The sequence below is a fragment of the Choloepus didactylus genome, chromosome 6, assembly GCF_015220235.1.
Source record: "Choloepus didactylus isolate mChoDid1 chromosome 6, mChoDid1.pri, whole genome shotgun sequence".
Classification (NCBI taxonomy): domain Eukaryota; kingdom Metazoa; phylum Chordata; class Mammalia; order Pilosa; family Megalonychidae; genus Choloepus; species Choloepus didactylus.
In genome coordinates this window covers 137,582,515-137,654,603 of record NC_051312.1, presented here as the reverse complement: position 1 = coordinate 137,654,603, position 72,089 = coordinate 137,582,515, and the positions used below count along the sequence as shown (strand labels likewise).

The 72,089-nt window shown below is 39.9% G+C and overlaps 1 long non-coding RNA gene across 1 annotated transcript; it reads right to left on the bottom strand.

Moving 5' to 3' along the window:
- Nucleotides 1–33,928: 33,928 nt before the first annotated feature.
- LOC119538634 lies at nt 33,929–62,059 on the bottom strand. Its single transcript, XR_005217600.1, has 6 exons — nt 61,175–62,059; nt 60,495–60,577; nt 58,833–58,954; nt 57,991–58,082; nt 39,841–40,000; nt 33,929–34,396 (listed from the first exon to the last, which is right to left on the bottom strand). It is a non-coding gene; the product is annotated as an uncharacterized LOC119538634 (long non-coding RNA).
- Between the last annotated feature and the right edge of the window lie 10,030 nt (nt 62,060–72,089).

The following is a 72,089-nucleotide window of genomic DNA, read 5'->3' as shown; positions in this document are numbered from 1 at the left end:
ATCTTCTTGATTCCTTCAGCTAATAAATAATTTATTTAACCGATTTTTTTTTCATAGTACTATGTGCCCAGGACCATGCTGGGGCTTGGGAACATGGCAGTAAGCAAGGAAGGTGTGAACCCCTGCTTCTAAGGAAGCTCCAGGCCAAGATGCAAGTGTCTAGCTCATTTGTGAAAATGAGTGAAGATGTGCGAACAGAAGTGAGAGTGGCAGAGAGGAAGGGAAGGGAAGGTATGAGAACAGAAGGAGAAAATACAAAGCTAAGGCTCTAAGTCAGTCCCTGCTTCAAGAGCCAAAGAACTCCAGAGATGGAGGCTTTAACTTCAGGAACTTTCTTCCTTAGAAAATTTTCCAAGAAAGAACTTGATATTGTTGGTGAAAGAAAGTGAGTTCAGTAGAGTTATGAGAAGTATCTAAATATTTCCGTCACTTCCACATGCATTATTTCATTCAGTTCTCCCAATAACCTTGCGAAATAGATCTAATTCTTTTCCTCATTTTATAGACAAGGAAATTGGGGCTCCACGTCCAATAGATAGGGTGGAGAAGATTTAAATCTAGATTTATTGACTCCAAAACCTTTCCTTAAGAAGAAGTCTCTTCAAGAACATTTTTATTAAGACTGAGAACCATTTCTTAGTGACTCCAAGAAACTCCATCTGAAGTCTAAAGGATGGCTTAATTTGGTTTTGGATTTTGTCTTCTAAAAACCTTTGGGATTTATTTGGGGGATGCTATCATTTGCTGATCCTTAACCTGCTACACTTCGGACATGCTCAAGAGCCCCTCTTTGTCTCAGCCACCTGTTCTCTTGGCTTATAATTTCCGTGAAAATGACTAGACACATTCTTCTTATTCCATCCATGCCCAAGGCCAGGGAGCAAGACATCTTATTGGCATTCTTCAGAATCTCTAACATCTCTTTCAATATCTTTTCCAAGGTTTTCATATCACTTTTCCTTTCTTACATGTGTATATGTATTTATTTGTCACAGTAATTATATTGCATCAGTATGTTTATTACAGTTATAATCTAACATATAGTTAAGTATAAACATATTGTAATAATTAAGGACCACTGATCGGAGAAATGCTTATTATGTGGTTTTAGTAACTAAAGAATATAAGGAACAAGCAAATTCTGAATTCCAAAGACAGCCCAGGGACTCTTACATGGCTCCATCTTATATGGCTTATGTACAGGTCTACCCAAAGACAGAGAATTGGATTAGTCATGGGCGTATAATTTTACAACCTAAAGGAGTATTTAAGATCCAACCCCTCCATCACAGAGAAAGGACTGGATTCTGGGAAGGTCAATGAGCTGCCCAAAGTGAAGCAGGAAGGCAGGGCAGGATCTACACCAGTGATTCTCAAACTTTTATCTCCAGAAGAGTCACCTGGGAAGATTGTTACAAACACAGATTCCTGGATCACAATCCCAAAGAATCTGACGCAGAAGGCCTGGAACAGGGCCCAGGGATCTGTATGATGAACGAGCCTCCTGGGGGATTCTGCAGCTGGTGGAACTTAGACCACCATTTAAGAAACACTATTCTGGAATCTCGGCCTCGTGATTCTCGGTCCAGTTTCTTCCCAAAGGATCTGCTGCCTCCCTACATTCAAAAACAGTCCAAACAATACACAAGACCCTTAGTGACTCACATGAGTGCCTTTATTTCCTGATAGACTCAACAATTAATTCCTGTTTGGGTCATTCATGGAGTAATTTTCTCTCAGTCAGTCAGAGAGCCCCTGTGGTGTGCCAAGAGCAAGAGATATGAAGAAGATTAAAACGCAGCCCCATCCCCAGGAAGCCCTAACCTACCAGGAGATAATTATAGCAACAAGAGTAGCTACCATTTCTTGAGTACTTTATTTATACACACTTCCTATAGTTTAGCTCATTAGTTTATCTCATTCCCTGCCTTTAGGTAAACCTGTACATAATAACAACACAGTCTGGGAGTTTTTCACCCATACAGAATTATGCATATCCTCTGCAAGTTGCTCATCACACTTATTATGTCTTGGAAGTATTTCTCTGTCAGTTCAAATAGGCTTTCTTTATAACGGCTACAGATCAATGTATCATCATGTATTTATTCATTCCCATATTGGTGGATATTAAAGTGTTTATACTTTTTCCTGTTACAAATAGGGCTGTGATGAAATTCAAAGTAGATATTATTATCCCCATGTTACAGATGAGGACATAGAGAAAAGTTAATGATTTTGCCCAAGATCTCACGACGGCAGAACTAGCATTCAAACCCAGGCCTTTCTCTCTCAGACTGCAAAGTTCCTTCCTTTCCACCTCGGTACCCTGTGATAATTGTGATAATTGCAGTAAGGTGGGGTAAGTGCTAGAGAAAGTGTGTACTGCAGGACCACCAAAACCTGCTGCTGACTGAACCTCAGAGTCATTTGAGAGAGGGACATTTGAGCAGAATCTAAGAGCTTTCCAGGCAGAGAAGGAGAGAGTCACTCCAGAAAGAGGTATAGGTTTATTGCCAACAAGTTAGTCCCATTGATTGATCACCCACTAGAGGAAAACCTGGAATAGACACTGGGGATGGGGGGTGAGGGAGATTCAGAGGAAGAAGACGTGATGTTTGCATGTCAGGATTTTACAGCCACGATTGTGTGTGTGTGTGTGAGGGGGGAGGGGGGGGTGATAGAGAGAGAGAGAGAGAGAGAGAGAGAGAGAGAGACAGAGACAGAGAGAGACACAGAGAGAGAGACACAGAGAGAGAGAAACTAGTCAGGAAAAATACCAGAGTAATAAGCTAGTGAATGCAGTATAAACGCATACCTCATTTGGTCGCTCTGGCAGAGATCTGGAAAGGAGTGAACCACGGGGTCTTGTCAGCACGGGATGGTAAAGACATTTGCCCCCTTAATAGCTCATTTTCTTCCTCTGAAATGAAGATAGTAATATCTAGTTCCCTGCCTACTTGACAGGGATGTCACAAGGCTTGGTTAATTTCTGTAAATGTTTGGAGCTCCTCTGAGGTGTGTGTTCTGTAAATAAGAGGTATTAATAGCAGCCGTCAGAACTGAAACAAAAACCAAATTGAGCTGCAGTCATTTTCTGGGAGAGAAACACAAACATCCGTAAAGCATGAAGCCTGTCCGTGGTCTGTCCCATTGACCCCACTTTAAACGGCAGCCTGGGTCTCATATAGGACAGAGCTACCCGCTCAGGCCCTGATCTCAAGTGGAAGAATTCAGGAGACTAGCTGGATTTTCTAACGTTTAATTTCCCAGCTGATTACTATGATTAAGAGCCCATCTGGCACAGCCCATTTGTGAGGTAGGTGTGGACAGCAAAGTGGGAGTCTAGTAAAGGCAGAGATCTCATAGAAAAAGAAAAAGAAGGAAAATGCTCAGTGGTGACAGTCCCATTTTGGAACCCACCACTAAAATGTTTAAATAGGAATGTTGTACTAGCATTAGTGAGGCCAGTGGGCCATACATTGTAAGAAAGACAGTTAGGGAAAGAGGGTTTCTTTCTCTCTCAGGGCTTTTATGTTAGCTCAGTGAGGATTTGGTGATGCCTTTGTCTGCCATGAGTTTAGAAGTGTTGTGAACACACTAAGAAGAAAATCCAGCTCTGTGTTTCAGCAGCAGTGTACCAATATCTCTACTCACAAACTCTAGTAAATTAAGCAGTTCCTGGCGATACACGTGATTACCCCCAGCACATGGGTGGTGGTGATAATTTAGGATGGGGGCGCTGGAGTGCATGCTCTGCTCACCCCTATCCCCCAAAAGGAAGCTCTGAGCAGGAGGTGGAGAAAGCCAAGTGTTGGCTCTCACATCTCCATGGTCCCTTCAGGCCCCTGCGGATCCCAAATCAATCCAGAGGCGAGTTGATCTCATAAGCACTAATAGGACTTACAGATGTGCAGAAATCAAGGTTATGATGCTGAACTGAGCTCCCAGCTGGAATTTCTCATAATTTTTTGTTTCCCAGGGATCCTATGTAAACCTGTTCCAGACAGAGTTTTTATTGTACTTCATTTCGAAGCTCCAACCAAGCCTCCCCTTTGGAGGTCAAGCTTCACAGTCTCCTAGAAAAATTCCTGCCTCAAAGATACAGACTCCCATGTCTTGCAGTTACCATTTCTGCTGAGGAGGCTCCAACTCCACAAGGAAAACTCATCAGTGACCTGATGTTAATCCCTTGCTAGTTTCTCACAGGTCACTGAAAAACATCTGGCAGCCCTGACCCTTCGTGTCCATTTACCAAATATGTTGAAAGTGGGGAGGAACTGGAGGGCCCATTTGTAGTCCTCCATGGTAAGTGACAGAGGGATGGGCTAGATGATGGTCTCGTACTAGGAGTACCTGTGAGCCCTTGCTATTTTGCTTAGTTAAAATAAGTATTGATGACCCCTGTTCAGTGATTGGGCAAATCTCCAGCTTTACAGACCATTATGCTGAATTTCCTAGGGCTGAAACTAGGAAAGTACCCTCTACCTCATCACATAAATGTGAAAATACAGTTGGTTTCCCCACAGATTGGAATCAATACTTAATTGCCCTTTGGAGGGTTCTCATCCTGTCTCTGGGGAAAGTGGATTTCACAGCCCATAATGTGAATTTCAGCAAAGAAATCTAGATCAATAGGAGAGAGTGGCTCCAGTGTGGTCCCCTTAGGCCTGTGTTTCTGAAAATGGACTTTTAATTACTTGGACCACAGATTGAGCTTTATCTCTTTGTAAGGGCAGAAGTCCATTAATGAACCTATAAATTTACAGTGAGACCTCATTTATAATGAAAAGTTCCTTAGGGCCTGATAAGGTGTTTTGGTGCCACTATCTGTGGCTGAGTGCCCTAACTGAAGAGTAAGTCTGCTGGTTTTATGTCCTGTTCAGCCGTAGCTGTCTCCTCTCCTGGCAGGAGGGAGCCCAGCAAAGTCAGTGATGTAGGAAGGAAAGCACCCATATCTCATTACCGTGTCTTCTCCTTGCCCCTGCTTGCTCTCCACCATCACCAGGAACCTTCCAAGCTTCCCAGGAGAATTGGTAATGCAAGTCTGGCCCAGTTGCATTGCCCTAGGAGAGGTCTTTGTTGTAAAATGTTTGCCTCACATAGATCCTAAGGAGAACTAGGCTTAGGATTGCTTGGTTTGGAGTTCCTGGCTGAACAGAAATTTCTTTTTCTTGATTTTCTGGCCTTCAACAGAGGCTCAGTTGTTAGTAGGTTTGCATCTCCCAGTCATTAGGGGATGGGGATGGGAATTCTTTTGCTATTTTTCCTACTTTGCTCCAGAAATTTAGATTGTGCTCTAAGGATAGTATGAATAAAATTTGTAAGACCTATATCATGCAAGATAAAAGCCCAACCTGAACTCCTTCATTATTAGTTAGAATATCCAGAGATGATATAATAATAATAATACTTCTCAAGAATCCAAAAAATTATCATGCAGGGGCTACTGAATATCTCTTCCCCATTGTCATGAGAAAGACAAGAAGTGCTGATACAATAGTGGCTTGGAATCAGTTAGGGATGGCTAATGTTTGGTCTATATTTCATCTACATTCTCCTTGCCCCTTGGCAGTAATAACTTATGCTTATTAATTGATCATAAACTCTTTCCTACTGAGTTCAGACATGGCTTCAGAGTCCTTCACGATTTGTACTCTACGCAGTCCCCTCCAGTCAGCTAGAATTGGAATAAGGTGGCATAAAAAATGGTGGCATCTCAAGTTCTGCACAGTGTAATTGAAATGTCTCAAGAGGGGGTTTGGACTGTATCTCTGGCTTTTTCCAGCCTTTTCTGTTTACAGATGATTTAGATGGGATTCAAGACCTGACTTTCCACTGACCCCACCCATTCTTGTCTACCACCTCAAAAATACCACACCAAAAGAAATGGGAAATATGATACTGCTTTTATGAGCCATCTATGAGGTGATGTCTAGTCCATATTAAATGTCAGAAATAAATTATTTATGTGAGATGAAAATACAGGCATGATTATATTATGGATACTAACCCAACCCAAGTATAGCATTTTAGCTACCTCAAATGCCCCTGAGGGAGAACACCAGTGATCTTGAAATTGTACTTTAGTAACCACATAACTTGCTAGTATATAGAAAACATGTGAACCCTTTACATAGGACACTTTGAAATTGATGTCCACTCTTGGACTCTTGAATTTATCCTCTCTTTGTCCTGTTCCATGAGCACTACCCATGAGCACTACCTCAGGTAAGAGGTACATAGACTTTAGCCAGGGTATCAACAGGCTTAACCATTCTGCAGAATGTTGAGCCTGTGGCTTGTTTTCTGTCACTCATGAGTAGAGTTATAGGAACACAGTTGGATTGGCTTGACTAGAACACACTGCTGGTGACTATTCTCAAGCTTAACTGACCTCTGGCAGCAATCTCCAATGTGATCATCTGGCAATCTCCTCCAATGCTTATTCTTTGGGGTTATCCAAGATGGCAGCTGCTGGAGTCCACATGGCATGGGTTTTCTCCATCTTGGGATACAGGGGATACAAATGGGCCAACTGAAAAATAAGGCAGAATAAGAGAAGGGTACGGTATCTCAAAATTTCTTCAGCCAGCCTCAGGAACTTCTCACTAATTTGGAGAAGGGACTGAAATCTTAATTCTAATGCTGCCATTAAAATATACATGAACTTTGGAAAGATACTTAACTTTCCAGCTCCCTGCCACAATTTGGAGTGATAATACAAACTGGACCTAGTGGATAATTGCTGAATGACGTGTAAAGTATTTTGCAATCTGAAGCATTGGCTTGTTAGAGATGGAGAGGCAAAACATTCTGTTCCTTACCCTGTATACAAGGCATCAGACTGAATTTCAGGATGGGGTAAGGGAAGGTCAGTTTACAAAATATGAAAAAGATGTAGTCTTTGACCCCAAGGCTAGAGGTGAGAGATTTGGATGACAAATCCTTAAGCATGTTTATAAATCTATACATATACATAAATATGTACCCATACCTATGAGGAAAGTAGATACTGTATTACTTTATGCTTTGTGATGTGTCTGGGCAATGTTTTAGTTTGCCAGCCACTGTTAATATGGCTGTTTTTTCATTCTGCATCTCAAAGAATAGGTTTTTTAAAGATTTTCCAATGTGATCTGAGAAACTCTGTTTTTTATCTGAAAGTTATCTGAATTCACTTTTTATGCATCTGATGCAGTGTTCCTTCCAGGCTAGCCTAGCCATGTTGAATCGTTTGTTTACTGAGCTCTTTCCCTATTCCACAAAGTTTTGGCAGGTGGAGCTATAATGAAAGGTGGCTAATGTGTTTTATGTTCTTTGAGGAATTTGAGAAAGCAGTAAGCCCACTTAGAAAAGAAAGCATTATTTTGGCATCTAGAGTGAAAAGAATCCTCCATGGCAGGGCCAGTTGTTGCCTTGATCTTGCAAGTTTGTTCTTCCTTTGGTTGGTACCTGATCATGCAGTATCCTAGCAAATATGACTTCACATTCAGGGTGAAGGAATCCCCCCACTTCTCCAGCAGGCTGGACAAACGGGCAAACAGATGAGTAAGCAGGCTTTCCTGGGGTTTGGGCTATTTATTGCAGCTTCCTGGACAAATGACAAAATGCAGGTGTCACTTTCCTTGCCCCCAGGCCAACCAGGTCAAGGGTAATTGCCCAATCACCTGCTGGGGCAGGCCCACCCTGCTATTCTCCCCCAAGGCTCATTTTTCATTTTGATAGAGTCATGATGGCTTAGTGCCACAAAACATCTGAGGATATGCTTTGTAAGAAAAAGACATAAAGACTCCAATGATCTCCCCTTCCCTAAAATTGTAAGCTCAGTTTCATGGAGCCATTTGTACAGGGCCCTGCAAGCAGGGCTAGTTGCAGGGTGCTTTCTTTCTTTGCAAATGGCAGAAGCAAAATCTCCATCTTGCTAGCTTAAGAGGTGCCTTGCTGCCTGACTTCAATGGAGGCAGCACAGCTTGCTTTAGCCTTGAAGTGTGAAAACGAAATAAAGGTTGGCAAAGGGAGGAGATGGAAGCTGCAGAGCCTTCTTGGAACATGAAGATACATATCCAGTCCTCTGTGCTGAATGCAGAAGTTTCCCATCCCTTTCCCAACCCCTTTTCCCATGGCCACCTCTCTGAGAATTGTGACCGAAACAGCTTGCTGGGTTGGTTGCTCCTCAGTGGAGCTTCACTTTTGTGGGCAAATACTGCAAGCATGCCTAATTTGGGAAGGGACTGAGCAGATGCTCATGCTCCAGCTATCTTGGTGTGTGTCTTTCTAATCTCACCATCACAATGAAGTGGAAACACACACACACACACACACACACACACACACACACACACACACACACACACACACAGACCTAACTTTGGGCCACATAGTTTGCCCTAGCACCCTGAGCAATGATTTGAACTATTTGTTGCCTACCCTCTCTCTGTCCTGGGGAAGATTTTGGACAGTCTAATACAGGAGGCTGAGAAAGGAAAATATTGGCTTCTACTGTACAAACATCTCTGTCCTGAAAGAAAATGTTAATTTTCCCCTAAATCAAATGTTGACACATATCAACTGCTGCTGACGATGTGTCACTATGGGAGAGATTCTCTGCTCCAGAGAATGGATATTGGGCTGGAGCCTCTCTACCTAAATGCCAGCTGGTTGAGAATCGAAACAGGTTTGGTTTAGAGGATTTTATGAATAGTCCCCAGTTTGTTTTCAAAAAATGGATCTCTCTGGGATGCCCTCCTGAGCAGGGGAGCAGGGTACTTTGTAGAATGCACTGTTTCCTGCTGAAGTCTGGACCCCTTCACTGTCATCTGCAGTGGTTCAGGGGCTGCTTACATCTGCCAGGGGACATGGGATTTTAATTGGAGATGTGGGAGGGGGAAAAGGCTAGGGGAATGGAGAAAGGATGGACTTCACCGGCACAGGGAAATTACCAGTGCTAGCTGCCTTATCTACCCCTTTCCCCACTGCCCGCCCCCCCAACCGTCAGTCTAAATATTCTTTTCTCAACACCTTTATTTCTAAAAATTCAAATTGATTCCCCCACCCTCTCTCCACAACTAGACACACACACACATACACACACACAGACCCTTTTAACTTGTTAAGTTTGAAAGATGATGATATATACAACCAGTGTGCTTTGCCAGCCTGCACAGTTAAGGCCAAGATTGATGCAGAAGGCTGGTGCGACGTTTGCCGCAAAGCAGCGTGATCAGAATACAAGATGGAACATAGGGGGAAAGGCCAAGAAATATGTCTGTGCTTGGAGTTTACACAAGTCTCCTTAGCAACTTGTCTGAATTTATTTTCCCCTTAATGCATGTGGGTTTCTTCCAAACCCTGCGTGAAATGGGAGCTGGGTTTCTTACCAGCCCCCTCTTTCTCCTCTGCTGGGGCAAAATTCATTGTTTCAGTTGGTTAGCCTGGCTCCTCCTCTGCCTTCGCTGCTTGCCAGCTCCTTGCCCACCCCACCCCCCATCTAGGTAGCTCTGCTCCTTTGCATTGAGACAATGTGGACTGCTGGTCGTTTTCCAGAAATCCGCATCTCCGTGGGGGAATGATCGAGCCTGTTTCTGATGGCCACAGCTGTGCGGTTTTCGGCTGCAGCCTGGCTGCACCCCGTGCAGGCTCCTCTGGGTGACATATGCACAAATGTGCGTGTTTATGTACCAGGGTGTTGGAGAACAGGAGAGAGGCAGCAGAGCTCCCTTCTTCTCTCCTAGTTCTTTTCTTCTTCCATCTTTTTCTCCCTTTCTCTCTCATATCAACCTGCTGCCCCCCCCCGCCCCAGGAAATGCCCTGTGATTATAATTAAAAGATGAATATAAAACCATTAGAAAAGAAAGTCTGCCATTTCAGGATTTGGTATATTGGATTATGTGTGGCTGGGCTTGCTCCAGGGAGACAAGCATGAGCACTGCAGTGGTTTCTCCTAAAATTGCTTTACCTTGAAATAGCTCCAGGGGAGTCGAGTTGCTGCCTCATTGGAGCTGATGTTGAAATAAATCTTAATATTTGCTCTTTCTTGCCCCCTCCCCTGTTAAAGTCCGGAGAAAAGAGAAAAGAAAAGAAAGGAAAACAAAACATAGCCAAAAGATGTTAAGGTTTGATTTTGGCTCTTTTACAAACAGATGTTGCTTGTCATTCTGTTGCTTTTAAGCAGGCACCAGATTGGACTAAGCAGCAGTTGTGTGTGTGTGTGTGTGTGTGTGTGTGTGTGACAGAGAGAGAGATGGGGAGGAGAGTTGAGTGGATGGAGGGCTGGAAAGCAAAAACCGATAAGATTTAGGGAAAATGTGATAGCAAGAAGTAGCTAATACAGATTAGTACCTTTTTCTTCTCTGCAAACATCAATTTGGTGGAGGACACATGAAATTGTATTCCATTTGGTTGTCGGTTGTTCCAAACAAAGAGGCAAATGTTGAGACACAGAGAGCCCTAGGTGAGAAAAGCTGACTGCTCAGGTGGGGAGATGCATAGAAAGAGTTTTGTGGCGGTGCAGAGATGCCCTCTAAATGAATCTTAGCCAGGGAATGCGGCAAAAGTCTTTCTGTTTAGTTGAACCTATTTTCTTGGGGATTGATGGTTCTTTTTGTAAATATCATTGTGGATGTCCCAGGCTTCTTTGTATCCTTTTCACAAAAAGAATCCATTGCTACACTGTCAGTTCTAAAGAAGCACTGATTCTTAACATATTGTCTATCTCTTTTCTTGCAAGATCCAAGAGATTGAATCCCCCTCCTTCCTAAATCACGCTGCCACCCCATTTATTTCCTCACTTTCTAATCAAATTGTGGTGTGCTTTCTCAAGACCAAGAAGTAGCTTTGAATGGAAAGTGTTAAAATTGACTGGCAGATAGGAAGCATTTGTGCAGCATGTAGTTCATTTATGTTAAAGAAATGACCGACATCTGATTTTTGCAATATTGTATCTCATCCTTCCATTTCCAAATCAGGGTCTCATTTTTTTGTTTGTTTCAATTCTTTTTAAAAGCCTTCCTTGATTTATGAACAATGTAGCTAGAAAGAAAGCTGTCATCATTGTTTGCATTTTAAAAAGGAAACAAAAAAATTGTCCTCCTGAGCAAACTTACTCCTTTCAAAAGTGAAAGTAGTTTTCCTTAGCCAGCTGCACAAAACAACTTGTTACTGGCAAAGTCTCTTTCTCTTTTGTTTCATCTGGTGTGTCAAAAACAAATTTGCCTCCAATTCCTCGCTTTTAAATAGTTGATCTATGTCATAATGCTTTTGTAACTGAACATTAAATGGGGGTAAGATCGTTTTTAAATTGCCACAAAGTAAAACACCCACTACCCAAATAATCTGAGAGCATCTTTTGCTTCAGTCCAATCTATTTTATTCTATCATTCCGGTTTTCACGTCTCTGTTCTTTAGTTGAGCTACACATACTTTCATTTTATGTTTTACATAAAATATTTATTTTTTTTTAAATGTGGAAGGGGGTGGTAGGAAGATTATAAATATTAATTTCTAATTTTCCCTTTCTAATTTTCCCTTTCTTGAAAGTAACCTGAAAGCCATGGCATGGCTTTGCCAGTCTCTTCCCTTCCTCACCCACTTCTGGTCAGTTTTTCCTGGGTAGCGAAAAATTAATTCAATAACAAGTTAGCTGGCTTTGGTGCCTGAAGCCTCGGATTCCGTGCTGGATAGATGCTCCCATGTTGTGGTCTGGTATCCTTGTGGCAGTATCACTGGTGGATAAAGTGTGATGTGATGCCTGGCACCAATGACTCACTCTTGGGGAGCAGCAATTGCGGGATGTTCCTCTTTTATTTAGGTGATTGGCTCTTTCAGCCAAAAAAGGAAAAGAAAAGAAAAGAAAAGAAAAGAAAAGGGCTGCAGAGGTGGGAGAAAAGACTTGAGGAAAACTGCAAAGATGTGGAGAGACCAAAGACAAGCTGTCTCCTCTGCTTCATGATGTCGTGGTGAATATCAAAGGGTGGATTTGCGTTTCCTTCCTCCCTCCCTTCCTTCCTTCTTTCTTCCTTCCCTCTTTTATTTCATCTTTCCTTCCTTCCTCCCTTCCTTCCTTTTCTTTCATTTTTGAAAAGTTTTCCATTGAATTTCCCCATGCCTTCAGGACAAAGGAGGTCCGTGGAGTTCCATACAGAGGTACATTTTTAAAATGAAGGGACGCAGGGGATAGGGGACAGGAAATCTTTCTCTTGGTGTCGTTCTGCTGACAGCACCATAGATTTGGTGTTCAAATCCACAGCCAGGCAGAACTCAAATAAATGTTTCCCCTCTGCAAGCAGCTGCAGAGTGAGTTCGCCTTACATTAGTCAAGGAACAATGAAGGAAAGGCAAACCCCGCGTCTAAACCGTGGCCAATGAAAGAACGTTGGAATGGAAGCCAGGAATCCTGCTGTGAGAGAGGGAGGATAGACTCATGAATCCACTGCAATCAGATATTTTGCTGCTTTTTAACAGCCTCATCAGCAGAGAGAAATAATGACTCCCGAATCATTTCAGTCAAAAAGTTAAAATGGTGTCTCGATGATGCTACATCATGCCAGGTAATCACTGCCCAGTTTGATTATAGCTTAACCAGTCTTAATTATGTAAATATTAGTAGCCTATCTGTTAATCTTCTTTAGTAAGTGAGCAGTTTGGTATAAAACAGTGGATTTGGGGGGTATACCAAGACTTCACTTTCCTATTTGATTGTTTCCTTGGGAAAAGCAGCTCTCCAGGTCCACAGGTAGCCAGGGAAATTCAAGGAAAAATAGGAAAGTTACTATCTGCAGAACTTTCATATTATGTGTAGTTCTGGAAATGAAGTAAACATAATGCTTCTGAATGTTTTTCTAGAAATACTTTTGGTTTGGTTTTTGGCATTCCTTTTTATTCTTGTTCTGGCATTACTTCAATTTAGCTTTACAAAAGATTGGATGGCAAAAAGAAACCAGCCAACAAACAAAGCAAAGAATCTCAATCCATTAAAAAATATTTTAAATGTCTTATTTTCCAGACATGGGTGAATGTTTTGAAGATATTGGCCTAGCAAGATGGCAGCAGGTTTAAAAAATAGGATTCATAAGAAGTTACTTTTTTCAGGTAACGGCATATTCCTATAATTTCCTCAGACCTTTCATTTGCTCAAGTTTTGCAAATTTTCAGGACATGCTTGAATAACTTAATTATGAAGAATAAGTGCATTTAAGCCTAATTTTTCAACTTAGCAATCAGTTATATAGGATTTGTAGCCAATTTGTAGAACAGCCATGTTATTCGATTCAGTGGAGTTTGGAACATTTTTGAAAGTTATTAGTTAACAGTGCTTGCTTCTTTTGACAATTATTTAGGCACAACTTATTTGAATTCATCAGGCACTATCCTTAAATTCTGTGGCTATCATGGTTATCTGAATTCAAAAATGCAATTATTAGAGCATTGTCTCTGAAAAGCCAAGTGATTTGAATTCCTGGAAGACAGGATGTATATAAATTACATCACAACAATATGGTTTTAATTTTAGTCCTAGATTGACAATACTATGTGGCTTTTTGGGGGGAACTAGAACTTGAGCTTTGCTATTGTGATATAGGCAGTTTCCTTTTAGTGTTACTGAAGAATTTTGTGCCATCTAAAATGTTTAATGACATAAATGATACATTATTATTTGTTATCTTACCCTGCTTTTGCCATCGTGTAGGTATTGGCCCATGTTTTCCACCTTAACTAGCAGTCTTACTATCTAAGATCCATTGCTAACAAACATATTGCATTACATTGTTTTAATAAATGTGATAACAAAAAATTAGTTTTTAATCACCTTGGAACCCTAGACTTATTTCCTCCCATTTTAATAAAAATTCCTACTTGATGAGTGTCCCAGCAACACTCATGGCATCCAGAGTGCCCGTCTTCAAATACCTCTGGCCCAATACCTTTATCAGAGAGATCAAAGGAAAACAAGGGCTTCAGGGCTTATTAAAAAATATAGTATTTTAGAAAAGAGCTAAACATGTTTAAACAAAAGAAATAAAGTTCATTTCAAGGTGACTGGTTTGGCTCCTACTTACTTCCACTCATTATTGTTCTTTCTTGGGATCTAAAAGCTAAGCCAAAGAATTACAACTAAATTCTCCATCTCCAAGCAATCATACCCACAGCTTACTGGTGATGAAATAGACAATGAGGTACCTATAAGTGGTCACACATCAGTCCCTATTTATCTTACTTTTGGTTTTCTTTGTTCTTGCTTTTGCCTTTTAGGTTGCATATATAAGGGCCTGCTCTGTTTTCTAGATAATTCCCAAGTTAAGCTAGATCGATTGCATTATTAGTAGAGTCTCAGTTCATCTCTTAGAATCTTGGGAAAGGAGTGGATGTCCACAGGTCAAGGCAAAGAAGCTAATTTTTTGGAAAACCAGGATCCGTAACCACTGCTAACAGAGTTGAAAAGGTCTCTTGGTAGGTCCTGCAGAATGATGGAGGCATATGTTGTTTCAACGTGCAGGGAAAAGGATTACTTACTTCTCCATCATGTGTCATTGAAGTATTTATGATTAAGACCGTCTTCAGATAAAATTCTCAAAAGGAACCATGTAAACCGTTCTTACATATTTGCAGGAAGGACGTTACATCAACCAATGAAATCCTTTTATAACATACCCTTGAAAATGGATTTATCCCCACTATCTGGTTCAAATTCCATAAAACATGCCTGAATTTAATCAGTATTGTTATTTGAACCAATAATGGGGGTGAGAAGGTTGGTAACAAAAACACAAACCTTTCCTGAAGGTGAGCCTTCCAATTTAATGTAGTTGGAAGCCTCTTCTAGAGAGTTTTCAGAAAATACTCTTACAAATCTAATGGTGCTGCTCGCTAGTTTATTCCAGTTATCTTCCACTTCTGCCAGAACACAAATAGAAAGGGAAAATGTCACCAACCTTTTCCATGTAATTACAGGTATTTAAAAGAATTAACTTGAATTTGGGCTCTCATGTTTTCTCTCTGTCTCTCTCCTACTGCCTACAATTTAAATAATTTTCTGCATTCTGCTGATGTGCCATGTTGATATTACTTTGCCCAGATTATACATTAAGCACTGAATAAATGACCCTTCCATAACATTCAAGAGTGAAATAATGATTTGTACTGTGAGCCCTCTGTATGTGTGCAGTAGATGAAAATAAGGGAGGTATGTGGGAGAGAACATAGGAGATGTTGCTTAACTTTTGCCCTCCAGAGAAAAGCAGGATGAAGTCTTGTTCAATTTCTGGCATGAAACAATAGAAGTGCAGAATCTTTTTTGGACTAATGGCTTTAACATTTTATTTTCAGATGTATCAAACCCCCAAATGAGAGAAGATGCTGAGGCCTGTTGCCACAAACCCGTAGATCCGAACTTGTGGTGACAGTCCACACAAGCTCGTGTCTATAGGTATGTGTCTGTTAGGCAATCACGCAAACCACGGGCTTTGCCTGTCTGCCACTCCGTGTTCACTCCAATGCTTTTCTTCTCCCTCTCCTCCCCTTAGTTTCCCTTATGAATGTAGACATGGAAAGAAGGGCTGGGGTGGAGGAAGGAGATCTTTTGTTCCGAGATGCTTGAGGCCCCTCCATGGTTCACTGACAGGCTTGCCTTCCATGTCTTATCTCATAACCTGGTCTCACCTGTCAAATTGAGGGATGGGACTTGCAGGTGATTCAAGCAACTCACTGTTGAGTGATGAGTAAGCAGGTACATTACCAAGGATTTGTTTTGTTTTCTGTCAGCTCGATGAATTGTTTTCAAAGTTATGAAGATATTTTATTTTATTATTTTATTTTATTTTATTTTATTTCATTTTAGTTTATTTTTTTGGAAAGTGGCAGAGACTTGTTTATAAGACGAATAATATTACCCTGGTTTTGGTTCTCCCTTGGAGCAATTCTTTCTCACATGTTGTTCTCCAAGTGCAGTCAAATCAGTCCTTATCTTCATAAACAAGATTATTGAGGGAATGGATGTGTGTAACTATTTATACTTCTGCAAACACCCAGTACTGTAAGTAGAAGGCATTTATATATAAAACAAATTGCCTGTGTAGGTCCAACTCTCTGAAGAGCTGTTTTATAAGTCTTCATCATGTTTAAAAGGCTGGAATGAAAATAATTTTATCCCCTTGCCTCTTAAATGTCACCATTGTGCCAGGATTAGAAAGCCAAACTGACTGCAGATCAAAGCAAAACCAGCTATATTTGTCTCATTCCAACAATGTGAGCTGAAGAGTCTGTAAACAGAACCCAGGGTGAAAAGTTGATCAGATTGGATGACTCTTAAATTTTTGCATTCCCTTTTGGGTCAAACATAGTGCCTAGAATTCCTGTAAGATTTCTTTCTGCAGATCTTCTAACAAAAAAAGTAAACATGAAGTAGTTTTTGGGTTAAAATCAGAAAGAAAAAAATGAATTTCAAATGCATACATTTTACTTCATGAAATGCTTTCTCCTCTTACTAGCCACCCTGTTTAGGAATAACTAGAACTTTGTCTTCTACCAAGTTCGTAAACATGAAATTTTGCATACCTGAATTAGGAAGGCCCAGATATAGATCACATATGTTCTAAGGGTAGAATATAGAACTCTGTAAATGCTAGGCACAGAGGATATTGTTTACATGCATTTCCTCAGAGCTTGCTCTGCTTAGTGTTGAGGAGGATTGTCTGTAGATCTTAACTTCCAGTTGGCAGAGAAATTATGGCTTTGTTATGGAATGGTGAATGCTAGATCCAGAAGAGTGTATGTGTGTCATATATAATTGTTTGCCCAAGGCCTTTATCCACCCAATAAGCAAACTATCTATTTGGTTGGTTTTATATGCCTCTTTGATGTGGTTGAGTTAGAATGGATAACCTGCCAGCAAATTAAACCTGTACCTCCATGGATAAACACTTAGGTTTTACAGGGGCAAAATCCCATCTTTACTCATCATCCCTTTAACCTACAGTTAAATGTGCTACCAGTGGGACCAACAGAGTTTGTCCTGGATCGATGGGACTCTGAGCTCCTAATGTTCTCTATAGGTGCAATACCAGAACTGTAGGATGGCCGGTGGGTTTCTCTGCCAGATTGCTCTTCTTAAGGGGGCTTTTAAAACCCATTACCCTAAGAAGATTCTGCAGAACATTTGACCCTTTCAAAGTTTCTAAAAGGCCTAAGACATTATTATTTGGTTCATCTGGTTAGAAAATATTCTAGTGGAAAGCCCAAAGCCTCTGGACATTGGCCACAAGAAACAGGATATTAAATATTTTACATGATGAAATTCAGTATTTTTCCCTTCTTCCATGTTCAAGAATGAGTGGTTCTGTAAATAATAATTATTCCTTTGGGGCTCCCTCAGAATGGACCACATATCCTACAGGAAGCATGCAGAAAGTAGAATAATTTCAGGGTATTCCCCAGAAAGGTTCTAAAAATATATTTCAGTAGTCATTATTGCAGGGAGATATCGAGAAAATAGTTACAAACCAAGCTAGTTTTATTAAAATTCTCAGATCATCACTATCAGAATAGATGCGTTAAGATGTAATGCTAGGAGAGAGTTTATGTTTTGTTTTGTTTTTTAACAGAAAAAAACAATTCTTATTCCAAGAGCTGCATTTGATAAAGTTGCTCATGTTCATCACAAGAGTTTGTGGGAGTGGTTGTGCTGATATTTAGCTTTGAAAGTATTTCCAATGTATATTGTAATATTAATAAATGGATTTGTCTACATGGGAAGAAAATGGTATGTTGGTGGTAGAATTAACTTTGAATTTTAAATTATGATGTGTTATTTTTCAACATGCTTACCAATCATTCCTCAATATTTGTTAGCTCTATGGATCCTCTTCTATAGGAGGTTAAATATACTGGTATTTAACCTCATCAAGTGTCACCTAGCCTCTCCAATTAAGATTTACAAAGCCTCATTATGTCCAAATAGCTCTGAAATTTTACAGAGAAGTGAATGCGAATGACTCTTCAAAGATCTTCAAAAATCTTATTAGCACCTAACTTGGTGATTAATAAAGTGTGAGTTGGAGTAAAACTGCTTTTTATTTTGGTGTAGACATAAGGCTAGAAAAAAATTATAGGATTCATTCACTCACTCATTCATTCAATACCTTTGTGTCCAGCACCTTATTATAGGACAAAGATATGACTCTGACTTCCAAAAAAAAAAAAAAAAAAAAAAAGCAAATGATTATCTGGTTGGGAGCCCCTTTGCAGGATTGCATGTCAGCCATACAGACATGTTTTGAATCAGATGTTTTAATCATAACGTTTATTCAGCTTCCAAATACCTAGTCAAGTACAGAATACATTTACTAATGGGAGTCCCTACTTTCCTCTAAACCCAGACACTGGTAGTTTTTGTTTGTGGTCCGTCCTCCACTTAATTTTTGGTCTTAGTAGCATTTAAGCCTCAATGTTCCACAGATTGAGATTCTGTTTACATGTATTCAAAGTACCTTTGGAATATATTTTTTAAAAAAACAGTACAATATATTCTCCATACCTAAAGGTATCCACCTGCTCTTCTCCTATAAATGCTGCTTATTTTACTTCTTTAATTATTCTTTTCAATAAGATTTTTATGACATCATTCCATATCATAATTGCATGTTGTTATTACATGCCTACAAATATTTACACTAATTATGTAATGAGCCTTAATTGCACTAATACATGATAATGGGGTAAAATCAGTGTAAATAAACAAGGAAATTCATGCAACCAAAAGAGCAGGGTATTGAAAACCATGAATATTCTAAGAGCAACATCTTTTTGTCTTTGACCCCCAGAATAAGAATATACTTGGAGAAAGATGAATTTTTCCATTTCCAGATACTGAAAAGAGTTATAAGCTGTATGTCTAAGGCTAAATACCAATATTTTGCACAACAAAGCTGTTCCACTTTTTTGTTACATCTTCTTTTGCTAACTGTAACCTGCTCCTCCCCTGCATTGATTCTCATTTATAAGAATGATAATTATCCTAATTGTGTTTACTAAATCAGGCAAATGTCTAATGCAATGGAAATGAAAGAAACTCAAATGAAAAAGAAAAAAGAAAAGAATTGTATTTCCTCTTAGTATCCCAATGAATATTGTCTTGTACATAAGTTGCCTCTTGAATTTCCATAAGATCCAGGATTTAAGGTATACTTGCTAGATCATATTCAGCCATTCTATGACTTTTCCCCATCTGAAATCCTGATAGCAAATCTACCTTACTATGACTGAAGTCACAATATAAGGGGAAGAACAGGGGACCTGACATAAAAATAAAACCATCTGGCCCTTAACTTTCAATTCATTTATGCTCCCATTTATCCATCCACTCATCCATGCATTCTTGTTTTTATTCAAAACAGCATTTTTAAGTCTCTATCAAATGTGTGGTATTAGGCATGCAGGAGGTACTTGATATGCAAAGGAGAATAATGCTGTCTCTATCTTCAAATAGCTCATATAGCCTAGTGAAGGAGTCAGATAGTAGATACATTGGAAAAGTATATGAAAATGTGAAATAATCAGAGGAAGAATTCTTTGAACTGTGGCTTGAAGGATGAACAGGAATTTGCTTGTTAAAACTACCCTCACAGTCTCTTCCCAAACCAGATGGCATTGATCCAACAAAGGCAACCAACTTAAAAATCATCGCCACCCCATAAAAGCTGCATGAGGGAATATAGCGTTGGAAGACTTGGAAAAAATATACCTTCCCCAGGCTAGTGGAATAGCATGAAGAAACACCAGCTCTACAGCATTTGGATCTGTCATTTGAACACAATGGGCACCATAGAAATATCACTCTTAGTGTGCTTAGACCCTATTGCAATCTCTGTATGCCTTGGTCAAGCTCTTTTATGGCACAGCCTTTATTTACCATGCAAAACCAGAGTCGATCTAAGCAATGAGAAAGAGAGCTGGCCATAGAAAAACCACAAGGCAGTCCTCATGGCAAAACACAAACCTGACCAAACACGAGTTCACATGTAGATGGAAGTAACCAAGCTTCTGAGAATCTCTCTCCTGTTCCAGCATCTAACAAGGACTGAAGATAAAGGAAAGACCCAGTTTAAAAAATGAAAACGCAAATAGGGAAATTTCCCACATTTCCTTCATAAAGAAAACACAGTCACATTTTTGTAGGTTACTAAATAAACTGTCAAATCTGAAATGCTGCATACGTATGTGAATTATGTAATATACATATATGATAACTACTCAGGTGACTGTTCAGCATTGTTTGTCTCAACTTTGCTCAGAACCCGTTTCACTGTGTTCTGGCTTAAGAACCTTTCCTTTGTTTATTGACCCTCTAGAGATTCCAGTTTTTCCCTTTCACAAGGGAAACAATTTTTTTCTTAATCCCTTTTCAGTTGCCCAAGTTTAAATATTAGTCTACTTTTGAATTCCTTCAGTGGATACCAAGGGACATTAGATTGATCAGAACAACTGCCATTATATAACATTACTATAATTTTCAGGCACAAATCTTTTCAGGAAGATGAAGTCCCAAGTATTTACTCCCTTAATGTCTGCATAGTAATCGCAAGCAATGGTTCTTGTTTTATTTTCTCTTCTGTCAGGATCTTTGATGTGTTGCCTTTTATGAATGGCCCAAATAGATAACACCATGAAGAACTATTGTGAGACTAACTTGTCATTTTGTTGCTTAAGAAATGGTAGCTTTCCAGCCATTGTGACTGCATGCTCCCAGGTTGAGGTAGTAGGTTGTATAGTTTAGAATTACATCAAGGGAGATAACTGTACAGCCTCCTAGCTTTCCTTGGGTCTTGCACAAAGCAACATGGAGAAAACGATCATGATTCCTCCGGGCCTTTTTTGCCTAGGAAAGCCTATGAAAGGTAAGATTGGGTATAGTTATTTTACTGGTATTTTAGAATTCAGGTTTCATTTAATTCTTATCCCCAGGCTGTATTTTCATGTTGTTTTCCTTGGGTTGGATTTTGGATTACCAGAACCATGATTCTTTGGGGGATTCAGTATATCAGTTACCCATTGTCACAATAATGCTGCATAATCAACAACCACAAAACCCGAGTGGTGTACAACAACAAAAATATCTTCAGCTCATGAATGTGCAGATCAGTGGTTTTGACTGGGCAGTTTTCTGGTCTTGGCTGGACTCATTCATTCTGGCTGTCAGCTGTAGGATGGGGTTGTAGGATGATTGGGTCAATGCAGTTCTGTTCCATGTGTCACATCCTCCTAGTCCACTTTCATGGAGAAGGCAAAGGAGAAGGGGCAAGGACAAGCCCAACGGCTCAAGCATCTTGCAAGCCTCTACCTGCTTTATGTTTGCTAATATCTCATTGACCAAAGCAAGTCACCCGGCCAACCCTGGAGTCAGAGAAGTAGGGCACTACAAAGTTTCCTGGCAAAAGGCATGAATCCAGGAAGACATGACACTTTCTTGGATTTCATAAAATTGAAAGAAATTGTATACTCTCCGTCCTAAGAAGCTCCCAAGATCAAGAACCATATTTCCAAATCCAGGGTTTGGATTTGAGGCTTTTGGTCTTTGGGTGCTTTTTTACATACCAGTTAATTAGATATGCTCCAACTGACTTACGTGAAAAAACACCAAGGGGCTGGAATGGTAATAATTTGGGGATTGGTTACATCAGGATAGAAGCTTGGCCATTTCAAGGTGCTAACCAATGTCATGAATAATGTGCATTTTGCCTGTCTTAGACTAGACTCACACAAACAACACAGAGCATATATATATCAGCAGCAAAAACTAGTACTGGAATTCTAGTTTGTCTCCAAATCCAGAACCCTTTTCCATAGAAAATGCAGACAGTTAGAGATATTTAATGAGGATATTTAATCTATTTTGTTAATTTCTGGCAGCTTAATATACAATATACACAAAAGAATAATTTAGTACCCATGGCTCTGTCTCTCTAAGCTACCTTAAAGAAAAGATGACATCCCAGTGCCACTATTTTGATTCCGTGCTCAAATACTTGCATGATGAATCATAGTGATTGTCACATTACTGTGAGGTCAAGGTTAACTAGCCCCAGTGTGATGATGAAGCAGAGCTGGCTAGAGGTTAAATGTTTTACTTTTATGCAACCCTGAATCTTTGCAGCAGAACTGGGAGCAAGACTCAAAGGCTCCTGTACAGTATTATTTTTTAGCTTATTCATTTGTCCTTTAGAAGGGCCTTGCCTATGGCCTTGCCCTAGAAGTCACTATCGTTACTTTGGCACGTTTGTTTTGAATTTGGCATGAAACACACTTATCACCTGTGTCTGCATTGGATAAGAGTTTGTGTATTAAACATCTGGAGCCACTTGACATACAAGGACCTACTTAGTACTGTTTAGACATTTATAAAGTTTTTTTTTTTAATCATGTTATCTTTCTGTACAAAACAATAAGACTCTTCTTTTCTGTGGCGTAAACTTGGGTGGGTTCACACATCTATGATTCCCAGGGGCAAAGTAGTGTTTGGAATGTCCTGCTTCTGCAGACAAAGTAACTTTAATATGATTGAGATTCTACTGCCTGTGGTAATGAGGTTGTAGCTTCCAGAGTTTAGATAATACTACATTTGCTTTCAGAATGCCTGTGGCATCTAGGTGGTGACCTTGTTGTGTTTTTCAGCCAATAGTCGGCGTTTAAGACAGGCTTTGGGAAATACAAGGAACATAAAGTGTGTTGGAGACCTCTACGGCAACATCTTAGTGTCAATTTCAGCTAGTAACAGTTGGGGGTGGGTGGGAAGTATTTCTTTGAAATGATTCATTTCTTGTTTCCATGTTTGGTAAGTGTTTTAGTTTCCCAGCTGCTGAAAGAAACACCATTCAATGTATTTGCTTAATTGAACAGTGGGAATTTATTGGCTCACAGTTGTGAGTCTAGAAGTCCAAAATCGAGGTGTAAGGCAATGCTTTCTTCCCGAAGACGGTGGCGTTCTGGGGCTGGCTGCTGGTGATCGTTGGTCCTTGGCTTTTCTGTCATCTGGCAATGTACATGGTGGCCTCTTGTGGCTTCTCTCTCCGTCTGACTTTCATTCTGCCCGTAAAGGTCTCCAGTGATGCAGAGTAAAGCCCAATCTGATTCAGTGTTACTGAAGTAACATCTTGAAGAGATCTTGTTTACAATGTGTTCATATCCACTAGAATGCTGACCAAGAGCAGAAGCATGTCCAAACTGGGGTGAACAATTCAATCCACCACAGTGAGGATGTTTCTGTTTCCTCAGAGGAATGCATCACTGAATTTTATAGAACTGCCAGTCATTCTTAGCCCCAGAAATCCCCAATCCACCATTCAAACAAATGATCATAGTATCTTCTGGGAATTAACATTAGGATTTTTTTTTTTTTTTAAGAGTTGCAATAGGCTAGCATTTTAAATGTCATCAAGAAATTGTGAAACCTATACTAGCAGTGCAAATGTTACATTATTCAGAAATCTGGTAATTTAATCCAGCTATTTTCTAATCTGTTGACAAGCTTCAAAACATAGACATGTTGCTGGCAGTTTGACCTCTTTAATCAAGCAAGGAATGTTTTTCAGAGTCAATTTAAGGAGACTCTGGCCAGCCAGAATAGTGAGTTTATTAACTCTTTTGAAGACAGGTAATCTGTGCTTTATTTGCAGACATCAGATTCGTTTATCCTTGGTTTATTAGTAGAGTTATTCAAGCAATCAGTCCCCTTATAGTGGATAAACATGAGCTTCCAAAAACATTCTTGTAAGGAATGATATCAACCCTAAGCTTCTTAAAGTTGGCTTTGACTCACTATCTTCTCTGAGCTTTCTGAAGAACAGGGAGAAATGAATGACACACGTTTCTCTTAATTCAACTAGTATCTATTTCTAAATAGTGTAAGCTCTGACTGCAAATAGAATAACACTCTATTTCTCATTACTATTCTTGTCCTGGTGTGCGATTTCCCCTTCATCTCTTGCTCTCCCTGTTTTAACTCCACCAGAAAACATGTTTTTCTATTCTGAATGAGACCTGTTGCTAGTGGTTTATAATAGCCTTTTTCTCTAACAATGGCACTTCAAAATTCCATTGAAAGCTTCCTTTAAATCAGTATGTCTCAAACTTTATGCTAATATGAATCACCTGGGATCTTTTTAAAATGCAGATTCTGAGTAAGTCAGTCTGGGATTCTAAATCCCAGGATATCCAGGTACTTAGGCTAAGAGTAAGAAATTTCAGATACCTTCTCATCATTAGACGAATACGTCAAGTTCCCCCCTTTAATTGTAGTCACAAAGGTTATCATTTTTATGTATCTTAATTCCTTTCATTAATACAGATTCCTCAGATGCAGCACTATGAAAGTTTTCTTTAGAAATAGAGACATTGTGACACTGGATATGAGCATAAAGATCTTCATATTATAATGAACATTCTTTCAACAGAAGATTAGCACATGTAAAGGGAATTCAGCTGGATGATGGGTTCTGGTATCCAGCCCAGTTCTGCTGTACCGAAATCATTGAAACTTTCTGAACCTCAGGGTCTAAATATATAAAGACATAGGAAAGAACTGGATAATTTCTGAAGGACTTTAATATCAAACATTCTGTGGTTCTGGGACCATCACTTAGGACTCTTAGATTGACGAGACTAGAATCTTACTTATTAGCATCCATATCCTCCCATCTTAAAATATGGGAGTAGATATTCCCAAGTCTACCTTTTTATGGCCAAAGGGGCATGAGCATGGTAGGAAAGAGTTGAATGCAATGATTACCACATCAAGCTGCTAATATTAAGGCCACATTAAGGCAATGGAAAAAGTAGCCTAAGAAAACAGTAAATGTTAATCCCTTCTTCCTTCCATGGTTTGCACAACACTAATGCAATAGTGTACTAAAGAAAAGTAAGTTAGTTTCTGCCAAGTGAGTATCTATGAACAGGAGATGTTAAAGCACTGAATTAAACTGTACAGTTTAATCTCAGTGGTGAACAGGACAGGGGTATGTGAAATTCACCACCCCCTTCCCTGGTTCCTGTTTGTGCTCTTTCTGGACAAAAATTATGTGCTTCATGCTCCACTGCCAACTGCTGTCTGGGACACATGAGAGTTTCTGTGGCCCTTCTCAACCCTTTTACATCAGTCACAGAACTCCCACTGTTCTGTGCTAATGCAAAATGCAATAACGTTTAGCATCAGGACATCTCTGAGTCAAGAGGTTAACGGAAAACACATCTCCCATTGTGTTCCTGCAGCTCTGATACTGTTAATGGCGAAAACACCATGGAGACAAATAGATCTCTCTTTATTCAGGAAGCTTTGAGTGAAGAGAAAATATATATGACATCTTTACAACATGAGAGCCTTCTCTATGCGGTGCATTAAGGAGGATGGAGGAGGGGAGAAGTTCACGAACATCGTGTTTGATATGGCTTGAGCTGTGTCTAGAGGGAGTATTCTGTCTCCTGCCATTTTTTTTTTTTTCTCTTGCTTTAATGAATAGTTCCAATTCTGGTTGGGGAGATTTAACCTTTCAAGGTACAAATCCAGGGGAAGAGAATTCTTTGAATGAGCATAGTAGAAGCCTTCTCACGGGTGTTTTCTAAAATCTGACCAGGAGAGATATAGGATGACATTGCTGCCTCTTTCTTCTTTATCCTACTTTCATGCATCTTGGCTTTCTCTGTTGTGTGCCTCAGCTCTAGGAAATTTGTATCAACATATTTGTGAAACGGAACTAAGGAAGAGAAACCAAGAAATTGTAAGTATGCTGAGATTTCTACTTGAAAATTACCTGAAAGTAGGCTGTATATTTGGTGTAACATATAAAATGACGTCCAAACATATTTTTGTGTTCTGATTGTTCTTTCATTTGAGAGTGGCACTCACAGAAATCTTAGCCAAGATTTCTGATAGGGCTTTAAAATGAAATTTGTTTTATTGTTAACGAATGGTGAGCAGAAGCTAAAATTAGGATGTCCCATGACTTCAGGACCTAAAGACTTTCTATTCTGAGGTGAGCAATTTTGGATCAGGAATCCATTTTGAGGATTATCTGCACAGTTTAGATCCACCAAATACGTATACACTCTTCCATGTTTGATAGTCTCAGGACAGTTGTGGAGCATTTCTTGAATACTGCTCAGCCCAGATGGATATACTGGTTTTGCTGGGGAGGACTAGGGGCGCACCTTCAGTTTTTACATTGAACTGGAAACTCATGGACGAGTTTCTGAATCAGGCGGATGTGCTGCAACACCAGGGCTCTAATTGTTGATTCTGTTGCATCAGAAGAAGCCAAATTTCATGTATAAAAATTCATCAGGTCAGGAAAGAGGGAAAGGAATTCCAGAACGACTTATTGTTTAATGAATAAGGCCCCAAGTGTTCTGTAGTGGCTGTAAATTTGAATAAAATGTATAGAATTCAAATCATAACTTGAATTCCAGTTTGGGACAGATCATCCTCAGTGGCGAGCGTGCAGTGTTACAGCAGCAGGCTGCTTCTGGTCAACTGCTAATAAACCACTTCAAAACATGACTGGGGCACTGAGAAAGTGTGTTCTAAATCCTTTGAGGGTTTAAGAGTCTTTTAATCTATTTGTTTATTTTTATTGTTTATTATTGAGCTTTTTATTATTGAGTAATGAAGTGCTGCTGATATACTGGAACCAATATGCAAGACACATATTAAAACAAGTGTAATTAAAGGGGAATTTATCCCCAAAGACAAACAGAAAGGTACAGAATGAACTGAGGAGAAGTCAACTTCTTATTGTCTTCCATGACTAACGGAGTTTTCAGGTTAATCAATACAGTTTTTTAAACAGAATTGCCATAAATGAGATACATGAATGACTGGTTTAAAAACAAGATTATATTCTGCTTAAAACTGAAACAGTTAACATACAATTTTATCATTTTTTAAGGCTTATAAGTCACTCGGGTTCCTGTATGCTTCGAGGGTAGATTATGAAGTTAAATTTATGTTGTATAGTTAGTTGGCATGAACAAGTGCCAATTACATACCTCAGCTTGGCAGGCTATAGGCTAAACTAGATTTTACCATTCATATTCTATGGCTTAAGATGGAAACTCATGTAAATATTTACTGTCTGATCTCATCTAATGGAAAAGTGCTGAAGCATTCTCTAGCAAATTAAACACTACTCTTAACCAATCAACCAAAATGTTTAGTTCTGAATACAGCATATGCATTACCTTGTGAACTTGTGTGGTTCTAAATTTAGCCAGTTCTACTGGTTATTCCCTGCCTTGCCAGATCTTCTCTCTACCGTTTTCACTGTGCTCTGTGCTCTCAGAAGTTGACCTTCACGGAGTCCCTCAACAGTCTCCCTGCCCTCTGGCTTTCTCAATGTGTTTGGCCAAAGGGAGGCACCAGGAGGAGATCCGAAGGAAAGTGAAGAGGAAGGTTAGGGTACTTAATCCCCCTGACTCTCTCCCTGCAGGTGGCCTGGCTGCATTCCTTACTGAAGGTGGCCATGTACAACAGTTTGAGCTCTGTCTCCAGATTCGGATAACATCTCCTTCTCCTTGCTCTCTCAGGCTAGGGATGGTAATAGCTTTTCTTAATCCTGGGACATTTCACCATCCCTTGTTGATCTCTCTTAAATCTACCCAATCTTTGCAAAGAATCCTTCATTAAGTATTCCTCAGTGTCCCCATTTGAAGGTACCATTTTCTTGCCTGGTCTCTGATTTACCAGCTAAAGATAACATAAGATCAAGAACAGAAATCAGTTCCTCACTTTGATCTCTTATGGGAGATAAGGGATGGTGGGGTAGATATGTAGCTCCTCCATATTACCGTAAGTACTGGAAGAGCAGGGACCATATCTAACACCTTTCTAATTCTTCACAACACTTGGCAAAGGGCTTAGAACACAGTGCATGCTCAGTGCACATGGAGGGTCTTACTGATTTCCTCTGAATTCCTCAAATTTGTTAGAAGCTTAAATAGAGTGTAAGCTCTTGACTTATGATGCAGAATTCAAGAAGTCAAGGGCCACAATTTCTTTTTCTACAGCACTTCTAATAGAATATAATGTCGCCTGACGCAAATATCATACCTGCTCTGGAAAGTCTGACTCAACACAAATAGAAGAGTGACTTCATAGGCTAGGCTGATATATATTTAGTAGAAGAGAAATAATTCAACTTAAAAATTCGGATCTAATTTTTCTTTTATATTTCCAATCTACCCCCTACTTACTATTTGTTGTGTTAATATTAGATGTATGTATGGATACATACATGCATACCTATGCACAGGCGTGACTTTAATCTCTTCGGTAGTATTGACTCTTTTCTGAATATAATCTGAGTAGAGGGAACATGTAGGGTGTGGTTGAAATAGGATTTATGAGCTGCAGAGTAAAGGGAGTAGTTATCAGCATAGTCATCATCACTATTTCTTTGTGGTTCATATTGCTGATTTGCTCTTTGATACTTGCCACAGTGCCAAACCTCTCCATGCTTTAGGTTTCAAAAATACTCCAAATTCCATGAAATGTGGCAAAGGAAAATGGAAAATACTTTGATCCATAAAACAGTGAGGTGTTATTCTATCCTTCCCTACTTTGAACAAATAAATGTTCTAATATTGGTTTTCTCTGAAACTAGTGAAAGTAGATTAGGGGAAAAGCGTAGGAAGAAGTTGCCTTTTGACTTTCTTTCCTAATAGGAAACTACAAGGCTTGTTCAAAGAGCTGATTCCTCCCTGTTCATATTTTTGCAAACAAGATCATTTCTTCAACAAATGGAAGTGGTGGAACATTGTCAACTCAGATAAGTTAAACTTTGTGTCTCCTTGATAATTGAAACTGTTTAATGATGATTTCACTAGTCCACTTGGGAAGTGACCGACACACTATTAGATAAGTTAAAACAAAAAGGCATGGAAAATATTTTTGCCAAAGGTTTCTTCTTGATCTCTTGGCAAAGGATCAACACTTATTTTCTCTATCTAGGGACTATCTCTTGTGGGGCAGACCGGATGAGCTAATAGGTCTTTATAATCTTGAAATACTGTGACTTTTATCCCCAAGTGAACTACATAGTTTATTTACATAGAAACACACTTACAGACTAAAGGAAATACAGTATGACTAATGCTAAGGAAAGTGGGCCAGGATGACTCAAGCGACTTTTTTTTTTCAAAATAGTATAAGTAAATTAAAATCGTAGATATTCTCCCTAGTTCCCCTCCAGTGTCTCGATATGTAGATATTAGATATCAGAATTTCCCAGGAGTGAATTATTTTTCTGCCACCAGCACATGGTAAATGTATTGTCCTGTTAAATCCATAAGCCTTTTCAGTACTTATCAAGAAAGCTCTTCAATGGAGATTTGGTTTAATTGTTGTTTTAATTTCACAGTCTATCCAAGGCACATGGGAAATTAAAAATGTTGTGAATGATAGAAAAAAATAAAAATTGTTAGAAAAATACAAGCTTGATAAATAAAGCATAATCACTGTGCATTTCAGCTTTATTAAGGATGTGTTTTTGTGCCCTTGCCCACATTTACTAGACAAATGAAGTGTTGGGAGGAATCTCAATTTTTTAATAAAAAAATCATTTCCCCAGGATTGTGTTGGCAAAGACAATATTTTTAAGGATGCCTTTTCCCCTGAATTGTACAAACACTTCATGTTCTGCCCATCAGGTAATCATTCAAATGATCTATCTGGGACTTAAAATCAAAATTGTTGTTATTGTTGGTGGTAGTGGGTTTGTTTTTGTTTCTGTTTTTACTTTTAATCAAATCTTCTATATAACTGGCATTGGGCCCCCTTACAAATAAATATAGGGACAGCCAAGAGATCCTGTTTCCAGAGGGCTTAAGGCTCCTCACCTGATACTTGCTCAACTAACCCTGACATAGTTGTGAGAAGAATGTGCTTAAGATGTAAGGAGGCAGATGACAAAACCCTAATATTATCCGTGGGTTGTGTTCCTAAGGCAATTGGATAAACTTCAGGTCACACTTTTTTTTGGTTTCAGAGAAGGTGTCTGGATGCTGATCCTTTTTGATGAAAATGGTGGCAGGAGGATTTTGGTTTGGAGGCCTGGTGATCTTTCCCTTCCGTTGTGCTCCCTGCTTTCAGGGCTCTGACTTATCATTTGGAAATCCTTTCTACTTCAGCACTGAGGAGAAAGGCTATATAAATATTACGCATTGCAGTCTGACATCCTCTAGCTTATCACACAATTGATTATGTTGTTTATTTTTAAACTAAAGCCATTTTTAAAAGATAAGAATTTTTCTGTAGACTCTACTTATGGTATATGCTAAAAGCCCCAGTAAGTCACTGCCCTCCCCTCCATGTCAAGGGAAGACATTTCTCAGGGTCACTTCCAACAATAAATTCAATATGGAATGTGGCATAGATTCCTCATCCTGCAGAGTCTTATGGTTTATTAAGTATGAGTACAGTTCTCCTGAACATAGCTCATTTTATTAACTTATCTCAGTTAAGTGCTTCATCGCATGTCCTACCTATGATCTATCTTTATTCTCAATCACTTGCATAGCTTATGTTTTGAAACTATCCTAAAACTTACATTCCTGCTGAGGGCTATGTTCATGGTTGAGGATATGTTTGTTTTGACTGTGTCCTCCAAAGCCTACTCCAAAGGTCACTTTCTCTCCCTCTCTATATATTTCCTTCTCCCGTCCCTCAGGCAGCTCCTTCTTTTGTGCTTACGTAATACTTCATTCAAACAGCTGGCATTTCATGTTATATGATGCTCAGCGTTATATTTTTCCTGATAGCTTTTGTGAATTCTTTGATGAGAGGGACGCCATCTTATCCATCCTTTTATTCCCAGGCTGAATGCATAATAGATGCTTAATAAGTTTGTCTAATTGAATCAAATTTTCTTACAGTAAACAATTTTTGACAGGCCTGTGGTTTGGGGAATGCTAAACTCACGTTAACATTTGCGCCCTGTGTGTAAGTTTTGAATAGTATTTTGTAGCATGTTCAGAAGTTTTTCCTTTCATTCTGCTTTTGTTTCAGTGTGCAAGATTAAATCTGAAATAAGTTAAACAGCGAAGTGAAAAATGGGGTTCCACTGAGGTTTGGCTTTCAAAAAGTTTCCTTAGGGTATTGAGAATTCCCAGAAATTAAAGGGCTCTTTATGGCTACATACAAAATAGTCCCAAAGAGAAATATTTGAATGCTTCTTAGTACATAATTGACTTATTTTCATTACTTAATTTTTATTTTGGAGTAATCACCTACAATCCCTGCCAGGGTACAAGACTCACTGGGGAAGGAAATCTCTCTTGTTAAATGGTTGGTTGGTGCCTTGATGTACCCTTTTCTGTGTTGCTCATTGAGTGTAAATGAAACCATCATGGTCATGAAGATGATGAATGGTTTTGCTTTGATGTTACTAAGCTTCCACAGTTGTAGATTCCTGCTGAGCTACATTTCTCAGCATTGTTTTTTTGAAGTTTTGTTTTTAGACTAAGGGATATATTTTATGACAGTGGTAGTAATGGTAGTGATGGCAAGTTGTATCATTAGTCTTCACTGTACAAATGGAATAGAGAATAAATACTGAGTCTTTTTTTCACTTAATCAAAATGGAAAAGTTGTTTAATTAGGCAGTGTGCCAATTTAGTACAGTGTCTGGCAATGTATATTCAATTCAAAAATTCATCAAATACATTTATTCTTATACTTTCTTTTATTTTGGAGTCTTGGGTATAAAATAAATAAGACTCCATATCTGAAAGGATTTCAGTACAGCCCTGCTGAAAGAGTCAATGTTATAGTAGTTGACTACTCAGGTTTTTCCAATCAGTTTCAATTCTCTTTATCAAATAATTATTAATTTACTTCTCTTTTTTTAAAATCTCCATTTCAAGATTTAATCTACCAGCAATATGGGTCATTAACTGTTGTGCCTTGTTCAATCTTCTCTATTATACATAGATAATATATATATATACACACATATGCATACATTTACATAGACACGCACATGATGTACATCTACTCATTTGGTTATTAAATAACACTATACTGAGTATTTTTGCTAGATGCTGTGGTGAATGCAAGATAAATATGACATTCCCTGCCCTCAAAGATCTTGAACTATGGGAGGCTAAAATAATTACAAAATAAGTACTTAACAAATACAAAAGCATTAAATACAATCCCAAAGTGATAAGGTGAGTGTGAGAGGAAGGGGATATTTCCCTTTGTAGACTCAGAGGAGGCTACCCGGGAGAGAAGCATTTTGAGCTGGGCTTGAAGAATGGATAGGATTTTGATGGACAGAGATTAGGGGGCCAAATGTTCCTGATAAAGGGAAAAGGGTAAACAAGGGGCTTGATTAGAGAGAGGCAGGACCTATATGAGAATGCCAATGGTCCATTTTGGTTTAGACTTAGTGTGCAAATGGGTTTAGTAGAAGAAAAGACTTTACACGTGATCTGAAGGCAGTTCATAAAGGGACTTGAATGCCATATAAAGGGGGTTTGGAATTTCGCCAGGTAGCTATGGGGAGCATGTAGGTTGATTAAGTGTCTACTTTAGGAAGATTAATTGGCTTAGAAAGTGGACAGGACAGGATGGCAATAGTTAAGAATGTATTGCCATAGACTCAGGTGGTCTATGACATCAGTCTGAATGAGCGTTGGCAGTGCGTGAGAAAGGAGAGAAGATGTGGCAGATCCTGTCTTGGGAAATGCAGTTGAGATTCAACAGTCAATGAGTAAGAATGATAGCATCAGTGAAGTCTTGTTGAAGGTTGGTTAGATAAATTGATTTATTTCGGATTTAAACAGTATGGTTTTGTGAATTTTTACAGAAATATTTGGCAGACCAGGAATGGAAACAGAGGAAACAGACGGTGATTACTCAAGATCATAGTTTGGAAAATGAAAAGATGTAAAGGAACAAAGGATGATAGATCCTGGTAAGCTAGTGAACCCATCATGGAATGACTTCAAAAGTGTTACTGACTAGACAGAGATATAGTTTAAGTACAACTAGAAGAGGGTGATTGGCTGAGGGAATATGTAGGAATTTGGAGTTTTTAGGTCATAAAGAGTAAAGTAGATTCAACAGAAGTGGGGAGTAGAATGTGTGATAATTAAGAGGGGCTTTCCTGGGGGTGAAGCACATAGAGCGAGTTGCTACCTGGGACACTGTGGGAACAGAAGCTCTGGGCACAACAGAAACTTTCGCCAAATGATGGCTTTATTACTTACACAGCACAAAGGGTCCAAAAGAGCAGGGGAAGAGATCCCATCATGGCTGATCTCCCAGGGTAGACAAAAACTGCATGGGTCACGGTCGGTAGATGGCAGCTCTGCATGCCCCACTTTGCATCAGAGAAGAGACAAGTCTGTGTTGTTTGAGTGTGGTCTTTACCCACCCTGGGGGAAAGGGACCCTGCCACTGAGAATTCCTGTCTTGATTAGCATCTGGGGCTCTTGGTTTTTGGTTTTAAGGTCTGGTTGGGCCTTTTCATTAGACTTGACATCTCCCCCAGGTTGTGGAATAGAAAGAGACTGAAACATCATCACACAATAGAAGAGGAGGTGGGGGGCCGCTGAGCCTGTGTCTGTGACTCCCCCAGCAGTCCACCCCTCAGCCTCTCAGCCAGCCCTAGCTTACTCCTCTGCTTTATCTTCCACAATATAAGCTCACCTCCCACCTTGGACATGAAGGTGGAGATGGGTTGGGCCTATTGGCCCATGGCTCTCCACAATTTTGGCAGTAAAGGCTTGGGAACACCAGCAGCTGTACATTAGAAGGGCTTCACCCATGTGCACCATTACTCCAAGCAGGGTGATCAGGACTGTCTGAAGTTATGGTTGCATCCATGCCCCCCTATCTCTGGGACATGGCTGAAGAGGTCCCACATAGAATCTGTTTGTGCACTTTGCAGCCAGTAGGTTTGCCATCAGATTTTAGTCACCTCTGGCTCCACCACTGCCCACCCCCTGCAGTATTAAGCCATGTATAGCAGGAGGTGTTAGCAATAGCACATATGCCTTCTTCTTGGGCTGGGAGGAAGTCTACAGCAATGCGATTATCAGACACTGCTTTGGCTAGAGAGTCTAATGATTTTTGCTCAGCCTGAAGGGCTCTTGCTGTGAACTCAGCAATGTCAGCTAAGGTGACATTGCATATCATGTGGTCATTGGTGAATAAATTGGAAAGATGACTGAGCCATTTGTGAGTTTCATTACATCAAGAGTTGTTGCATCCCGACAGGTTGTCCAGAGGTGTGGAGAAGAAGAGTGCACAACCAATGGCTGTGCTGTTATCTTTGTCACAGGGTGTAAATGAAGGACTTCCTGATGGTAGTTCAGATGTGAGGCAGGGAAGATCATCAGCTCCTTGAGTGTCAATCTGGACTCGGCAAACGGGAGAGAAAGAGAAAGGGATCAGATGGCAGATCCAGCTGTTGCTGAGGACCCCTGCCACCACAATGGCCTAGATCAACTGGATGAAGGTATTTCCTTCTAAGTTGCCACAGGGTCAAATCTGTAGAAAACAGGAGGGAAAGGATCAGTAACTAGTCCTGACAGAGTGGTTGTGCAACCACTTCCCATTGGAGACACTTCTCTCAGCCTATTAGCAGTAACTTATTTTTTCCTTCTAAGGCCACCCGATCTGTCTGCCCCATGCCCTGAGCTATAATTTCATAATTTCACCCCTCTCCCATTGATCTGAGTGTCTTATCCATATCTTCTGGCCCACTTCCACTCTTTCCTGATGGATGGGAGTTGTCAGGACTCCTCGAAGGTGTCCCATGACCATTCCCATGGGGACTGGCAGCTCAACCAGGGATGGGCATCACCCACTAACCTCCAGTATGCATGTATTGGGCCCCATGGGTCCAGCCTACTGGATTGCCACCACGTATGTGTTAAGCAATTTTAGGCCCACTTCCACCTGGTGGCACTAACCCCCCACCATCCTGGGATTCATGTAGAGGGTGTAATGGGGTAAAAAGCAAGATGATTTCCTAATGAAGGCTGGAAAGGAGAGTCCTCAGTAATGTGTCCTTGGTCCCCCTCAACACTCCCAGTGCTTGGAATCTGGATAAACCATTTTTCCCTTCTGGGGAACTGCTGAGTTCAGCTTCCAGAAAGCCCAAGTAAGGTAGACAGTCTGTTCAATAAGAGAGTTGTCAGAGTGTGGACATCAAAGCTCTTTCTTCAAGCATCCATTAAAGTTCTCCACAATGCTCCTGCCTATGGGTGGTGGGTGACGTGGAAGGTCCATCTAATTCCGTGAGTCTGGGGCCATCATTAAGTGGGTTGTGCAGTAAAGTGAGGTATTCAGTCAGAGGAGATGTCATCTGGGTAACCAAAAGAATGGCAAAGCCACTTTTCCAAGTTATCCCATGTATATACTGTGCCTGCACGACGAACTGGAAAGGTAAGGCCATAGCCTGAATTGGTGTCCACTGCAACCGAGGCGTAGACACACCTTGGAAGGCAGAAGCAGAATTGCCATAAGGGATCCAGTGCAGCCCCTCTGAAAATAGCTCCTAAATGCCCTCTTCAGGTTCTGGCTTATAGTTGACGTCTTTCACATTGGTAAATGGCAGATTGAGCCTCTTTTAAGAAAAGAAGTACTCTGCGATCCTGGGCACATAATTTCATGGTGTCGGAATTTCCATGCCCAATTCGGAGTTGAATCTACCCAGCAGCAGAAGCATCCATGGGAAATTCAGCTATTTCACCAATGTCATAAAGTGTAAGTTCATTGTCCTCATCCTCCAGGCAGGGCTTATCCTCCAGCTCTCTCCTAGGAGAATCAGCAGCCTTGTCAGGTGTAAAAAGCAGCTTGTTGCATCCTTTATCAGTTAAGTCATTCCAGTGATATTCATTGTGATGCAGACTGTTGTCATGTGCATCAGCATAGGTAACACAAATGGTGCCTTTCCATGCAGCCAAGTGTTTGCAAAGGTCTCTCCCCTATACCAGGGAATCTTTAATTCTCCAATCTCACTCCTTTCATGAAACTGACCAGATTTCTAAGCCGTTGGTGACAGTCCATGAGTCAGTATACAGAGGTGCTTGGGTCTGAGTGTTCCAGGGCTAAAAGGTCTGCTTGCAGTTCAGCCCACTGGGCACTTTTTCCAGTGCCAGAGATGGTATCTGCCCGAAGTGAGGAAGCAGCAGCTACTGCCCAATGGATGCCAGATGGTTTCAGCTTGGCCGATCCGTTCAGTGAAGCAGCACTGAGCATCTGATGGGGCATCATTGAGTCGGGGTCCCCAAGATGCCAATGCAGGGAGGAAAGGGCCCTCATCTGTTGTTGCAATAGGATCATCATGGAAGGGGACCTCCACTACCCACTTATGCAATGTGTCACTCCCTTGGGGCCTGGGCTAGCGTGATCCAGAATATACCTCTTCCATTTGATGATGCTCTCTTGTTGGGCACTTCCTGGGTAAATGTTCTAATTACCCACAACCCAGGACCTGTTGGAGATCTCTGGCATCAGGAAGACCTGGAAGCTTTCCATTTCCACCAAGACCCAACACGGCATGCCAGATGTTGCCTCTTGAAGGGGGAGCAGTCCTGGGCTGCATCTGGGAACCTCCTGGACCAAAACCCAGGGGTCTGTGAGTACCCATTGTTCCCTCCCTGTGCCAGAGGGACCAGTCATTGTGGTTCCACACTGCAGAAACTTTCAGCTCGATCAGAGATCCAGGCTCCAAAGGTCCCAGATGCAGAGCAGCTGAAACAATCACTTTCATCTCCTGCAGCATGTGCTCCTCCTCAGTTCCCCAGTGGAAAATACCTGCTTTCTGTGTTACCCAAAATAGGAGTGCCAGGAGGATACCAAGATGAGGAATATGCTGGCACCAATATGCAAATGGCACAATGTCTGGGACCGCAGGTGCCAAAGTGGACACTTCTGCATTCAAGCCTTGATTGTCTATAGTCAGCTGCCATGCTCCAATCACCTTTTTCACTGGCCACACTGGGATATTGTAGGCAGAGATAGCGGAGCAGAGGACAGCTGCAAACAGGAGGTCCTTTATGATTTCAGTAATGTACTTTTCCTCATGAGGAAGATGATATTGCCACTGCTGGACAATGTGGTGAGGAGATGGGACCACTGGGGCTGCATGACCAGTCACTTACCCAAATGTGGTGGCCAGAATTTACTGGGTTGGGATGTGCATCCTCCCAGTTGCTTCTGGGAGACATAGTGGTACAGGGTACCAATTCCTATAATGCATGCCCAGGCAGGAAACACAGCCACAGGGGTGGCTAAAAGGCCATGAGAACTGACCCACAGGAGAGCAGTAACATCCCATTCCCATGCTGGTGTAGAATACCCAAAACCTTGCAGTGCTATTTGCTGCCCCTTCTTCTCCAGCATAATAGTGACCTGGGAGTCTGTATCCAAAAGTATCATGAAGGTTTGTTCACTGTCCCCAAATCACACATTTTCAATGTAATATTTTTGCTGTCTCTCCCCCAGATAGTGGAGAAAGCACTCCCTAGGCCCCCCAGCTTTGGGAGGGCACCTCCACCTAAATGGCTCTGAATTTAACCCACAAAGTCCTGAATCCCGTGTTGCCCAAGATGCTCCTATACAAAAGGAACATAAGAGCAATAAAAAGAACAGCCTGGAAATCAATCCACTCCATATTTCCCTATGCACTCCTCAACGTGCACCAGAATCTATGAAGCAAGTTGCTACATGGTGTGTTGTGGAAATAGAGGCTCAACAAAAACTTTCTGCAAATGATGGCTTTATTACTTCCACAGCACAAAGAGTCCAAAATACCAGGGGAAGTGATCCCATCATGACTGGTCCCCTGGGTAACCAAACACTGTTTGAGTCAAAGTCAGTAGGTGACAACTGTGCACACCCCACTTTGCATTAGAGAAGAGAGACTAGGCTGTTTGAGTGTGGTATTTATCCACTCCCCATGGGAGGGGGCCCTGCCACTGAGAATTCGTGCCTCGCTTAGCATCTGGGGTTGCTTGTTCCTGGTTTCGGGTTTAAGAGCTGGTTAGGCCTTTTCATTAGACTTGACATCTCCTCCAGGTTGTGGAATGGAAACAGACTGAAACATCTTTGTATGATAGAAGAGGAGGTGGGGGTAGGCGAGCGCTGGGAGATGGGCCCCTGGGAGTGTGTCCATGACTTCCCCAGCAAAGCAGTTCCAGCTGATGATGTAGCTCATGTTGTGACATTCTACAGAGGTGACACTGTGCCTTTTCAGTGCCTCATGTTGGGGGACACATGAGGTTGATGTGTTGTATCACTGGTGATGTTTATTTTGATCCCTTGGTTGAGGTGCTATCTACCAGGTTTCTCCACTGTAAATTACTATTTCAGATGTTCTAGACTACTTGTCACTCAGTGAGCAAGCATATTATCACTAATTAGCTTGGTGATGAGCAGAGTGATAAGACGTTGGCTAATTTTTAAATGGCATTCTTTCGTTCACTGAGAATGGACAGTTGAGTTGGGGAGATAGGACTGGAATGCATTAAAAAAAAAAACGTGATACAAGAAAAGACGCAGAGAACTAAATTGTGGCAAATTGTGTGGCACAGACTATAATAGCAATAGAAGTGATCAGGGAAGTCTTCCTGGGGAAAGTGGAAATTGCTACTGGAATGTGAAGGTTAGGTAAGATTTTACCAGGTAGATGTTTACAATTCAGCTAATTCAGTAAAATATATTGAGTGTGTCAGTTATTTAAGGAACTGTGCCAGGAGCCAAGAATAGAACAAAACAGAATCCCTACCATCAAGGAGCTCATAGTCTGGTGAGAGAGATAAAGTTATCTATCAATGGACAGGAAATATGACCAATGTTGTATGTTGTATAGAGCTGGGAGAGGAGTAGGAGGGGGTATTGCATGTGTACAGGTGTGGAGGAGCAATATCACATCTTAGGGATGAAAGGAAGATAACCTTCAGGTTATCTATAGACCTTCTGCATGCTAAGAATACCAAAAAAAGTTTCCTGTGATGATGTCACTTAATCTATACTTGAACACTTCTAGTTACAAGAAATGAATTTCTCAAGGCATCTTATTCCATTGATTTATGTTTCTTATTGAGGAAAAAATCTTCTATTGAGCTAAAATTTACCTCCTCCAGATTTTCACCAATGAGTCTAGTTTTCCCCTCCTTAGCTTCTCCCTCCTTTAGAGAACAGTCTTTAAAACATTTAAACACAGCTATTGTATTCTTTCTTAATGTCTCCTTTCAAGTTAAACATGAGTAAATCCATATACTATATGTGACTTCTAGATCCCTCATGATTCTTCCCCTATTCATCAGTAGAAATGGGAACCAAATATTCTTGAACTCTCCATCCAGTGGAAGGCACAGTGTAACTAGTCCTGCCTCTTTCTAGATGACTTAATTCTATTAATTCAGCCTAAGTGTGCTTTATCTATTTTGGATGCAAAACTGTTAGCCTGGTTTGTATTTCCCTTATAAATAATCATGTCCCCTCACTCTCTTTTCCATCCCCTCATTCGCCCTCATCCTTACCTCCCCCCCGGAAGTCCTCCAGTTCAGCTGGAGTTTTGAACCTAGCATTCAAAACTTAATTATTTTGGTTATATTTTGTACCCTTCATTTTGACCTCTTGTTGAAGTTCTCTTTGAACTTTGATCTTGTCATCTGGCATAGCTTTCATTTTTCCCCAATTTTGATATCTGCAGACCTGATAAGAATATAATCTATTTTCATCCAAGTCTTTAATAAAATGAATAAGGCAGGGTCAAGAACAGAAGTCTTGGGCAAACCATGCATGTCTGGTCATTTCATAAAATAAAAATGTTCCAACTATATTACCATTGAGCCTTCATGTCCTCCCTCCGGAAGAAATGTGTGGAGCAGGAAAAGCAGGACTTGGTCCTTGAACAGTGATGTGCTGATCTCTCTAGAGCCCCAGGTAGCATGTTGGCCAAATCAGATTATACTTCAGAGAAGATGATTCACATTATGAAGTACCCTAAAAACCAGGAAGAGTCATTATTACTATGACAACAATTCTTTAATGTTTTATTGCTTACGGAGCTCTCTCACATGCATAGTCTCATAGATAAGAAATGGTGTGATATAAATTGCCAATGAAGATTTTGGGAATGACAAAATAAGAGCAGGATTTAAAGAAGAATAATCTGGCAATGGAGTTCCAGATGGACTTGAGGGGGAAGCAACTCAAGAGAGGGAGGCGAGTAATGAAACTGGTGGAGACATCCAGGAGGTGAGGAGGCGAAGAACTTAGACAAAGACAATAGTGAAAAATAGAGAGGAGGGGACAGATAGAAGACATATGTTACTCAGAAGAGTAACAGGACTTTGTAACTAAAAATGGGTTTGGGGGCATAAGGGACACACCAAAGATAACTCCCACACTTGAAATCTGGAAAAATGATGGGAATTGATACGGGAATCCTGCATAGAGTGAGGTTGGTTATATTATTTTATGTTTGGGCTGGTGCATCTTCATCCATTAGCACAGAGAGAGGCATTTCTGTTGAATGCTGTATTCAAGTAGAAACCTAAATGGCCTCTTTGGTGGCATGACATAACTGTAAGATCACAGTGACTCTCAGCACCTCTTGGTTTTCTTGCATGTTGGTGGATTATTGCAAAAGGTAAAAAGTATTGCTTCTGATTGAACCAAGGATCTCAACTTTCAGATCCATCTCAGATGTCGTTAATGATACGTGTGGTTATGAAAATCTTAGAAATGGAGGTTGACTAAGATAAAATATGTCCAAATCGTAGAATAAGCCATAAGAATAAAATCTTGGATATCCTATTCTTTAACTGTCAGCAAATATTCTGACAAAACTGTCTCCTACTTCTAGAGAAAACAGGCTTTCTACTTTTTCTGTCAGTGAGTGCTCAAATATAGCCTCTTTGCCCTACAAAAAAGTGTGAAGAGAGAATGAAAAAATATTAACTTGCAGCTCCATTTATCAGCCTTTAGAGAAGACCCTTGTTACCAAGCTCTTGATCATCATCCTCACCAGACACTCATTAAGAGCCTGATGGGGTGTTTTTGCTAAGTGTGCAGACATAAGGCAGAAGTCCCCGGGGGCTGCCCTCTCGGAGCATGTAAACCCTACATTCAAGAACAAGCAGGAAAATAATGCGAAATGTCCAAACAAAGGCACTTAAACGAACCCTTCTTTAATTACATTAGCGATGCCTCAGCTACCTGTTTTATCAAGGATCAAAATCTTCCATGTAAGTAAATTTTTATAAGAACAAAAGCTTATCCATCCAGGCATTACAGCATCTTCTACATTTTCAGCCTCCTTGAACAATTTTCCAGCACCTAACTCACTTGACGGCTAGTGGTCGTCCCTGTGAACTGCCATTGTTGAATTCGATGCTCTCAGAATTTTCCTTGGCTTTTTGCTTTGTAGTCATTTCAGTATTCAGCTGTTGGCAGTTGTTTATTCCACTCTTCTTGTGCGGCCCCTCAGTGGCTCCCCATCTTCTCTTGTAGTTTGTTACTCCAAAACATCTTCAGGCATAGAAGAATCATTAACTGAGATTGTCAAAAATTGTAATTGGAACGAGTCAACAGAGAATTCTGAGTGGGACTATAAAAAGTGGGGCTTTATTGTGGAGACATTCAGATTGCTACTTTGAGTGTTCGAAATCCTTTCGTTTTCTCACTTCTGCCTTCTAGACTGGTCTAAAGGAGGCTGAGGTTGAAGAAATAGTGACCTCAGGGCAAGAAGAATTGTTGTTGTATTTGCCCCATAGATTAATTAATTCAAAAGTTCACACTTATATTAGGGGTAGAAAGAAAAGCCTGATGTCTGGAAAGTGGACAAATGGTAGACTTTCCTGTAATAAATCGCATGAAATAAAAACTTAGCTTACTATGCCATTATAAAAATAAAAATATATCCCCTTCTCCTGCCTTGGGTTCCTTCTCCCAAATATACACGTTCACATTCACCATCTCGTTAATTTCACTGGTGGCCATTTTCTTTTAAGCCAGAACGAAGTGGTTTTCATTTCACTTTACTAACTAGGAACGCTGCAGTTTTTAGTGCTTCTGAAAAGCACTCTCCTCACAGAAAGGTGCTCCAGAGAGCCAGACACTGAAAAGTAAGCAAGGCAAATGAGCTCTGGTTCTCTCCGATCACAACTGGCTTTTATGGATTAAAATGTGTCATGATTGGCTCTGTGCTTCAGGTTTTAGGTTAAGCTGCTTGAGGATTAGTTTGGGGGTTCCTATAAGTATCCAGATGGGCTTTTCATGTTCTGGGTGATATGTAGCATTCTTTTCTTTCTTTGCTTTTTTTTTGGGGGGGGGGGTGAGGTGGGGAATTTCTCCTAATTATACATGTGTGATATACCTTCCTTCTCCCTGCCACACACTATTTAAAAAGAAAAGATTTAAAATTTACAATGGCTGCTAGATTGCATATTTTTAAGTGATACAGAAATGGTTCGAATAAAACCAGTTTAGATTAACCTTGGTTCTATCAGCAGTAGGAGAATCTGTGCTGCGTGCAGATGAGAATAGAGTTTGTGTCTCCAGTGGTGGCCTTCTTGTTTGTCCCCAGCACATCTGAGCAGAGTGCCTGAGAGCCCAGCATTCTGGTTTTACGCATGGCTAAACCAGTGCTCAGGGAGGACCAGCAGCTCAGTGTCATGCTGGAATATGGGTAGCAACAGGCCAAGGCTTTCTGGAAGGAACAAAAGCAGAAGTTCAATTAAGCAGGAAGGGTTTGGCAGCAGCAGACTGAGGTTCTAATACAGAGGGGTACTTTACAAGAGAGGAACAAGTAAGTATAGGCAACTAGATAGGCTCCCAGATTCTAAAGGTCAGGTGCTATACAAGCCAGGCCGAAAATCAATTTGAGGGATGGAAGGTTCTGCTTCTGCTTAGGGGGCTCTGGAGCTGCAGGATTTGACCATCACCAGATCAGAAGTCCAAAGAGGAGCCCTGCCCCTTCTTGAGACAAGGTCAGAGATACTAGGATTGCCTCCTAGTTGTTCCTTATTGAGTGGTGCACTGAAACTGAACTTCGTATTTCTAAGTTTCGGTCCACAGTTTCTTCCATGAAATTATGATATGGGTTGGAATGTTTGTAGAAGCTTTCCCTAGGCTTAGTGAAATGGTTTCAGGAAGGATAGGACAGTTCAAATCTAAAAAGGATCCAACTGAAACCAAGAAAAGAAAAAGTTTCCTAGAAATCTTTTTTTTGTCCCCATGCTAAATGATTTTTAAATTAATTTTGCAGATACTTGCATAATCAGCATAAGGAATATAGAGCTATTCAGAAAACACAGGAGGCACTTCTCACCAAACAGAAGCATGACATACTTCTCTAGGAAGAGACAAACATCACATCTCTATGGAAAATTTTGCATTAAAGACAAATCTAGAAATTAATTAATCTCTTCCCCTAAAAAAAATGAAAACTACTTTCTGGTAAGCAGTGGCAGTAAATATCACCTTGGGATGTTGAGATTAAAACATCTTAACTAGTACCTTTGCCACTAAAATGGAGACAGGGAAGGGAAGTAATAACATTTATTGAGTGACAGCTTTGTGTTTTGGGTTTTGTTTGCCTTCCACGTTTAATCTGCCCAACAATCTCATACATAAGGAATTATTTCTCCCATTTTATAGATGAAGAAAGCAGGGGTTTGAGAGGTTAAGCAGCTTTCCCAATGTCCCACAAATACTTATAATAGGTATACAACACTAAACCTGCCATTTCTTCCAAAACCGGAGATCTTTGCACTACATCATGCCCCTTTCCCACACTGGGTGAGTGAATATCATTATACTTGAAGAAAATCTGGCATTGAACAAAATTTGACAATTAACTATTCACCAAACAAAGATACAGATTTTGCCTGATGAGTGGAAAAAAAGTTGATACCATTTATCTTATGCCTGACAGGATAAATTAACAAGACCTTTTTGGTTTGGCTGGTAAGTACTTACTTGCTCTGGTTCACATGACTTAAATCAGTCTACCTAAAGCTTTTGGTTCACATAGGGCAATATAATACAAGCTGGTTTGAGGAATCAACAGCTAAATGTATCTGACTCCTTCTATATTCATCGTTGTTGATTCCTATTGTTGGCCATGGATATTTTTCTTTCTAATTTTTGTAAGCAAACCTCTCCTTCCTGACATAGCATCAACTCAGATATTCCAATGTTCATTTCTAACTTGGTACTATCTAGAACAGGAGCCAGCAAACTTTTTCGGTAAAGAGCCAGAGAGTCAATATTTTAGGCTTTGCAGGCCATATAGTTTCAACTGCTCCATTCTGCTCTTGTGCAAAAGCAGCTCCAGGCGAGAGTAAGCGAATGGACATGGCTGCGTTCCAACAAAACAGGGGACTGACTGAACTTGGCCCAGGTGTTGTATTTTCAGACCCCTAACCCAGAAGAAGGAAGTCTGTTTACTAACAAAAATGTGTTAGAAAGCAACCCACATCTCTCTATAATTCATGAAGAATTCTTCACCAGTATGCAGTGAAACACGGAGAAATGTCAAAACCCATCCAAGGACTTCAATCACTGAGTTTCTCAACAAATATGATTGTTCTCTTCATTCATTCAAGCAAATGAATCAAGCAGTCTTAGAAAGCTTGATTGTGTTATCCATTTTATTTTTGGAAGAGGGATTCCTGTGTTTCCTTTGCTAAATATGACTAGTTACTTCTTATAAACTTTAATCTTCTATTTTTTCTAAGTATGTATTTCTTTTGCTAAGCAAATATATTAAGGAGTCAGTCTCCTGCCTCCTTAATTTTTTTTTTTTTTTTTAGTTGGAAGCCCTTGCTATATCCCAAATTTCCTTTTTTTCTTGAAATCTTCGCACCAGGAAGCCTTTACCCACCACTTGTTTATCTTTTGTTTGTTTGTTTTTTGTTTAGACAGTACAGTCTACTCTCAATTGACTGCACTAATAGAGAGCAGTGGCACAGATAATCTACAAACAATGGATCATCCCCTCCTCACTCCTACTTTGGAATGCGTTATGTGATTTTTTGGGAACAAATTTACCTCGGTAATTGTATTTGGCCCAACCTAAAATATTCAAATCAGCTTTAATTTCTGGAGCATTCCATTGACCAATATGACATAGAAGTGTGTTCTCTGGTTGGGAAAAGCTTTTGACTTGGATAATACTTATGAAGGTCATAAAAGATTTGAGTGTATGAACAACCAAATAACAGTTGGTGTACCAATCAACAAATATGTTTTGAAGCCCTAATTGACAAGCATTTATCAGCTATGTAAGATGTACTTAAGTATTTTTAGGCATATTCATAGGTATTATTTTGCCCTCACAAAAACTGTACTATTCGGGTATATTATTTCGTAGAATTGGCGTCATTTTGCAGAATAGGCTTGGAAAGTTAAAATGACTTCTTATGAGTCTTAGAGATGGGCAAAGAGTTGAGATTTGCACTTAGTCTTCTTATAGTAGGTCTAGCACTCTTTAAATGGATACCGATGGGTAAAATGTGAGTAGAGCCCATGTAACTCAGGAACTTCATTGCCCTCCTTACTTCTGGACACTGAGAGAACCACAGATATAATACAGAATGGGGTTGCAGCCTGGAAGGAATTAGTAAATTATTTTCAGAGATAAGCCATGTATGTGTTCATACGTCTGTGTTTTACCTATGTGCTTCTCTCTGTAGGCTCCCTCTTCTACTCCTGCCCATCTACTATCCTTTCCATTCATTATGTTTAGCAAATTTATTGAGATATAATGTATATGCAAAAAAGTGCATCCATTTAAAGGGTTACATCCATTAAACAACTTCACTAGTCAAGATATAGAACATTTTCTTCACCTCCAAATTTCCTTGTGCCCTTTTGCAGTCAATCTCTCACTCAGTCCTTGGCCTTGGGCAACCATTGGTCTGCTTTTTGTCCCTGCAAATTAGTTGGCATTTTCTGTGGTTTTATATAAATTGAAACATACACTGTGCACTTATTAGTGTCTGGTTTCTTTCACATAGTGTAGAAATTTTAAGATTCATCCATGTTGTTGCATGCATCAGTAGTTTGTTCCTTTTCATCACTGAGTAGTATTTTATTGTGTGGATAGATCACAATTTGTTTATTCACTCACCAGTGGATGGACATTTGGATTGTTTCCAGTTTTGAGCTATGGTGAATAAGGCTGCTATGAATGTTTGTGTACAAGTATTCATGTGGACATATGTTTTCATTTCTCTTGAGTGAAGGTTAGGAGTAGAATTGCTGGTAATATGGTAGATGCATATTTAACCTTATAAGAAATTGCTCATTTTGAAAAATGGTTTACCATATTACATTCCTACCAAGTGCAAATGTTAGTTCCAATTTCTCCATATTCTTGTCAAAACTTGTTATTGTCAGTTTAATTTTAGCCATTCTAATGGGTGTGTAGTAGTATCTCACTGTGATTTTAATTTTCATTTCCCTGATGACTAATGATGTTGAACATCTTTTCATATGCTTAAGGACCATTTGTATATCTTCTTTTGTTAAATGTTTAAATCTTTATCTTTTCTACTAGGTTATTTTGTTTTATTACTGGGTTATAGAAGCTCAATATATATATACTAGACAAAGTCTGTCATATAATGGGTATTTCAAGTACTTTCTCTTAATTTGTGGTGTGTACTTTCTTTTTCTTAATGATTTCTTTCAAAGAGCAAAAGTTTAAAATTTTGATCAAGTCCAATTTATCAAATATTTTTTATAGTTCTTTGATTTTGTGTCTTACCTAAGAAATATTTGCCTACCCACAAGGTGCAAAGATTTTCTCCTATGTTTTCTTCTAGAAGATTTATGGTTTTAACTTTTACATCAACATCTGTGATTTACTTTGAGTTAATTTTTTGTGTGGCATGAGTTGAGGGTGAGTGTTCATTCTTTTCTAGACAGTTATCTAATTGTTCAACACCATTTATTGAAAATAAAGTAGTATAAAGCCTCCATTAGAATTATTTGGTTATTCTAGAACCTTTATATTTCCTTATAAATTTTGGAATTAACTTGCCAAAATATGCAAAGAAAAAAAAAAGCCTGCCTGAACTTTTTATTGAAGCCTGCCTGAACTTTTCATTGGGATTGCTTTGAGTCTATACCTCATTTTGAGTAGAACTGGCATCTTAATAACAGAATATTCCAATCCATGAGCCTGGTGTATCTCTGCATTTCTTTATGTTCAGAAATATTTTGCTGTTTGCATTGTAAAAGTCTTACATATCATATCGGTTTCTTAAGGCTGCCATAACAAATTATTGCAAACTGGGTGGTTTAAAACAACAGACATTTATTTTCTCATAGTTCAGGGTCCAGAAGTCCAAAATCAAGGGGTTTGCAAGGTTAATTCTTTCTGAAGTCTCTGAAAGAGAATCTGTGTTTTGCCTCTCTCCTAGTTTCTGGTGTCTACTGGGAATCCTTGGTGTTCCTTGGCTGTAGACACATTACTTCAGTCTCTGCCTCTGTCTTCACATGGCCATCTCCTTCTGTGTCTGAGTATCTTCCCCTATTCAGTCCCTTATGAGGACACCATCAGTGGATTTTGGTGATCTCAAGATCCTTATTTTAATTATACCCGGGAAGACCCTTATTCCAAAAAAAGTCACATTCTGATGTTCCAGATGGACATGACTTTTGGGAGCCATAATTCAACCTACACTTTTTGAAAGTTTATTTCTAAACACGTTTATGTTTTATGATGCGATTGTAAAATTATTTTTTTCCAATTTCATTTCCAATAGTTTGCAGCTAGTATATAAAAATATAATTGACTTGTTTGTATTAATCTTGTATCTTGTGGTTTTCCTAGGCATTATTACATAGATTCCACCAGGACTTTCTACATAAACATTATGAGTTTTATTTCTTTTTCTATCTATGCCTTTTATATTTCTTGCTTTATTGCAATTGCTAGGGCTTCCAGTGCAATATTGACTAGAAGTGGTACACCTTGGCTTCATTCTCAATCTTAGGGGGAAATTGTTTAATAGTTCACCATTAAGTATGATGTTAAAAACTGTTTGTTTGTTTGTTTGTAGAATGCCCTTTATCCAATAGAGAAAATTCCCCTCAATTCTTGCTAGGCTTACAGTTTTTAATTTTTTAAAATCATGAATGCATGTTGAATCTTGTCAAATGATTTTTCTATATCAAAAAAAAAAAAAATGATTTGTGGGCAGAGAATAAAAATATATATGGAGGCCCCCCCTGAAGATCTGGGGGAAAATGCGGAGGTGTTGGACTTCCTCACCTGGATTGTTGCTGATGTTCTCACAGACATTGAGGATGGGCAGTTTGGTATGCTGAGCCCTCTGTCTTGGGGCTTGCCCCTATGAAGCTCGTTACTACAAAGGAGAGGCTAACCCTGCTTATAATTGTGCCTAAGAGTCTCCCCCTGAGTGCCTCTTTGTTGCTCAGATGTGGCCCTCTCTCTCTCTAACTAAGCCATCTCGGCAGGTGAACTCACTGCCCTCCCCCCACATGGGACCTGACTCCCAGGGGTGTAAATCTCCCTGGCAACGCAGGACATTCTTGCACACTATATAGATAACCCTCTTTAGGTTTTGACGTATTGGAATAGCTAGAAGTAAATACCTGAAACTATCAGACTCCAACCCAGCAGCCTTGACTCTTGAAGACGATCGTATAACAATGTAGATTACAAAGGGTGACAATGTGATTGTGAAAACCTGGTGGATTGCACTCCCTTTGTCCAGTGTATGGGTGGATGAGTAGAAAAATGGGGACAAAAACAAATGAAAAATAGGGTGGGATGGGGGGATGATTTGGGTGTTCTTTTTTACTTTTATTTTTTATTCTTGTTCTGATTCTTTCTGGTGTAAGGAGGATGTTTGGAAGTGGATTATGGTGATGAATGCGTAACTGTATGATGGTGCTATGAACAGTTGATTGTGGACCATGGATGATTGTATGGTATGTGAATATATCTCAATAAAACTAAATTTAATTTAAAAAAAGATATGCCTTTTCCCATTTATTCTATTAATATGGAAAAATATATTTATTTTTCTCTTTTGTTTCTGTTTTTTTTCTCTTTTTGATTGATTTTTAATATAAAACCCAGCTTATATTCCTGGGCTAAACCCTAATTAATCATGATGTTTTGTTCTTTTTATATGTTACATTTGATTTGTTAAGATTTTGTGAGGATTTTTTACCAGTGGTCATGCATGATATTGGTCTGCAATTGTCATGTGATTTATTTGTATGGAATTGGAAAACATTAGTTGGGAAGTATTCTTCTCTTCTCTATTTTCTGAAACATCTCTGTAAGGTTGATGTTATTTCTCTCTTGAATATTAGATTAAAAATCACAAATGAAACCATTTAAACCTGGAATTTTCTTTGTGGGAAGGTTTATATAATGAATTTTATTGCTCTAATAGATATAGGGCTATTCAGATTCTGTTTCATCTGTGTCAGTTTTAGTAAGTCATATTTTTCAAGGAATTTGTCCATTTTATCTAAGTTACTGACCTACTTATTTTTATATAGCCTAAATATCTTTTACTCTGTGAAACCTTCCTGTATACCTTCAGCAGAGGTGATTTCTCATCCTTTATACCACTACTTAACCTGGTATCGATTGTACTTTTCACCTTCTTTGAGGTCAGTTGTCCATAGGTCTCTTCCTGAACTAAAATAAGGGCCCTCAAATCAGCAATTGCATTCTTCATATCTGTGGAATCTGTGGCACCTTGTAGATACCCTCTAAAAATGTTTAAATAACCAAATTATTACACTTATTGTCTAGTTTATAGTTACACAGGCATGTGTCTGACTTCCTCAATAGATTATGAGCCTTTTGAGGAAAAATGACATGTATTTTGCAATGTTCACTTTCCATCTATATCTTAATTTAGAATAATTTAAAAACTATTAAATTGAGTAGACTTGCCAAATGGTACATAAAATCAGTATTCTGTGAACTCAGAGAAGTTAAATGGAAATCCAGAAGGCATGCATCAATAAAGGGAGGGAAAAAAGCAAACTAACATCACTGAGTGCTTGCTATGTGCCAGACATTGTGCTAAACAACTTATATTCCTTATCTTGTTTAATCCTCAAAATAATTAGACATAGAAGATATTATTATCCCCATTTTACAGATCAGGAGGCTGAGGTTCAGAAAGCTTAAGTACTCTGTCCAGGTTCTCAGAGTTATTAAGTGGCGGGTCTGGGTTCAAACCCAAATCGGAATGATCTCATTGCAATTTTCTTGGTTTCATTTGTGTTTTTTTCCATTGAGATTTCTGCAAGACACTTGATTGAATTTCCCAAATTACCTTTAAACTTTGCTAGAGTAGAACATAAGTGAGTGTTGGGATCTCTGTAAGTTTTGGAAAGTTCCAAAGAATTCCCTTGATACTTGTTCAGCCTCTGGCATGAAATATACAGAAACAGCATAGAAGACTCAAAACAGATTTATCTCAAAGTATGCTTCATAACTCCCTGTTGTCTTGCCACTGTTCTTCATCAGCCTTTTGTACACAAACCTGTCACTCTTTTGGGGGTATCAGATGCCACATTTCTGGTTGTGGTTATTTATTTTTTGGGCATCATTGGTTCAGAGTTCTTATCCAGAAGAGCTTAAGGGAAATCAAAATGCCAAGACCATGGCAACTCAAGCAATCTCCATGGCTTGGTGAGAAAGAAGAGGATCTTTCCTTACAGCTGATCCTACCTCTGTGTATCTTGCATACTGATCCTGTTTTCAAAGGTTTGTGGGTTAATTTGTGCAAGGCACATCCCTTTTCATTGTACCTTGATACAGGATATATGAAGCATTGGATCCAACTGTGTAGGTTGTCTGCTGCTAAGAAGCTTCTACTTTTAGTCTCTTTTCTCTCTCACCTCAATAGTGTTCTGTATGTCACCTATTTCTGGGGTACCTGTGATAACCAGGATTTTCCCAATTAGAATTGTGCCCATCGTGCCATTTTACCAATACTTCTTAATCAAAGACTGCAGAAGGGAGGGCAGCTTAAAGTTTTTCTATGATTCCAGGCTATCAATTGAAACAAGTTGTTTCTGAGGTCTTCCCTATGTGAAAAACAAAAAGTACTAGCACTTTATTTGCATACAATACTGTGGTTAGGAACTTACTGCTTCTCCAGGGAAATGGTTTGCAACAAATCATTGAAGAGAGGACTTATTTCACCCTGGCCATTCCCTGTGGTTGGCCATGGTGAGGGTGACACTTTCATGGATGATGAGCACCAGACAAGGGAGCTGGACCAATTCTCTCTCTTGGAATTCTAGCTTGGTGGTAACGATGCTCTTAGGCATCCACAGCTCTAGGTTCTTTCCAGTTAAGAAATGAAACAAGTTCTCTTAGGGCTGTTCACATTAGGAGAAAAAATCTAAAAGCACCCCTGCCTTTTAAGCCTCTGAAATCAAGACTGAGATCTTTCCCACTTTTGGTCACTAGATATGGCCTCTTTGTGGTCTGGGCATCAAACCTGTTGAGAGTGGGAAATTGTTGAGACTATCAACATTAATTCATTCTTGCAAGCCTGAGTCAAGTGATATTCTGCATAGAAATATGAGGGAAGAGGATGGACTAAAAATGTGACCCGTTGTAAGTCGTTTTCAGTTGAGGATTCTTCTGAGTAGCCACTCAAGAGTAAGAGAAACACCAGGAAGTTCAGGAGCTGGGAAGAAAGGAAGGGCGGGATTTAACCACTTTTTCTTCCCACCGAATACTGTGTTGAGGCAGAGTACAGTCCATCCGATAGCTGCCTTATAAAAACTTGCTGACTGAATGGGATGAACAAAAGGACAGATGGATCTTACATTCTGAAATTTCTTACATGATAACTTCAGTTTCTGATGACTGTGTTGCATTCCATCTGGGTGCCATGGAAGGCCAAGAAAGACCATTTTATTCGCTCCTAGGGGCTGCACGTGTGCTATGCACTACCTGGATAAGACGAGCCCCTGGCAGCTCCATTTATCCAGAGGTGGAATGGACATTCTTGCCCTGTAGCTGGTTCCAACAAAGGACCTTTATTGCCTTAGGAAACAGTGTTTCCTCTTACAAAGTAGAGTCTTGTCTTCTCTGCAATAAAAAGGGGCTGTTCCTGGAAATGCGCTCTAAAGATCTTCCATTTTACCAGGATATGAATTGCATGGCTAGGTAGTTCCCTGCTGAGGCCCTCTGGAAAAGAATGAGTTGGAACAGATAAACCAAGATTTTAGGAAAAATGTTCCTCATTCTTCATGCTGCACGGAGAAGTGTACTTGATTTCAAAAGGATGACCCAATTCTTAGCGTGCTTTCCTGCCCACTTTCACCAGTAACTCTTCCAAATCACTATCATTGGGTTAAACGTGTGCAGAGAAAAAAAATGAAAAAAGAAATGCTAGCTGGTTAAAAATAAAATGGCATTTAATTAAAAGTAAACTTGCAAAATCATGGAAAAAAGTTATTTTGCTCAAAAAATAAAAAATAAAAAGTTCTGTGATTAAACCTCAGGGCCGCACAGTGCCTCACTGTCCTTTTGTGGTTTTGAGTGTATTGTATTTGTACAGGGAAGTAGGTATTTGTCAGATTGTTAATAATTGCTCTACGAAATTGTACACTCAGCATCGGGCATCATATTAACCTTGTTCAGTCACAAGGGTTTCATTTTCTTTCTGTAATTTTCTTAAGCTTGTTTCTAAGTGGTAGTTCACATAAGCTTTCAATTTTAAATAACAAACCCATTTATTTCACTAGGCATCTTTATTTGCTTAAAGTGAAGAATCAGATTGTGATTGCGTTGTAAATAAGTCAATCCTTTCCTGCCTTTAGCTGTAGATGATAAAAAAGAAAACTAAAGGAAACAGAAATTCCTCTAGTCTTTTATGAGTCCAGTTGTTAGAGCAAATGGAGCTAAATCTGTGGGGAAAAGGGGAAGAAAATGATCATTTTTGAGCTTTACTTCAAGACACTTCAATGTCCCTCTTCTCTACTTCTTCCCCCTATCCTGACCCCACGCCTGCCCCCACCCTCAGTCAACCCCGCCATCAAAACCAAGCTCCTATGGCAGCTCAGAAGCTGTAAGGAGAATTAGTGAAGCACTGCATTCTCCTAACCCAGTCATTATAAGAGGTTGAGGCAGAAAAACTCTTCCTGGAGGGCTTTCCATTTTAATTTCTAAATTTCCATCAGAGAAGCTCCTAAATTGTGTCACAGATCCTGGCACCTTTTTAAGCAAAGCACTTTGTGCATTTAGAAAAATAAATCTTTTCTGGGATCTTTTGAGGTACCTCCCCTAATTTCTGTGATTGGGTATGCTCCCGGAAACATTGGGAGGGTGGAGGTAGGGGGCTGTTTGCCAAGAAGTCTTGGCAGTTTTCAAATATGGCTGGCCAAGTCATAAGGAAGTGAAGAGAAGAATTGGTTTATGTAGTACTGAATCCAGCATTGCATGTATAGCAGAGGTTTCAACAAAAAGAAATCTGTTGCATAAAAACCTTGGGAAACATTTTATTCTCTCCTTTCTTTATTGCAGAGATTCCCCTCAAAAAACATACTCTATGATTAAAAAAAATTTTAGAAAAATATAAGAAAATCAACAAATCTCTTCATTTTTATTTTCTTTTCCTTTTGCCTGTACATTCAAGAGTTAAGACAACATTTCAGCAGAGAAATGTGGAGGAGGGTAAAGGGAAATCAATAAAGTTATTCTGTGACTTTTCCCGGGAGGGAGCTGTGTTAATCGAGAATGGCTTGCTTGGCTATATATCAAGTCCAAGGAGAGGGCAGCAGTTGATTTCAAAACAGATTTCCCAACTAGACTGAAAGAGATATATATATATATATATATATATATATATATATATATATATATGCACAAACACACATATAGAAATTTTTAAAAGAATGTTGTATGCATGTGTGTGTCTCTGTGTGTATATATATAAATACATATACATGCATACACACGTACATTTTAAAAGTAGATAAGAGTAATTTCTTTAGATAAATAATTAGCAATACCAAACAAAAATTCTTCTAATGCTATTTCAGATATATTGATCTGGAATCATTTTATATTTTCTACGTTTCTCTTGTATTTTAATCCCAGAGAAGGAAATTGGTGTTCAAAGGCCTCAAGTGACAAATTAAAGAATGGAAACCAGATTTCCCAACCTTAGGCCAGGTAAAGCGTCTTTGGCTGTAAGAAATCTTCTAACGCATCTCGTGGGTCATTAATGTAGTCACTTTTTCTAGTGATGAACATTACAGAAATTTTTAGCAAACGTGACTTCAACAGGGATCCTGAGAGTAGTTGGCCAGGGGATCACTCAGTTTCACTGGGCCTTGGCACCATGTTTATATGTTCATTGGGAGCAGTGGTGACTTCTTCATTGACAAATTAGGACAACATAATTGGGTGGGAGTCAGGAGACCTGAGCATCAGGTCTGACTTCATCTTCACAGTGTAATAGTTAGTGCCTTATATATTCCTTTTTGGACATCCATTTCCCCTTATATGACATGAGATGAATAATCCTAGCCCCTTCCCAACAACTTACTTTCTTACTGCCTGAGAATCTTGTCAAAATTTCTTTGTTCCACTCTTAGAAATGACTAATTGGGGAGCCGTCTTTCCATGCCCCAAACTGCTATGATTAATTCCACCCAGGTATTTCAGGCTGAGATTCTTAACGTTTTTCTTCTTAGTTTTTGTATATTCAGACTAGATTTTTTTTAAAACATCAGCTAAGAATCTCTCTCTATTTTCTGAATCCAAATTCCATCTATATCATAACTGTTAAGAAAATATTCTTGAAAGAGAATGGAATTTAAGCAGAGGAGGAACTATGTAATCCTAGAATTTCCCTGGAGGGAACCTGAGAGCTCAACTAGTCCAGTCCTCTCGCTGTATATTTTATATTTATATACAGAGGTGAAATGTCTTATTTAAGGTCATTGAGATAGAGCCAAATGGAGAACCCAGGCCTCTTAACTTTCAGTTCTGTCTTCTTTCCATTGGTGCATATGTCTTGGGACCATTATAACAGAAATAGAACCTAAAGATTAAGTAAGTGGACTGGACAAAGATATGTAACACTTGGTTTTCCCCAGGGCCCAATTCCAAATCGGTGTGTATAACGCAGCTGGCAGGTCTTCAGCATCTTCATGGAGGATGGAGGAATCTTGGCTGCCAAGCCTCTTGGCTCCTTCCTGTCCCGTAAGACCCAGCTCGGAATCTGGATCGAAACGAACTCCCACTTCCCAGTGTTTATTTTTGATGTGCTTTCATTTGCATTCTATCTTATGGCTCTTATATGTTATCTCCAGGTTGACTTTATTCATTTTATATTCAACGGTTAGTGAGAGTTTCCTGTGTGCTAGTCCATGTGCCATGGGCTGGAGAGGCAGAAGAATGTAACTACAACATCTTAATTATGAACACAGTGCGACAAGTTCCGTGTATGGAAGGCTCACAGTGCTGAGGCGGCTTGAGGAAAAAGATTTGACAGATACCACAGGAGTCAGGGAAAGCCCTACAGATTGGGTGATAATTTTTCTGCCTTTATTCCCCTGTTCCTTTCCTCTTCAGGGCAGAGGAGATAATTTTATTCCCTGATATTTTCCAGAGTAATCTCTCCCTGTCTTTAGGTACCTCACCCACAGATTCTCCATGAGTTCTCTGAACAAAGCTGGTTTCCAGGCACGGACTTCAATCAATTCTTACTGCACTGTGGAAAGCAAGTCATCAGGGCCTAGAGACTTATACATATGTAAATTGGTAGTTTGGCTTTTTAACGTGTTCTCTGTCTGCTTTGTTTCGCAAAAGACATTGACAAATAGACACCTAGGTGTTGACTCGAAACACCCAAAACACCCTTACGTTTTAAACAGAATCTGAACACCAGGCAGATTTTTTTAGGTGACCTAGTATTTTTGTTTCATTGTCAAAGTACCTTCCTCCTTCGTAACCTTAGAACTTTTCCCAATTTGCCATACATTTTTAGTTATTTATTTTGAGTAATTAATGTAGCTCATGGCAGGAAAGGAAAATCATCAATTAAAGACTTCTTGTCTGGGTATAATCAGTTGAGTGGTCCATGTTCCGTAACAGTATGACCGTAGATTATAAAGATTGTATTAAAATTCCCAGAAAAGCCCGGGTTGAACAGTGATTTGTGAAGCACCTATTACATGCCAGGCATCCATAGAATCAAATTCAGCACAACCCTTCTCCTGTTTTCATTCAGTGCATGTTCAGTATCATGCAAACCTAAGTGTATAGGCCCACAGACACTGAGCAAACCAAATTTAGGATTGGCAGTCATCTTATTGCAGTGAGTCTCTGAAGATGTAAGAATGCTGATAACGTGTACTTAACTCTCCCTCACTTGGGAGGGCAAGTTAGTTGCAAGCTACAGTGGGTTTGCTTCAAGCCACCCCGGATTGGAGCAGGCAGCTCAACGTTCATGGAGGGTGAAGCACCAGGCCCCGGAAGGCAAGCCTGGCTCCCTTTGGCATAGTTCTCTGTGGTGTGCATGTCAATTCTATTTGTAGCATGGAGAGACTCCTTGAGAAGTGTTGAGTGTGCCAAATTTAAAACCTCAGAGGTAGCAGTTTCCACCTTTAACATATTCCTCGGCTTCTCCCCAGAATGCTCCCTAATCGTCGCTCTTGGTTTTACTCTCGGCAGGAATTCCGATCCCATTGCTGCACTTTAGTCCCCAAAGTATGCCCCAAATTTATTTCTGTATTCTTTTCATTAGTTCTGAATGCTCAGCACTTTTGAAATGCTTATTGTTTTACAGATACTCAAGTAAATTTAATCACGTCTTTCGGAAACTCTTCCTTTCTGTGCTGTCATTCGTTGGGGGAACCAAGAGGCACTGGATAGAATTGTTATTAACCGAACCTTGGAATTACACGGACCCACTCCCTGAATGAACGCAAGGCAGTTCATACAGATTAGTTCATTTCTCCCCACTACGGCTGGGTTGAGAGACCTGGATTCTATTCTTGGTGCTATCACAATTTTCTTGGGAAAAGTACTTAGCCACTAATTGCCTCAGTTTCCCCAGATGTGAAATGGGAATAATGATATGAAAATATTTGCTTCCCCTTCTCCTTATTCTGACCCTTTAGAACCTGAAGAGTTCAAAACAAAACAAAACAAAACAAAATGAAAAAAAAATACAACCCTAAGAAGTCTGAGAAGTGAAAAATTAAAGAATGTGTCTTGACTTTATAAAAATTCATGAAAAAAGAAAGTCAGTGTCTGAAGTTTGACTGGAAATACTGATATCTGAATTGTAACCCAAATCTCTCCTTAATGCTGGGTCCCTCTCCTGTCTCTCTCTCTGGTTATATATTGAAAAGTACTTGGAGATCCAGAGACGGTGAGGAATATAATAAGGGCCTGGTCTTCTAATGATCATTCATTTGCTCTAGGGACCAGGGCATCAATGAGTGGATTGGAGATGAGAATATTGTGGGTTTCCAAAGCCTTCCCCTCCCCCCACCTCTCTCCTTTCCCTTTTAACTTCCAGGCTTTGTAGCAGTTTCAAGAGATACACAAGCAACCCCAGGCTGAGTCCCTGGCCTGTATGTTCAGTTGCATATCATCATCTTGGCCTAGCAATCACAATCTTCCAAAGTCCTAGGGGTGGAATTATGCCTCTTTGTTTGCCAGCTTAAGTCTAACAACTGAATACCAGGGAACCTAGGCCAAAATAGAACTTGGCTCTTAGATCACACCCTTCAGCCAAGAATGATGATGTTATAATGTCAGACCCAGTCTTAGCAGGTAACAGGCATCTCACTTTTTGAGGGAATCTTGACTCTGTCACTGTACTTGCTATTATGCAGGAGTGGACACTTTTCTCGTTTGCCTTTCTAGACCCCAAAGGCTATTGAAATTTATTTCCCACAAACTGGGAAAGTCAGGCCCAAGGTAGTGGACCATAGATTACCTTCCAGAGAGTTTCATCAACCACATAGTTCATCAGATAATCTCCAGCCTTCTGTTGGGTTATGTGGGGAGCCAGGACAAGTCCTCTGAAACCTAACCAGTGAAATATAAGGCAACACAGTTATTTTTATATTCCTATCCATAAATATTAAGTGTATATACTGAATGACTATTGGACTATTGATTTCCCCTAATATCCTCAAAAACTTTTTTTTTAACTAGGCAAAAATCCAAACATTAGTCTATTTAGCTTCACCCTTGGGCCTTGTGTGAATTTGGGGTAGAAAAATCTACCATTCCTTTTGAGATCATTTGAGCTACAGATTGCCTATACTAAACACTGCTCCCTACTGGTCCAAAGTCTCATTGCTATGGGAAAAGAGATTTTGCTGACCAAACAGTACAAAAGTAAGCTTCCCTCTGCCTTATCTTACTATGATGATTAGTAGGTAACATTTTTGTCAATTAGTGAGGTCCTCTTGCTGAAGGAATTTAGACAGTTCACATTTAAAGTACACTTAGAGTTTAGGGGCTGGAGTAGAAGAAGCCTGGTTCCCCATCAAGCTGTCTCTTGAGGAATGCCACCAAGCCACCAAGGATGCACCTCGAGAAACTGTTCTGTTCTGGATTGATATAATGGAAACGACCCCAGCCTAGTGAAGGTGGTCACATAGTTGTATCCGAATCAGTGATATCAAAACTCTGCTTGTTCATCAATGCTTGCAGATGAACAGAATGAATATGGGCATGTTCCCCTTGCCCCCCTCTATGCAGAGACAGGACCCCTCCGAGGAAGCTAGGATAGAATCTAGCCTGCCACACATACCAGTTATACATACTTACATATTCTTCCCTTAGGCGAGATAAAGCAGTGTCTAATCTTTCTTTAGAATGCATGTTATGAAATCCTTGCGTCATTTAGGTCATATGGTCATGAACCATTTCTGGCTTCTCAGCATCTTGTTCTGAAAGGAGGGCAACAGAGCTGTGTGGCTGACCTCGGATCCAGACTCACCCACACTCTTGAAAGTGTAAGAGATCTCCTTCCTCGCCTGTAGCTCAGAATAGCCCTTCACAGCCACGTCATCCCGGACACTTTATCACTTGACATGGCCTCCTAATCCACAGATCAGTGACAGTTCAGGCAGAGTTCGTCTGCTTTCAGACAGGAGCTGTGACTTCAGAACTTTTAGAACGAATCAAAGAAAACAATTTGCTACCTTCCAGAAACACAAATGAACATGCTGTAGGTGGGACCTCAGTCAGAGTACAGTCTTAGACATTAAGGCTGCAATTCACCATCTATTAAATGCTACTTGTATGTGGCATTTTACTAAGAATTATTCCAAGGGTTATTTAGACATGGACACTGCTCTTTCAATAGGTTACAGTCTAAAACACATTACCAAAGTTTATTCAAAAACTCTTTTCATGAGCTCCCCCAGTGTGCCAGATGCTGGGGACACAAAAGGGGCCACACCACAGTCCTTCCCACTCCCCTTCCTCTTAGCACCCAGAGATGGAGATAGCATAGTAAATTGGCAATGCTGATTTGATAGCAAAATTTCCTATAAATGACACTGCCAAGCACAGTGCCTGACACATATTTAAGCACTCAGCAGATATTTATTGGAAAATGAACTGAATGAAAAGCAGGAATAAATGCTAAGAGACTAAGTAGAGGGTACTGTGGAAAATACATAGGCAGAGAAACTAAGTTTGAGGGGACTTAACGCAGAAAGTGTCATCCACACTGAGAAAGAATCAAAGAGTAAATGATGCAGAAAGGGTGACCTGGGTTCAGAGACCTGAGTTCAAATCCTAGCAGGGTCACTCACTAGCTAGATGGTCCGAGCTATTCTGAACCTTATTCTCTGTATCCGTAAAACTTTGACGATGGCTTTAAAGGATGTTTTGAGGATTAAGTGAGATAGCAATTATCTGTAAGTGCCTGTCACATAGAGGACCCTCAATGATCGCTATTAGGGGAGCCACGGAGAATGGAATGGCAACATTAAAACAATAAATACCCAAGCAGTAAGGTTAAGGGCACAAAAAAATTTAAGGGATGGAGAACAATAAGCTTAAAATCCTCGTGGAAAGAAGGCAGAGTTCCTCCAGCAGTTCTTAGCCTATAAGCCCAGACAAGGGTGGAGGGAGGCAGATGTCTTAAGGGGGTTTGTCTTCCTCTTCTAATCCATCCTGGAAGGCTTTCTTATTCAGCTGCACAACACGTGGCCCTCTCTGTCACTGTTCACGATATGGGACACACCTCCTCCAATAACCTGAGGGTATCGTGATTTAACTGCTCAGTGTGGAGGCTTGATACAGACTATATAAACATATATTAAATAATTTCCCATTAGTTCCTATAGTAAGTAGCTTCCATTGCTTTTTCCCCCTAACTATTCACACATTATAGCAGACTCCTTTCTTCTGTTCTTGTTTCCACCCATGCTATATTCATATAATTAGGTCAATTAAAACATATGTATAAATACATACCCACACCTGCTCTCTACTGGCTTCTGTTCTTTTCAGGTGAGCTACTGGGAGACACCCCGAGATAAACTGGGCGGTCAGATACCCTAATGGAATAGGTGAAAGGGGAGAAAAGGGTGGAGAGGATGCTCACAGGTGACTTTCAGTTTTCAGTCCTTAACATCAGACAGAACTGTCATTTGACCTGGCAAAAATATCAAGAGAGTGAGAGAGGTCAAAGAAAGGAGGGAGTGGTGGTCAGAGATGAAAGAAACTGTGAGACCTAACAACATTTTAGTTTTTGAAAGGGATAATAAATGTGTGCAAGGGAGAACTGGAGGTGTTTAAGATTATGCTGGGGGAGGGGAAGCAATCGATTCTGCCTTTGAAACCATGCCAGGGACCCAGAGCCAGGGGCAGTGGCAGAGGGGAAGGCCAGGTAGGACAATTAAAACGGAAATCTGGCTCCTTACAGCGCAGCATGGAGCCGGGCTACAGAATTTGCTGCAGTGGGAGGTGGGGCCAGGCTGGCACAGCTCTGTGGGTTTGAAAGGAGCTGGGCGGGTTGGAGAATGCCAGTCAGCCTTTGTAGTTCTGAGCTCAGAGAGGGGGTGACAAATACTGGGCTTCAGGTCAGGAGCCTGGCTTAGGTGGCTTTGGGAGACATTTTCCCCTCTGCACCCAAACTCTTAAAATGCACTCACCATCGCACCACTGATCTCCAATCGCAGCATAAACACGTGTCCTGGAGGCCATGCTACAGCAGTGATTTCGGCAGTAGGACCTGTTGGCAGATTAATGGGGTCCTTTCCCCTTCCTTTTCCCCCAGAAGCCACAAACTGGGCTTGAGACAACCTCTGCATAGTTCCCGTCACCCTTCCTGCGTGCTTTAGGTCTCCCAGCCCCCGGGGTTAATCCCCATCCAAGACAACCTCGCTTTGAAAGAAAAAATGTGGTGAACTTGCTTGAAGATTTGGATCCCAGAGGCCTCCGTCTGTCCTGCCCTAGTCAGATCACAGGCAGCCGGCTCGAGAAGATGGACAGTCACAGAGAAAGAAGCAGTAAGTTTGTGGTGGTGATGGTGGTTGTGTCACGTTATTGTTGTTTGTTTTTGAGACTTGGTTGGTCTCCAGAATTCGTCTCTGAAAGCATGGAGTTTCCTTTCCTTTCCCTTCCTTTCTTTTCCTTTCCTTCCCTTTCCTTTCTTTCTCGGCAAAAAATAAATAACCCTCTCCCATACTGGTGTGATTCATAAAAGCAATTGAATTAGAAAGTGCTTCTTCACTGCTGTTCATATCCTGACTTAAGGATATCTGAGGTTGATCTGTACATGTGTCTTCTCAACACCGTAATATTTTAAAATGTATTTGCATTTGTTAAAATATTTTGTACGGATGGTTCTTCTCTGGCATAAATACTGTATCACTGGCTGGTTGGTTTCAATTATGCTGAATCTGCCCCAGGACTTGCATAGGTTTTCTCTTTGGGGGATTTTTTGGTGCATATTTGCTGCTCCATCGAAGTGAAGGATAGAAAGACTTTGGAGGGAGGGTGTGGTCCGGCTGATTCAGCTTCCTCCCAGGCACATCGCTGGCTCCTTTCTGCTCCTCCCTCCTCCCTCCCTCTCCAACCCTGCTCCTCAGATCCAACCTGAGCCTGCTATCAATGAAATACAATCCACCTTCTTTCCTATTACAGCCTGTGTTAGACTCTCTCAGGCAGGAGACCACTTCGCCTAATCACGCTCATTACATTTGTGATCTCAGCGAATATTCAAACCAGGATTATTAGCCAAGATAATAACAATAATAATACTGTATTTAGAACTCTCTTGTACATTTCATCTTCTGAGAGTCTTACAGATGTTAACTAATTAATCTTTACAACACTGCATACAGGGGAGGTGACTGTTATTAACCATGATAGAATATACGTATGTATATGCTAAGGACAGCAAAATAGTTCACTTATTTATCATGGTTCATTTGATATAGTAACTGGTATTTTTAAAACACCCATCATAGATACAATAATTAGAGATGTGCTTTTGTTAACAAAGCCACTACCCACTTCTAGCGTACCCTTGGGTACTAAATAATTACCCACTTTGTGTGCTTATCTAGCACACTAATTACCCACAGAAATTGGGGTCAGGTGTTAACTGCTTGAAATAAGTATCCTCCAAAGACATCACTGAGTAGTATAGAAAAAATGATGTGTTCATAGCAAAACTTTCATAAGTCATTTATCTGTATATTTTTGTTAGCAGAATGGACACAGACAGGGCAAATTAGCTTAGAATGTGAAAATCATGCTAAACTATTGTTGTGAATATAGAGAGGTTTAGGAGAATCACAGGAAATTTCATTCTCTATTTACTTTTCCTTTTTGAAGATGGATACAATGACATGATTCCCATAATCTGGCCTTCAGATACAAGTACACTAAGACCACTGATGATTCTTGCTGGGAATGATTCATTTTTGCATTACAGGGAGGCACCCAGTGAGTCAAAGAGTTTTTCTTCACAGCTCCACCCTTTATAATTATTCTAGCATGTTTCTTTTTTCTCCATCAGTCTAGTGCAAACACCCTGTTAGCCAAATCTGAAAAAGATTCTAACCCAGTCACCAACCTCTGGCAATCTTTTCCTTCTCCTTCCCAACAATGACCTAGAAAAAAAAAATGTTTTAAAAGAAATCCAATGCTATGTCTGGAGGATTTTCTCTTTTCGCCTGAATTCATTCTTCTCTTCTCTCTTCTTCCTCTCCCTCTGCTTCTTCCTCTCACTTGTGCTTTTTCTTCTCCTTCTCCTGGGCTTCCAGCCATGCTTCTACAGGTCTCACAGTCAGAGACAAAGAACAGAGTCTGAGTTGAGCACAAAGAAGCCACCTTTTAAAAACATCGACTTAGGAAAACTTGCATCCTCAGATACTCCCCTCCCCTTCCTTGCTATTTACAGAACGTTGTACTCAAGACAGCACTGCCTGTAGTCTGTAATATTCTAGCCAGGAAAATGGGTTAAGTCAGCAGTATACTCACTGTGTGTCTAGATAGGTAGAGCCTAATTTGGGGAAGATACCTGCTTCAAGGAACCTTGCATAGCAGAGCTTTTAAAATGGGTGCCAACAGAAATGATACGAAATGCTCTGTTAGTCAACTTAGGATGGCTTTCTTTTCCTTGTGCCTTTTTTTTGTGATCTGAATTGCTATTGATCATTATCGAGGGACTTTAGGCAGATCAACGGAGGGTGGATGTATCTGATGGACATTTGAGGAGAAAAAAATGCTTCAGGAATAAGGAAACTGTCCATGGTAGAAGTGAAGGGTTAAGGATGAGCTGCAATGACTGATGAGTTCATTTCAAAATACAAGAGAATATAAGAGGCAAATTAGCACATATAGCAAATACAGTCAGTAAGCAAAACCCAACCAGTGAATAGAAAGAGATTTTGGGCATTGCCATCAACATGCCTGAATAAAGCACCTAACATAGCTATAACATAGAGTTGAATCATTCCTCCCTCAACTCCCTAATGCTGATTTCAAAGAAATGTTTGCGCATTGTTAACCAAGAATCACAAAATACATCACCCACACTCCGATATATATGTATGTTTTAAAAATTCCCATAGAATGCCAAACAATTAGGCAGAGAATCCCACTGTGGTCTTCCTTCTTCACTTCCCCCTCCCTTTTTTTTTATTTTTCTTTTTTCTTTTAGAAAATGTGATACCTGATCTGTGAGTCTAGCAGGCTGTGGATTTTTTTGTATTTGTCTAATACAGCGTCTGGCCTTTCCCCTGACCTGTTGGTGTATTTTTGGTCTCATTAGCAGTCAGGGAGATGCCTTCGTGCATCCACTGCTACGAGTCAGGGAGGAGACGCACTACAACAGATAGAGGCAGCGAGCGCGAGAGGATATTAGAAGACAGGCTTGTCTCCAAAATATGGAAGGCAGTGAGAAATGACAGGACTGCAGCTTTGTATGTGGGAGCCTCGCCGGAAGGCGGAGCGGCGGCGGAGAGCGAGGTGGATTCTCAGAACGGGGGGGAGCCGTAGGAGAGCTAAAGGTGATTAGAGGGGGATATTGATTCCTTATTCTGCCAGAGATTTAAGCAGGCACGCGAGGAATCCACACGATGGTTGGCAAAAGGAGACCCGTTGCCTCCTGTAACGAGACACTCGGCTTTCCAGGAGCCCAGGGAGAGAGCTGAGAAGAAAGGGGGCAGTGTGGTCTAGGAAAATTCAACTTGTCGCTGATTTGTGCCGGATGCTTGCTGTCCGTCAGCAGCCTCCCTTACAATCTTTTTTCTCCCCCCCCCCCCTTTTTTTTCTTGTCTTCTCCTTCTTCACTGAAGCCTAGGGGAGCCAGTAAAGATTAAATGTGCTTTCTCAAAGGCAGCCACTTCATGCTGCTATGTCGAAAGGGCCTTTATTATTATTATTTTAATAGTAAAAGAAAAAGGGAGAAAGGTTGAGAGAGAGAGAGAGGTAGGTCTGCGAAGACGGACTAGCTTTTCCGAGAGGAAGAGGAAAAGGGAAGGGAGAGAAAAAGGAGTGTCTCTGAACTGAACGGAGGATTGTGCCTTCTGGAGAAGAACCTACAGAGGTGAGAAAAAAGTTGGGGGTTGGGGTGAGGTGCTGAGTAGACCCTGTAGAGAGGGAAAAGAGGCATAATTTAGTTGTCTTACTGGTCTGGTTCTATTTTTAAAAAGAAGAAAGAAAGGGAGGTGAGTCTGGAGAGCCTGGGGCTTTAACTGGTTTTAGCTGCATCTGGAAATATGTACCTAATATTTAGCATTTTTGCTAAGTGCTCCAGGCCCTTTCAGTGTCTTCCTTGCTTGTGGTTGCTTTGTCATTCTCTTTGAGTAGTCAGCCATCTACTTTGCTCAGGCCTGGGGGAAAAAAAACATAGAAAAATAAAAAGAAAGAAAGAAAACGGGGAAGAAAAATTTAAAGAGTCATTTTCCCACCCATTTCCCCTCCCTTTCATTTCATTTTTGGAGGCGGCGCAGGAAGCGTCTTTGCACAGGAAAGCTCAGCTTCCAGTCGGATGGGAGAAAGCGACTATCTATGATACAAAACCAGTAGCTGTCTGCGAAGATGGAGGGGAATTATGCTTCGGATTCCTCCGAAATATTGGCAAAAGGCTTCAAAGCATCCGCGGCGGGGGGGAGGGGGGAATTAACTCCCCAGCCTGCACCCACCCCTTCCCACTTCGCGTCTACCAAATGACAGCCTGGTGCTGGCTCTCGGTGATTTGGCCTTGACTTCAGCCAAGCAGCTGATGCCGACGAGGCCCGGGCTTGCAGGACTGGCAAAGTGGACCCTAAAGAAAGAAGGAAGAAAAAAAAATTTTTTTTAAAAAGCAGCTCTGGGGAGGTTTCTCTTTTTTTTTTTTTTTTTTTTTTTTTTGGGGACTTTTAAACCGAATATTTTTTCAAATTTGATCAGTCCCAGCCCCTCCCGCCACTCCCATCAAATTGCATTTTTAAAAATTCTCTTTCTCTCTCGTCAAAGCATAAACTACAGAGTCACGGTCTCTAGATTTGGTGTATCGCTTCCTGCCCCCAACTACTCCTCCCCGCCCCCGCTCTCCGTCCTCCCTATTGAACCACCTCGCCCAGCCTAGCGAAGGCGAGCTCACGTCCCCCCCGCACCCCCCGTTGCTCGGGAGGGTGCCACAGGAGCCTGCAGCCCTGTTCCACTTCGAATGGGTGAGTTTCAAACGCTATTCGAATTTATACTTTCATAGCCTCCAAATCCTACTTCTTCGTCTTCTCCTTCTAAGAGGCTGGTTTCTATGATTTTTGCATGCGGCATGCTTGCCCTGGGGAAAAAAAGAGATGCCTCATATTTTCTTTACATTTCATTGGTGGTAACTGAAGTAAAATAAAGCTATGAGAGACATGTAGATCATGTTTGTCTGTTTGTTTTTTAAATGGGCATTTCTGGGTCTCTTCATATGATTTTCCATTTTAGTAAATTTTCCATTTTGCCGAAAGCTTAAAGGGTGTTCTCTGATGAAGTCGCAGTTGTATGTTCAAATATGTGTATAAGCCCACAGATATTGCGCAGCTATGATGTCTCTCTCTCTATATATATAAATGGGATCTATATTTCTTGAACTAAGGAAGCTTAGGAAGTGAGGAAATACTATACCACCTGTTTGTTGAACAGAAATTGCCTGTCATTCTTGTTTTGTTTTGTTTTGCCTCAAGAAAGAAAAATTTGTTGTGCTTCTCTCAATCCCTGAGACCCTAACTTGTGATGTTTACCGTTTAAATCCACGGGTTAGGCTCTTGGGAGCTGCGAGTCGTGCATTTACATCCTGGAAATTTAGTGCAACTTTTTTCTCTAAAGCAAAAACAAAAGAAAAGAAAGTTTGTCTGAAGTGATCGTGTGCACCTCTGCGGTTTTCATTGTTAAGTGGGATCAGGTGGCCAGAGGGTGGCAGTTCCTGGGCTTCCGTTAGAGTAGGTATATGGTCTGTTACCATAGTGTGTTGGCTGCTGTGTGTATGCACATATATATCATTGATGCCTGAGGCTTGTGGAACTCATCTACATGGTTTTTCCTTGAGAGCAACACACAGTACTACTATCCGAGCATAACAAGAACAGCTCATACCTGGTGCCTGACCTCAGAACGGCTCCGCTGCAGTCCCAGCATGCCCCATGCCTCCAACTTTTAAACTCAACAGTTAATCTTAAAATTGTGACTAATTAAAATGGACATGTGAATACATTATATATTCAAAACCAACACATGTGTATCATATATGGCTAGATCGTGAACACAGAGAGGTTTGAACCAACAATTTCAGCTAAAATATTGATAGTCAAAAATTAAACTCTTGTTATTCTACAGGAAGGATGGAATTTACGATGCTAACAGAGATTACATTTGTACTACTTTGCACTATTTTGAAAAATAAAATAAAAAGAGGGGGCATAGACTCTCTTCCTGGTATTTTTTAAAAAAATGGTATACGTGATGATTTTAATAGGAATTGGAAATATATTTCCTACATATAGCAAAGGAAACAACAGTAGCACACACATTCCACACGACACACACACGCACACACACACACACACAATTATTTTATCCTTTAGAAGCAATCAGTGCCTGTTATTCTTCATTTAAAAATTGGATAACATTTATCGGGGTTAAAATTCAATCCAACAAAAAGTTATTTGTAACATCAAATTCTACATTTAAAATTGTCTTCTCTTAGATAATTGTTAGCCCTACCTAGTTTGTAGTTTTCTGAAAATGTAACTTTTTTTTTAACAGATTTATTTTAGTGATTTAGATCTCATAGTTGGAGAAGAGAAATATTTAACTTACCTTTTCTTTGTTGTGAAAAATTCCAATATACAAATTCATTTGGACAATTTTAGTATTCTTGGCCCAACACTGGTCTTCTATTTTCGGAAAATATCTAAATCAACCTTGACTTAAAATGCTTTCTTCTTCTAAAGGCTTTATATTGGTTTTAACTGCGTGTTACACATGTAATCAAAGGTTAAGGATACTGTTTTTTTCTTGTTGTTTTTTAAATGTTTATTGAAATTTTTATATATCGATCCCAAATCATAGTCAAGAAACCATTTTGTTTCAGAAAACTGAAATGAGAAGATAACTGTGCAACAATTGCCCTATGTCTTTTGTTGAAACCTCTTTTGCAGTAGTAATATTTAAATATTACTTTAGCCTTTGATAGTCTGAATGTGCTTCAGAGGAAAGTTACTTGATTTTCAAGTCATCTCTTGGTTTATATACAATGCATTAATAATCCCTACCACCCCCGCCCATTTTAGCTGATGTGCATGCATGGGTATTTGGAAATTACGAAAAGGCATCTATGTAATTTATGGGTAAATATAACCACAGGATTCATATCAGATATTTGCAAAACATTTGGAGCTTTTTGAAGTCAAAATATATCTGCAATTTCTACTGTGAAAATGTCAGCGTGGATCAATAAAAATATACTAGATACAGTTCTTCTGTAATTTTAAATGATAACAGGATAGTAATTTAATACCAGTGTTCTGTTTGTGTTCCAAGGCCCACTTTCTGGTTTTTACATGTTTTCAAGTGGATTGCTCATGGTCTGAGGTGGCTATCATACCGCTGATCACGCCGACATTTAGGAGCACATAACGATACACAAGATTTTCTATTTCAGTAGGGAACTGCTTCAGCACAAGGGCAGGTTTCTCAATACCCCTTCTTCCTCACGAAGCCCATCAGTGAAGTTCAGTGAAATGAATAACATAATTGGTGGTTGGTTCAATCACTACCAGTCTAGACTAGCCCAGACGCATCAATTAGAGGGGGCTGTCTTTTAAAGAGAGAGTGCAACCGAAACAAGCAGGACATTATTGATACTGATCTTTAAAAGTGCAAATCCAGCTTGGCAGATAAAAAAAAAAAAAAATAAGGCAGGGAATTGAGGAAGGGGGGTGCGTTGCGGGAAGAAAAGAGAAAGAAATGAACTGGAGCTTTCGGACACAGAAGCACAGGAAGCTTGAGAGAAAAGGAGGGGATAATGAGTGAAATGCAATGCGGCACCTCCTTGGGACACACAGTTACAATTCAGTTCACAGGGCACACTGGTTCACCGTATTTTTAACTAGATCCCCCCCCCTTTTTTTATTCCCTTTTTGCATCTGTTTCCAAAGAAATGCCAGCTCAACACCAATGCAGTTAGAAATTTAACAGCTCCAGAAAGCTCCAGTGAGAATAAAGCCAACTAATACCAACCAGGCAACAACTCCTTTTGCAACATGTTTTTCAAAAAAAAAAAAAAGAGAGAGACGATGATGATGATGATTTTCAAGCCTTTTAGTCCATCTTTCTTAAAAACCAAGTGCGCTAATGAACAGTTCTCATTTAAATCCAGCACCTGGAAACTAATTTTATGGGCAAGAATACCTTTTAGGTAAACAGCTCATCATTTTCTATTGAATACAGTAGATGTATGAAGAAGGTAACAAAAGGCTTTAGCAATTTGGTGACATGTTTTTTTAATTCAAAAAAAAAAAACAAAAAAAAAACAGCAACCAACAAATGATTTAGAAAGTATTAGGAATACACCAAGCCCCAGGGAAAGAAAATGTTTGGCTGGTATTAATTAAAACACTGCTAATATATTCTAATAAAATCAAATTTTCCATTCTAAACTAATCTGCCTGGTATGTCAAAGAAAAGGAGAAGTATTATCTTATTTGCATCTCTGCAATCCAAATGCATTTGCTCATTCAGCAGAATTAATTTTTATCACCAGCCTGTTTAATCTCTTCACAGATTTAGGCAAACTTATTCTTTCAAACTAAAAAGGATCATGGTAGGGAATCCATGGAAGGTATTGGCTGGGCTAGCAACTGTATTTGGCTTTGGCTTTATATGCTATAATGTTCTTTTCTCTTCATTCGCTATAATCAGTTGTGGAGGAGAATGGTGAGACCGCAGCGAGAATGATGAATGGTTAATTCTTCCTCTCTTTCTCTACTTCTACCTGCAGAGTTATTTAAGAATTACAGTTGCCAAATTATGAGTGGGATTTATTTACATGACTGGTGTTGGTCTGTTAACTAATATCTAATTTATTTCTAATTTCAGGATGCATCTTATTGTACATTTCTAATTTTTAAAAAAAGGATCTTCATCAGAAACAAATTGCCCTTCCTAAACTATTTCAACCGTAGCCCTTCTAGGAGAAAGTAGGGAACTGAATTTAAAATTTTATTCGTGAGTTCTGTGTTTCATGTTTAAGTCAAAATTTCTCCAGAGAAATTTCATACTTTTATGAAATTGTGAGTTTATGCTCTTCATTGTTAAACTCTCACAACTGATCAAATGATCCCCAAATGACATCATAGCAAAACTGTTTCTCCGCATACTCATGTATCATGACTATGGTATCAAATGTAAATATGTGCCTAAAACAAAAAATGAAGGGGCCATAAATACATAGGACCAAATCTGTATATTTCAAAACTGCATGGTATCAAGGAGCTGCACACTACTGGCTAAAGTACTATACTGCCTTTTTGCTCCATTGCCTTTTTCAAGTCGTCCATGTAAAAGAGCAATCGCAGTTCGGTTTCACATGTATTGTTCTATAATCCAGGCAATAAATGCTAATTAGTAATGCTCAAGGATCCAACCATTCAGAGTAATTATCATAATTTACTTCTTCCTTGTTAAAGGCATTCCTTGCTGATTTAAAAAAAAAAAATGAAATCCTCATTTGACCACTGCACTGCAGTGGAAATGCACTAGAGAGATGTTCAACTTATACGTCAGTGGCTACATTCGAAGTTGCCAGCATGTGCCTCTTAGCTGATTCCAAATGGCATAACAACTTAATTTCTAAACGGAAATTCATATAAACGCATAAAGTTTTGCATGTGCACCAGGAATGTGTGCTTGTAATTTACAAACCCCAAGGCTCCGCCTTCCCTGCCCACCCCTTTACTAAAACCACTTACTGAGCAGAACAAAGGAAACTGCTAACTATAGAGGCATCATTAAGTGTGAACAGCAACAGTGTGATGAAGTATGTGATATGACAACATATTCCATTGCACAAAAGTGCAGGTAATTAAATAATTCAATAGTAACCCTGACTAATTAGCCAAAAGATCTTTAAGGAGGAATCAAGAAAATGGATCCAATCAACTTGAATAATATGCTTCATTCTCTAAGATCACAAATATATATTTGATTATTTGATGACTGATTCATACAGAAAGATGAGGACAAAAGCCTCTTCTTCAAAGCAGAGCTTTGATGGGACGTCCTCTTCAGGACAAATTAATCATATGTTATAGAAGAGCTGAATTTAATGTAGGACTCTCTGTTTTCAATCAAAGATATAATCTGCTATTCTAGTGCTCACTTCTCTTTTAATCAGTTGATCTAAAAAATCATCGACCCTTTAGCTTTCCATACAGTTGTCTAAGAATATATATCTAGCCTCCTCCACGTTTCCTAATGAGGCTCGTGTTTAAGTTTGTTTCTTATTGCTTGAAGCAAATAAGTATCATATGCACAGGAGGAACAGCATAAATAACCATGCTGCATATTATATATGTTGGAATACTCCCTCCTTCTTTTATCCGTCAAGGTAATATTCCCAGAGTTCATTGTTCTTTGGTCCTTTAAGGGAGAGCTTCAGCTTTTACTTGAGGGTTGTAAGCACATTAGAGGAATAATTCCCTTTGGATACTATACAGAAAGAGCCACCTGCAAAATGTTGATGCTGTTATTGAAATCTCAAGTGGAATCAGCTTTCAAAAAATTAGATATTAGATACATCCGATATAATTTGCAATGTGTAATTATACTAATGTGCATATAGTTGTGTGTTGCTTTACATGTTGCCTACTTGAGATTTTTTTTTCCGGGGTGCTTCTCATCATTGGAAATGGCTCCTGAGTAGGTGAAAACAGAATGTTTTTAAAGTTAGCTTATTAAAAAAAAATCCTTGTTAATTAACAGAAGAATAAAAGTACTCTATGATCTGTGTTCTCATGAAAGAATGAGTATGTGTGACCTAGATATTGCAGATTAATGATTCTAAAAGGGTTATCATTGTGG